This window comes from Chaetodon auriga, chromosome 22 (assembly GCF_051107435.1).
Source record: "Chaetodon auriga isolate fChaAug3 chromosome 22, fChaAug3.hap1, whole genome shotgun sequence".
NCBI classification, from domain to species: Eukaryota; Metazoa; Chordata; class Actinopteri; order Chaetodontiformes; family Chaetodontidae; genus Chaetodon; species Chaetodon auriga.
Genome location: NC_135095.1, coordinates 18629732 through 18699665, shown reverse-complemented (window position 1 = coordinate 18699665; position 69934 = coordinate 18629732). Strand labels below are relative to the sequence as shown.

At 44.1% G+C, this 69934-nt stretch overlaps 5 protein-coding genes across 10 annotated transcripts; 3 read left to right on the top strand and 2 right to left on the bottom strand.

The window, feature by feature from the left end:
• Window positions 1–11305: 11305 nt before the first annotated feature.
• Window positions 11306–29186, bottom strand: dyrk2 (dual-specificity tyrosine-(Y)-phosphorylation regulated kinase 2). Of its 3 annotated transcripts, XR_013075830.1 has the most exons (8): window positions 28017–28099; window positions 21131–21234; window positions 17997–18339; window positions 17645–17808; window positions 16564–16953; window positions 16361–16451; window positions 11993–15860; window positions 11306–11949 (listed from the first exon to the last, which is right to left on the bottom strand). XR_013075830.1 is itself a non-coding variant. In XM_076722057.1 (7 exons), the coding sequence occupies exons 3-7, from the start codon at window positions 18319–18321 to the stop codon at window positions 15211–15213; spliced, it is 1620 nt and encodes a 539-aa protein (XP_076578172.1). In that variant the 5' UTR covers window positions 18322–18339; window positions 21131–21234; window positions 28990–29186; the 3' UTR covers window positions 11306–15210. The 3 variants fall into 3 exon arrangements, 2 of the variants coding, with proteins under 2 accessions (XP_076578172.1, XP_076578170.1); XM_076722057.1 differs by lacking the exon at window positions 28017–28099 and adding an exon at window positions 28990–29186 and having other exon boundaries at window positions 11306–15860; XM_076722055.1 differs by having other exon boundaries at window positions 11306–15860.
• Window positions 29187–30802: 1616 nt separating this feature from the next.
• Window positions 30803–35427, top strand: LOC143315260 (F-box only protein 15-like). The gene is made up of 10 exons (XM_076722860.1): window positions 30803–30966; window positions 31106–31183; window positions 31791–31895; window positions 32290–32526; window positions 32729–32917; window positions 32996–33119; window positions 33560–33642; window positions 33910–34055; window positions 34507–34631; window positions 35155–35427. Exons 1-10 carry the CDS (start codon window positions 30803–30805, stop codon window positions 35425–35427), a joined length of 1524 nt encoding a protein of 507 aa, XP_076578975.1.
• Window positions 35428–35929: 502 nt separating this feature from the next.
• Window positions 35930–39484, bottom strand: LOC143315056 (uncharacterized). 3 transcript variants are annotated; one of them, XM_076722491.1, is made up of 4 exons: window positions 39232–39484; window positions 38179–38272; window positions 37636–37921; window positions 35930–37271 (listed from the first exon to the last, which is right to left on the bottom strand). In XM_076722491.1, exons 3-4 carry the CDS (start codon window positions 37907–37909, stop codon window positions 36196–36198), a joined length of 1350 nt encoding a protein of 449 aa, XP_076578606.1. In that variant the 5' UTR covers window positions 37910–37921; window positions 38179–38272; window positions 39232–39484; the 3' UTR covers window positions 35930–36195. The 3 variants fall into 3 exon arrangements, with proteins under 3 accessions (XP_076578606.1, XP_076578609.1, XP_076578607.1); XM_076722494.1 differs by having other exon boundaries at window positions 37636–37918; XM_076722492.1 differs by lacking the exon at window positions 39232–39484 and adding an exon at window positions 38436–38565.
• An 813-nt stretch (window positions 39485–40297) lies between these two features.
• Window positions 40298–51918, top strand: LOC143315190 (tetraspanin-8-like). Its single transcript, XM_076722726.1, has 9 exons — window positions 40298–40477; window positions 40828–40956; window positions 47200–47262; window positions 47548–47667; window positions 47936–48010; window positions 48107–48202; window positions 48532–48639; window positions 48860–48943; window positions 50156–51918. Exons 2-9 carry the CDS (start codon window positions 40900–40902, stop codon window positions 50225–50227), a joined length of 675 nt encoding a protein of 224 aa, XP_076578841.1. The 5' UTR covers window positions 40298–40477; window positions 40828–40899; the 3' UTR covers window positions 50228–51918.
• A 2899-nt stretch (window positions 51919–54817) lies between these two features.
• On the top strand, window positions 54818–59977 carry LOC143315189 (23 kDa integral membrane protein-like). Of its 2 annotated transcripts, none has more exons than XM_076722724.1 (9): window positions 54818–54975; window positions 56674–56739; window positions 56990–57115; window positions 57335–57409; window positions 57565–57660; window positions 58129–58265; window positions 58554–58647; window positions 59018–59101; window positions 59369–59968. In XM_076722724.1, exons 1-9 carry the CDS (start codon window positions 54916–54918, stop codon window positions 59489–59491), a joined length of 861 nt encoding a protein of 286 aa, XP_076578839.1. In that variant the 5' UTR covers window positions 54818–54915; the 3' UTR covers window positions 59492–59968. The 2 variants fall into 2 exon arrangements, with proteins under 2 accessions (XP_076578839.1, XP_076578840.1); XM_076722725.1 differs by having other exon boundaries at window positions 54822–54975; window positions 58129–58235; window positions 59369–59977.
• The last annotated feature ends 9957 nt before the right edge of the window (window positions 59978–69934 follow it).

Sequence of the window (69934 nt, the reverse complement as noted above, 5' to 3'; positions counted from 1 at the left end):
AAAATAAAAAATACTATTTTATTATTATTGATTGATCATATTTCTATTGAGTCTATTCTTTCTTTCAGATACATAACAGACATAAAGAAGCTGATCATTCATTCATCTTCTTTACCCGCGCATCCCATTTTCGGGGTTGCGGGGGGCTGGAGCCTATCCCAGCTAGCAATGGGCGAGAGGCGGGGTACACCCTGAACCGGTCGCCAGCCGATCGCAGGGCTACATACACAGACAGACAACTCACACCTACGGACAATTTTTAGAGTCACCAATTAACCTAATGAGCATGTTTTTTGGTCTGTGGGAGGAAGCCGGAGTGCCCGGAGAGAACCCACGCATGCACGGGAAGAACATGCAAACTTCACACAGAAAGGCCCTGCCCGACCCGGGGTTCGGTGCGTGAGGCACACGCACTACCTGCTGCGCCACTGTGCCGCCCAAGCTGATCATGAATCAGCATTTTTAATATCTTTAATCTTCACTTTGTTCAGTTTTGCTGCTGAAATAAATCAAGTTTATCTCTCAGCTGAATCAGTTTCACTGATGCAGAGTAAAATTTAAGTGTGTGGATCAGCTTCAATCTTTGCTGTGTGTATAGCACGCTGCTTTTATTTTGAAAAGGCTGCACAGGAAGAGTCATGTGCAGAATCAATGTGCTCAGGTGAAAGGCCCGCCTCTGCTTTAATCTGATTGGACGGCAGAGAAACAATAGTTGTGTTATTCTGTTAATTTTCAGTGTTCGCTTCCAATCAGCAGCCGCCGCAGTGTAAAGCCTGAGCTGCAGTTCCTCTACTGGCCACCAGATGCTGCTCCTGCAACACTCTGACTGCATTGAAGTGAATGGGAAACATGTTCAACTCTGAGCAGCTAACAGCACTTCTTCTAATGTTTCTGTGGAGAATTTTCACAATAAAACGTCACGTTAAGAACGTACTGAAGCTGAGAAAGATGAATTTTGACAAAGACAGCAGCGAGCGGCATCGAAAGCTCCCTTCAGAAACCTCACAGGATCAGGCCAATCAAGAACGAGAAAGAAGCATCACAGCGTTCGACAGCGATGACTCAGAGTTTCTGCTTGAAACACAGCAGAGGAGGACAGAAGGACGAGAAGGAGACATCAGGTCTGTCCTGACATCTAGTGGACAAAGTGTGAAACTACGACCAAACACAAGAGGCTGAATCTTTGGATGAAGTAGCAGGATGTTTCAGTCATAATTAAAATACTACTACTACTACTGCTACTACTATTTATATTAACGTAGTTCTTTTCATTCCATCATTGCTGCCAAGGTGCTTTAAATTATAACCTCATATTCATTCCTCTTTGCATCAGACTGATAAATGCAAAAGGTAGTTTTTTTCTTCTCTCTAACTTTGTTTCTTGTGACACCAAAACAAAGTCCTTGCATGTGAAAACCTGACGGTGAGTTCAGGGTCACGCTGGGTGTAATGACGCCTTTTGCTCACTAGGTGGCAGCAGAGCATCCAGATAAATGAAAGTTTAAGAGTTCAGATGTTACAGAATAAAAAGTAGTAGCTCAAAATGAAAATACTCAAGTAAATTAGAAGTACAACAAAATTGTACTGAAGTACAGTCATTGAGTACATGTACTTCATTGTATAAAAAGTACATTTAGTCAAGTACAGTACTTGTGTACAGTTTTGAGGTGCTTTTGAGGGGCTATTTTTCCACATTATGAGCACTTTTAATGTTGAAAGCTGAAACACTTGAAACACCTTTTACACTGCTGCTGTCTGCAGTAATAAAACACACTGCTCCCAGATACTAGTACCTACAGATACTACAGTCCAGGAGACCAGGGAGGTAAAATGGTCAGAAAGGCGACAGTCTGAGCAGGCCTCAGTCCTTAATACTCGCTGCTTGTTCTTAATTCTCCGTGTTCATTCAATAATCTTCACGCTGAGCAGCGAATGACGGACACATCGGACCGAGTGTGTGTGAGAGACAGTTGTGTGATGAAGAGAGACGCTGGAAATAAACTGACCTCTGGCCTGACAAATCTGACACCATCTGAGCGCACACACACACACACACACACACACACACACACACACACACACACACAGAGTTTTCCATTTGTCCTGAACTCAGAGACCCTCACAGCAGATCAGTGAGCGCCTGCTGGAGTCTATATTCAATTATACAGGGGGGGGGGGGGGGAGGCAGGTAGAGACAGTTTCCATGGCCGGGTCTATATTTGGGCTTCAAACTGTCTGCAGAAGGTGAAACATTTGACTCAAACACACAAAGAACCAACTCTGATCTCACACACTGAGCTGATTCAGGCGAGGCTGGAAGGTTCAGATGACTTGGAATAATTAGTGGACGTTCATTCACAGTACAGCTGCAAACAGCTGCCTACACTAAACGTACAGCGGATCATAATGTATTCAGGATGCAGTCGTGGAAGAAGTATTAATACTACAGTGTAGAAATATTCTGTTATAAATCAAAGTCCTGCATGTAAAATCTTATTTCAGTAAAAATCATTATCATCCAATTATACTGAAATGTTTCCTGTGCAGGACGTTTCTGGCCTGCAGCCAATCACAGCGCAGGTGAGGTCAGGACTGTGTAAAAAATACCAACCAGGAAGTGACGAAAGCTGCTTGTTTACAAACAGTGACCTGCAGAGTGTACCTTTAAAGTATCAGAAGTAAACGTACTCATGCCCAGCCTCATCTGTAATACCAGACTTCTATAGTTGGTTCAATCTTGTATTAATAATCTGACCTGTAACTGCATTTATCAGTGATTCGTTTCTCTGCTGATGAAAATGAGGCTTTCTGGCATATTTTCAGAAACGTTATCAATCTGAACAAATGAAGTAAAGTTACTAAAGTAAATCACGTACATGTACTGAAGTGACAAGTCCTTGTGGAGTAAACAAATAGCATAAAACGTAGTACAAGTACCTCAAAATTTTACTTAAGTACAGTACTTGAGTAAGTGAACAGTACTGACAGAATGTGTTTAATTTCTTTGAAACCTGGTGAGTGCAGGTTTAGACTGGGTTTAGACTGGGAGGTGGAAGACACAGAATGGGATTAAACTGGGTTTCTGTTGTTTGTAGGATGTTCGAGCAGGTGTGAAAGCTCTCAGGGTGGGTTTTAAAGGGGTCCCGGTGTGTTCAGCGTGGGCTGGAATGGCTTCTGATAGACTCACAATGACCAGGGTTCAGGTTGTCTGCTCTCAGGACAGACTTACTGAACGCTCGTGGGTAGAGTGCCGTCCAGGGTTCAGGTGGGCATGAAATGGAGGAGGTGCAGTATAACGAGATTGAAGTGGATTTAGTTTGTTGTGGGTTTATACTGGTTTAGAAAACTCTGAAACTGGTTTTAGCATGTTTAGAATGGGCTGACAAAGGTAATGGGACTGAACGGTTCAGGTTGGTTAATCCACTCTCAGAGCAGTTTACTGGACAGTTTGGGTATTTAATGGTAAGAAGAGGGTTTAGATTGGTTTAGGGTGTTTGCAGAAGGTTTAACCTGGATTTAAGAGGAGATTTGGGGTCATGGGGTCTGAGGGTTTACACAGGCCGGTCAGCAAAGCTTTAGAGGGACAAAGGATTTAGAGGGGTTGGACTGTTCAGGTGGAGGTACTGAACGTCTGCTACGAATGAATGGATGAGTGTACATGAGACCAGGTGTGAACGAGAACACTTCTGACATGAAAATACACAAAATACAAAGAGTACTTTGATCAAAACATCACCATGGCAACGTAAACACCAGCCGCCAGTCACCTCGGCAACAGCCGACCGTGGAGCCAACATGGCCGACAGTGACGAGTGAGACACCTGCTGCTAATTCATCTCTGCTCTCGTCAGCTGACTCTACCTCGCTCCGCCGCTCTCTCGCTCCTTCTGCTCATCATCTGGGTCTGTAGGTCAGAGCCCCCCTCCACCTGCTCAGGTGACAGCCCAGTGCATGCTGGGTACTGTCATTGAGAAAGGATGTGTCTGTCTGCTGACCTTCTCTTCTCCCCCAGTCTGGACCTCCAGGTTTTCAGTAAACACCACACAGCGTGGAAATATGGCAGCTTTGGGTCATTAGTCAGCATGTCCGACAGCCAGCACGACACACACACACACACACACACACACACACACACACACACACAGATTAGAGCAGCAATGATTTGTTGAGTAATCAATTAGTCGATTGAATGAAAATCAATCAGCAGCTTTTAAGAATCGATTTGTTTACGTCATTTTTGGTTGCAGGTTCTCAAATATGAGAATTCCCTACTTTTCTTGGTCTAACATAAATAAATGGAACATTTTGGGGTTTTGGACAAATCGGGACATTTAATGTCGTCTAAGGTACTGTGATGAACATTTTTCACTGTTTTCTGATGTACTGAGAATAAATTCTAATGAATTAATCAAGAGAATAATCAACAAATTAATCAGTAAAAATATTAGCACAGGTGAGAAACAAAGACCTAAACCACCTGAGCCAGCCCATACCTGCGTGTAAGACCCGCCCCTCCTCAGAAACACTTAAAACACTGAATTTATGATAATCAATAAACGTCACGTTGAGGCTGCTTGAACAGCTACACCTGTACAGAATCAGCAGCGTGTGCATTCAGCCTGTGAGCGAAGGCGGTTTGACATTTGTACAGTAAGTGGATATTAATTTGGACCCATAATCCCTTGCAGCAAGTCACACTCTATCAGGTTACCTGTGTGTGTGTGTGTGTGTGTGTGTGTGTGTGTGTGTGGCCGTCATGATCTCCTGCTGAGCTCTGAGCTACATTCAGATTTAAATAGACACACACACACACACACACACACACACACACACACACACACTCAGTTGTTTCCAGGAGTTGAATCTCATTTGTTTGACATCAGAGATGCGGCTGAAGGCGTCACACGGTGAAACCTCCAGCCTCCATTCTGGAAGCAGACCAAACCAAAGAGGATCCAGATAAACCTCTGTCACCACGTCACGGTTCAGAGGCTCAGAGACGTTAACTGACTCGACAACATTTGTGCTGTGCGATGGAGGTTTCAGTTTGTCTGACTGGTCTGGACTGAACACACATGACACTGAAATATCAAAGACCAGCAGCATCACTTGTGGTTCTAAAGTCTCCAAAACCGGAATGAGAGCCTTCAGTCATCAAGCTCCTCTCATGTGGAACCATCTTCCAGTCTCGGTCTGGGGAGTCAGACCCCCCCTCTACGTTTAAGAGTAGGCTAAAAACTTCCCTCTTTGATGAATCTTACAGTTAGGGCCGGCTCAGGCTTGCCTCGGACCAGCCTGTAGTTATGCTGCTACAGGCTGAGACCACTGACCCATGACACACTGAGCTCCTCTCTGCACGTTACTGATTTGGCTCCTTCCTGAAGTCTTCGTGCTTTCTCGTCTTGTAGGTCCTGATGAATCGTGGCTGCACCAGGATTGTGGACTACTGCCGTGGCCCAGCTTGACAGCCACTGTTATTATTATACATATTGCTATTATTATATACATATAATTGTTATTTTAAATTTTTAAAAGCAGAGAGACACAGTTATTAGAATAACATTAGAAGTGAAATACAAAATTAAAATGCAGATTGTTTGCAGAGTGTTTTTAGTTGAACACTGAGCTCTCTGTTGTCTTGTTTTAATATATATCCATGATGCAGCTACACTGTGTAGCTGCTGCACCTGCCTCACACAAACAGAAGCTGACTCACCTGTACCTCCCTGTCTGCTGTTCTGGCTCTCGCACACTGATTGGCTGACCCGGCGGAGTGGGTGGAGCTGGGTTTGCAGCGTCCAGCTTATTTTGGAGACTAATCCAATCACTTGGTCTCCACCTCCTCTGGACTCAGGCCGAGAAATGTTTGTCACCGCTGATAATCTGAAACTCGACTGCGGACTGAAGATTAAAAGACGACGAACATTTCACACTCAGAACGAGAACATGTGCAAACAATTACGTGCATTTAGAATATTTCCGTTTTCCATATTCTAATTCAACATAATTAAAGAGCTCAATAATGTGTACATTTAAACACTAACCTCTGCATGACAGCAGAAAAACTTCAACACGATCAAAAGCTCCAGAACTTATAATGAATGTGTCCCTTTAATCAGTCTCTGAATCCTACATTTCCCATAATTCAGCTCAGTAGCATGTTTTTTCAGAGCCTCCTGGCCTTCTAAAAGCCCACATCTTTAAAAACTCCACACTTGTAATTCACAGCGCAGTTTATCTATTATTATTATCATTATATTATTCTCTTAGCTGAGATAACCCTGATGACATCACTATGACATCATCAGAGTTATTAGACCAGGTTTTAGAAAACTCCTCCAGAGCCAAAGATGACAGCACACGACTTCTGATGCTGACTGTATTAAACATGATGAGTAAACGAGGCTTCAGTCAGTGAAGTTCCCCTTTAAACGGATAAAAAAATCTAAAATTTGCTTTTAGGTCTTTCTCTGAATGACCAGATGGACTGTTGCATTATGGGTAGAATCTTCCATCCACTTGCCCTTGAGCCAGGCAGCAGCTGCTCCTGCAGAGCTGCTCAGAGCAGGTAGCAGGTTAGCTTCATGCTAGCTTCTATAATTAGTTGCTGTGACCTTCCTGCTAATCTCCCTGCTGCCTAATATGGAGCACAGCTGCTCCAATCACATGGCTGCGCCCCGTTACCATGGCGAATTAGATATCTAGTCAGTGACAGAAGAGAAAGACAGAAAGAGAAAATGTGTGTGTGTGTGTGTGTGTGTGTGTGTGTTTAATGACATGAGTTTGACTGAACAGTCAGCACATTCACTTACCTGTGAAACTATGACACACTTCAGCCAGGCTTTAATCAGAATATCACAACCACCATATTTGAAAAAAACCCCCCAAAAAAAAACCAAAAACAAAAAAAAACCCAAAACATAAAATGTGTTTGTTTGGAGATCAACAGAAACAATCAGTCCATTGATCAGTTGATCAGCTGAAAATGAATCTGATATTTTGATAATTGATTACGTGTTTGAATCACAATATTTGCTGCTGCCAGATTGTTGAATGTTGTTTTCTGTTTTACACCATAAATTCTAAAAAAAATAGAAGTTTTATACTCAAAACCAGTCTGGTAAAGACAGTAATCGTTGGTTGCAGCCCTGCTTTGACTAAACAGAGATGTTTGTCGTGATTACATCAAAAAGCCTGATGTGGAACACACACCGTCACACACACCGTCACACACACAGATCGTTGAGACACGATGAGTGGATCTGATAAAAGTCCTGTTTTTCTGAACAGTTTACAGTGATGAGTCTCACCGAGCTGACGAGCGTTAACCTGCTGATGTGTAGCATCACACAGAAAACCACTTTTTCTGGTTGTTTTGACCGTGAAGAGTCCACAGCAGCGGTTCAGTCTGCTGGGCTCTGGACCAGGAGGGAAACTACATGATTTAGCCCAAAAAGCAAGCTGAACATTTGAAAAAATCGAGGATATAATGATTACCTTGAATTAATAGAAAAATGGCCGTGCTTCAAAACCCTCAGTGGTGCTTTGTGCTAAATGCTAACAACAATGCTAACATGCTGATGTTTAGCGGGTCATTTTGGGATGTCACTAACTTCGTAGGTGTGGTGACAAAAGTGCAAACGTCAGATTTTACTTCAGTCTTTGTAAATGAAGATTATTTAAACTGAACGACGCTTTCACGGCCTGTGTGTGCGTGTGTGTGCTCACCTGAAACAGTGCTATTGACGTTGCCCTGCTATTGCTGGCTGTCATGACAACGTGCCTCGCTGTTTCCTGGCACCTGGGCACAGAGCTGTGATGTCACATCCTCCTCGCTCATTCATATTCATTAGCACCTGTGAGCCTGTGCCGTCGTGGTAACCGTGGTCTAGTCCAGAACGCCTCTTGTGTGTGGATGTTTGATGTGGTTGGACGTGTTACCTGGGACGGAAGAGGAAGAGGAGGAGAAGCATCCGCCCTCCAGGAGCTTGTGTGCGGGTGGTGTCCTCCTCCTCCTTGTGCAATTAACATTATCAATATTTGTCTCCATCAGGCCGATATGACGACGCGCTGCAGAGGAAAAACATCTGGATGTGTGTCAGCACCAGCACATTAACTTTAGTGCACACGATCAGTGAAGTTATCGCTAATATTTAAGCACAATTATTACTTTCATTATCCAAAATGAGGAGAAATTTCCTATTTTCATACTGCACAAACCTCTCATTATCAGAAGAAAATCTAAAGTACTATATTTTCTTTACATTTCCTTGATGCAGTAACATCAGCAACAGCTCCCCCTGAACTGGCTATTTAAAAAAAAAATCAATATAAAATTATAATTCACAAAATTCAAAACATTTAATTGAAATTAAATAATTTCAAATTTGGAACAACTTGATTCTGTCAACATGTTCTTTATACGTTATGCATTTATTTTACACACCGACTTGCTGAAAGAACAATACATAAAGGTGAACAATAAAACTGTTTTATTAATAATAATAATAATTTTTTCCACCACAATAAAATTTAACAAAGGCTCACTAGAAAAAGTGTCGACTTCTGTGTTCTGTACAGTAGATACAGTACATTGTAAAACTGGCCGTGGCGTGGCACAGCAGCGCATTCAAAAACGTATTATTCAAACATTTTTCCACATTATTTACAGATAAAATCCACAATAAAACCCAGCTGGCAAACGTCACAGAATTACAGCGCAGCTTCACGCTAACAGCGGCTAACCTCTGGCTGCAGAGACCTCCTGATAGAAGCTAACTGGCTGACGAGCTAGTAGGCTAACTGGCCAGCGTGGTAGCAAGCTAGCGGGCTAGTTACGCTACAGCTGCTTTCACACGGCAGAAAAAAATTGGATTTTTTTCTGAATGCTACCATGAGGTCCGTTAAACCAGACTTCATGTTCCTGCTAACAAGCTGTTTAAAAACAATAAAACACTCACGTCGTCTTCTTCCCTCGTCACTGTCTGAAAGGCAGCTGCTGCTTTTTCTCTGATTGCCCCTTTAACTCACATACGTTTTACTTTCTGTCCTACTTTCTACCTAGCGGTCTGTGTCTGTTTAAGCAGCTAGCTCTCAGCTAGCGTTGTAAAGGAATGCACTTTGGTAGATTCAACCAAATGCCCTGGGTGTTAGTCACAACAATGACAACAGTAATAATCATATTAATTATGATAACTGAGCAGTCTGAGGTACCAACATGAAAAAGAACGCTTTAAAACCACATTGATGCTAATGCTAACAGCTTGCATGAGCACCTCTGCGAGGAGTTCAACGCGACAGTAGCTAGCAGGTACAAACTTGCTAGGTGCAGTCAGTTAGCAGTAGGGTAGTGTTAGCTTCACTGTAGAGAAAACATCAGTGCAGCAGCTAGCGACTGGACGCTAGCAGTCGATCGGCTAGTGTTAGCTTAGCCCTGTCGTCAGCAGGCATCACCAGTCTGTCCTGAGGCGACGAGTGGCGACAGTTGGCTGATATGTGTCTGTACATTGTGCAGCCATGTTATACAACCCCCCCACCCCAACACACACATACATACATACATACATACACACACACACAAACACACACACACACACACACTTGTAGATGTCAGTGTTAATCAGTTTAAAGCTACAATCTGCGGTTGATGCGTTGGCCTGCTCTGCTGGCTCAGTAAACACTACGGAAGCCCATTTCTACCAGAAACAGATGAATTATTACTGACAACAATAACAAAATACTGATAAGTAAAAACTATGAGACACGCAGTATAAAAGAAATACCAAACCAACGTTTTGACTTTAACTCAACACACTTTAAGTTCCAAATGTACATGATGAGATAGCCAAAGTCAAAATTTGGACAAAAGACAAAACAATATTTGCTTCAAATGTTACAATACAAAACTGTGAGAACCCAAATTTTCGACTTTGTTCTATTTTGACTCAAGTCAGTTTCGTCTTCCTGGCCGGAATGGGCTTCCATGAAACATTTAGCAGCTGCTATTCAATCGAGACAACTGCGATAATCAAGTATCCTCCAGCTCATAACGGCGCAGTAGAAAGCCAGACGACGTTCGGCTAACTATTTCATGATTTCAGATTTGATTTTACATGTAAACTGGATCCAGATCAGAAGTGGATTAGCCAGTTTACACCTTGGCCGCTTGCCTCGTCATATTCCGTCAACAGAAACAAAGTGTTGGCACAGTTTTCACCAACCTTCACAGAAACATAAATCTTTTGTTTTCGTTTATGTTCTAATTCCCAGAACCAGTGTAAATACTAATTTTCTAAATTTTTAACTAATTAATTATCAGTTCAGCTACACTCTACCGCTCCACGGTGTCACTCTTCTCACGGGGTTGGGAGATGGAGGTCAGTGCTCGCGGGGTTAACATGGTGTCTTTGGGCTTTGCTGAAACAAACCAATCAGCACGCAGACTTTGGCCGCTAAAACTCACCTCCATGACATCATTGTGAGTTGCACCAAAAGATACCGAATGACTTTTGTGAAATACATTAGATTGTTGCCATGACATCGCCACTGTAAATGTGTGTGTGTGTTGCGTGGGCGTGGCATGGCGATGAGATACTGAAGGCACAAAGTTACGACTCTCAGCACTCGTCTCGCTAAAAAAATTAAAAAAAACACAATCAACCAACCAATCAAATCTTTAGAAAACAAACAAAAAAAACATCAGAGAGGATCACCCTCACACACACTTCCTCCTCCTCCTTCAGTTACTTCCTGTTTCCTGTCCAGGTCCAGGAGGGGGCGGGGCTTCCCCTGAGATGGGCGGAGCAGGTAGTGTCTGTGTGGTTTACATGATCAGTTCCTTCTGTGCATCGCGCCATTGTCGTCCACTTCTCCACGTGCTACATGACATCACAGTCACCAGGCCGATGGCGCACATGACGACCACCACCACCACCTCCTCCTCCTCCTCCTCCTCCTCCTCCTCCTCCTCGCTCCAGTATGACTGGACAAACTGCAGAGTGCGTTCAGATACAGCTGTGTGTATGCAGATATATACTGTGTGTGTTCGTGTGAGGGAACAAGCTTTGAAAAAACCTCTCGTAACGGCGACATTACACACACACACACACGCACGCACACACACACGCACGCACACACACACAGCAGCATACAACACACACGCACAAACACACATTCAAGTATACGGTGTGAACTGCACATCATAGTAAATATGTTGATTAGATTAATAAATATTAATTAAATTGTACTAAATAAATAAGAAGTATCTTCAAACCCACCCGCCCGCCCCCCTCCCCCCCCCCCCCCGGTCCGTATTGATGATCCCTTTACCAATACTGACCTTTGATCACTGTATTAGCAGTCAGTCTGACTGATCCCAGAGGTCCTGCTCGTCTACACATGACTGTAACGTCTTATTTTTGCTCTGGTCTGTTCATTTCGTCTCGTCACATCTCTTTAATCTTCTGCTCTATTGCTGTCGTTACTTCACACACTCTGCCGGGCTCGTATAAACACACAGTGTGTGTATACATCAGTGCTGTCTGAGAGCATCAGGGCCCAGTCACACCAGGAAGTACGATTCCTTCATGTGATACTGAGATAACAGGCAGCGGCTGAAGCAAGCGATAAAGCCTTTCCCAGCATGCATTGAGAGAAGCAGGCTACAGCAACTACAGCACATGCACACAGGAAGCCAACATGACACAGCACACGGAGGACATACCCGTAACATTTTTATGTCTTTTATAATCTGTTCTTTTATCCAAACAATAAAGTTATTATTCTGATTTCACTTTAATCGGCTCCTTACGTGATCTTAAATTACTGGAATTGTTTTTGCATTATTCTATTCCAGTTTAGGTCTTTTGCTACTTAAACTTAGATTTCTTTACATTTTTAAATTCTTTTGTTTTCTCATTTTAATCTGCTGCCTTGTATGAAGCACTCAGTCTCCTGCTTTTTATGAATACACAGTAGATTTTTAGACAATTACATCATGCTATCAGTATATGATGTGAAAAAAACCCGATGGTAGCGGTCTGGACTCTGTGAAACTTCAATGAAACCAGAACAAATCATTTGCAAACAAACTGTGTTTACAGACAACGGTTTGACGAAGTGTTCCTGAGTCCTTCATCCAATCATGTGTTCACAAAGTGGTGAACGACTGAGCCTTCCCAGGATGCCCACATTCAGAATAAGCATATATTTACAAAACTAATAAACGTTTAACACATTGTCTTTGAACTGTTTTCAATTGTAGAGAATCAGCAAATGATCACATTCTGTTTTAGAGACGTTTTACAGAGTCTCATCTTTTTTGGAATTGGAGCTTCACTAAAGTGTTTATGGGTATAATCAGCAGGCTGTGCTTTTGGTTAATCCACTAAATTCAACACCTGACAACGATCCCAAACAGCAACACGTGTGTCCTGCTCTCTGACTTAAAACCTCTGCAGATTCATTAAATGGTCTCACAGTAAACAGTAATCATGATACTTTCTGTCTGAACTCTATCTGTTACATGTATAAATAATCAATAGATTTGATTTCTCCAGTCATTATCCACATGGAGAAATCAGGTTTCTCTAATCCACAGCCACTATCACCGACTCTGACTGTATAAACTTGATTTCATGAAGTCACATGACTGCAGAGTTCACGCCACTGACTGTTCAACTCGATGCATCTAACTAATGTAACAGCAGCGGTGGACGAAAACGTGCATTTATTTACAGTTTCTTGTGTTGATTTCTTGGAAATTTGGATAAAATCTGCACAACATTTGGATGGAAGCTACTGAGCCACTACAACGACCTGCAGAGCAGCTCAAAACAACACGTGAGCACACCTGAGTCACACCTGTACCAAACGCTGCAGGTGTTTCCACCTTTAATCACACTGATGTGACTGGAGCCCTTTTCATGATATTATTATGGATTATGACTATTATTTGTGTCTAAGTGAATACATTTAGTGTCAGAAATGTTGATTATTTGAAAGAAACCCTGATTAAAACGGAGCTCTCTTTCAGTCACATGCTAACACGTTAGCTTCAGACTGTAGACTGTTAACCATGCTGCTCACAAAGCTTTTGATCCAAATCCAGAACCACTTCTGCTCTGAATCTCCACCTTTACTAAGAGCCAAGACATCATGATGTGTTCAGCTGGAACAGACATTTACATCCCACCAGTGTAACCCAGAGGGGCAGATCGCTATACAACAGGCTGACCTCTTCACACTGACTGCACAGTAACAGCAAAGAGCTCAGATTGTAGCCCTAAAATATGACTGAAGGCTCACATTTCTCTGCACTGTCAGAAATCATCATCACTGACTGCAGGTACGTCGACCGTTTTAAGGGATTTGATCCTCTGAGCCGCTGTCAGTTCTCTTTACTCTGTCGCCTGAAGTCCAGCCATCTAATCATCAACACTGCTCTACGCTGCCACATTATGGAAGACATTTTGGCGTCGTGATTTCTGTGTAAAATCTTTTCCTGTAGCCTGGAAATCTTATTCGCCTGCTAAAAATGAATCTGCCTTTATTATCTAAAATGGTCCTGAAGGATCAGAAGCGTCTGTCGGTGACACAGACGACCAGCATGTTGTTATTTTATCCCAGCAGCAGTTTATCCCACGTTAGCTTTGCGCGAGGTTACAACAGCTTTTGGATCTCGTTTTCACCTTTAAGACTGGCCGAACATACGTAAACTGTACATCAAGTTTAAATAAAATTTAATTTAGCTCATTAAATGCTAGCCTGCTGTTTCATAAAGCAGCCTCAGCCTAAATAAACTTTGGTTATTAACATTCCCATTTTTTAGTATTAGAGCCCTTTGATTTTAATATGACTTATAACTTGTCCATAAAACTGCCTTTACTCAACCTTCTCCCTTCACAGCTGCTTCAGCCATTTTATGTCCTTAATAATCTGATTTATTTAATTAAATAAAACTAAATAGGGCACAAAATGGTGAAAGTTAATGAAACACCTCTTTTGTGGTCGTTTTATCCTTCAACTCTCTTTCTGCAAACCTTCAGAAAACTTAAAACTCTTTGAAACTCTAAGTCTGTGCTTCATAAGGCTGGGCAGTGGAGAGCTAACAGGCTATGGCTAAAAAAGGCTAAGGCTAGCCACCAGACTGCCAAACAAGGCAAATATTGAGCCAGCTACAGCTAGCCGGCTGATTTAAAGTCTGCTAGGCTAACTGCTAGCCAGTTAAAAGGTAAATAGGTAGCAAAGTGACACCTAACACAAACAAATGGCTGTCTAACAACTAACCAGTGGCAACTAGCCAGTTAATAGTTAGCCAGCTGTCAGGCACAACGCTAGCATGGTAAAATAGGCTAGCTAGACACTGTAAAACAACACTTAGCTTAGAAAGTTAGCCAGCTAACAGGTAGATGCTTCAGTTTGGGTTGCCGGAATTTTGTTTCAACTAATTGTTCGTTTAAGTGAAAATGACGACAAATGCCCAAAGAACTGAAACGTAACACAAAATGAGTTATCTCAAGATGAAATGAAACAAAGATTAGCAAGCTAATCGTTGCTTTTTTGCAGCTATTACCTTAGCATTATAAGGATATATCTGACTTCTTTTCCAAAGTAAACCACATGAATCTGTTACACACGCCATTAAATGCCTGCAGATATAACCTTGTAAGACTAAGGTCATTAAAAGTTGTTTTTGGTGTCTAATTGATTCATCGACTCTCAGCTCAGCTAAATAGTTTCCATGCTATAAACAAAAAAAAGCCTTGTTCCCTCCGTTAGCACCATGTTTTTGTGTTTGTGTGTTTGGAGCTACAGAGTGGTGTGTTCTGATTGTCTGAGCAGCCCCACAATCATTTTAAACTTGTGTGGTCACTTCCTGTCTCGCTGCTCACAATGTAAAACAACTCTTGTCTTCTTCAGACAGGACTGCAGATTTGAGTCTGAACGCACCCCAATTTATCAACAAAGTTTGCTTCAGCTCAACTTACATCCCAGCCTGGCGCTTCTGCACATTTTAACACCCCGACGCTGAGTTTCCGTGACTGTGTTTGTCCTGAATGCACTCCAACAACGCTGTGAAAACCAGCAGCAAAAAACCAAACGCTCTTCAAAACTGGACAACCCAGTTTTATTCAGTGCCAGCTGGTTGCTCCCGGATGCTCAAGAACACAGCTTACAACTCCCACCACAGCGAGTGGGGTGCATTCACTCTCAGCTGACCAGCTTGGGCAGAACCGTCCTCGGCTGGATGTTTCCATTGGCATCAGTGATCGCTGCCAAGTTAGTCCTAGTTTTAGAGGAGGAGGACGTGGTGGTTGAGGAGGTGGTGGTGAGCTTGGAGATTGAGGTGATGCCGCCATCGGTGGTGGTGGTGCCCCGTTTGGAGGAGGAGGTCTTTTCCCCCGTGGTGGTTCCTGCTGGTGGCTTGGGAAGTCGCCTCCTCAGCCACGAGTGGCGGAGTGCCTGGCTGGGCGTCATCCTGAGAGCTGGGTCCCACTCCAAACACTGTTTGAGGAAGTCTAGGAACAGAGGGTCATCGCAGCCTTTCAGCGCTGCGCTCCAGTCTTTGCTGCCCGGTGGGCCGCGTACCTTCCCTCGTCGCGAACGGCCGCCATTCAGCACAGTGGTGCCATCGGGCAGCGTGGTGACAGTGCAGTACCGCGGGTATCCTTTGGATGACACAAAGTTCTTGGCTCTCTTGGAGGCGTCAAGGAGCTTCTGGCTGGGCATGCCCAGTAGTTCAATGATGCAGGCCAGCTGGTCGGCTTCGTCTTCACCGGGCAAAAGCGGGTAACCAGTCAGCAGCTCGGCCAGGATGCAGCCCAGGGACCACATGTCGATAGGCATCCCATACCTGGAGCCTGGAGGAGAGGGCAAAGATTGACCAGTCAAAACCTGGATTCAACCATCAAAATTTAACTCACAGAGATTCACACTGTGACTGCATTTATCCACGACTTGAGAGTCAGCTGCTGTTTAGTGTTTCGTTTACAAGCTCTGCTGTCAGAAAACTAAACACAGCAGACAGAAAATCAAGGATCATATTAAATATGGTGGTTTTAATTACTGTGAGATACCTGAGTTATATCAAAGTGACTATTTTTGATTATGTTAAGTAGACTTTTGCAGTGAATGTGGACATGAACATTTCTAGGATTTATTATATTGCTGGACTGCCAGGCCGCTTTGAAGGTAGGGAGACTTTCATGGTTTATGAAAGCAAATATTCAATTCAATGGAAAAAAAAATCAGATTTGCAGGAAGTTTCAAGTCTTGGCATATTTGATTTCATGGCTGAAATGAACCGACACTTAGCGCCCAACAAAGGCTGCTCTCAGTTTTCCACATTAGTTCATCTTACCTAGAATGACCTCTGGCGCTCGGTAGAACCTGGACTGGATGTAGGTGTAAACTCTCTGATGTTCAAAACAGCTAGAACCGAAATCTATGACCTGGAGAGAAAGAATGTTTTATGAAAGGATTAACAAGCCTTTAGTGGCTCAGATTTAGAGGGTTGCTACTTGTAAGCACCTGCGTTAGGGTTAGGGTTAAGGTTAGGGGTACCTTGATGCCGCTGCGTCCCTGCTGCTTGAGTAAAATGTTCTCGGGCTTGAGGTCGCAGTGGATGATGCGGTTCTTGTGCAGTGAGTCCAGACACTGCAGGATGGAGTGGGCGAACTTCCTGACCAGCGGGAGGCTGAAGCCCTGGAACTTGTTCTTCTTGATGAGCTCGTACAGGTTCATGCTGAGCAGCTCGAAGGTCATGCAGATGTGGTTTCGGAAGGTGAAGTTCTCCAGCATGTGGATGACGTTCATGCTCGAGTCCTTGTCCTGCTTCCTCAGGTGCTCTAGGATGCGGATCTCCTCCGCCGCCTGCCTGTGGAAGCGCTTCTCGTTGCGGACCATCTTCAGAGCCACGTGGGTCTGAGACTTGTGGTCGAAGGCCTTCACCACCTGCAGGGGAGAAGGAACACGACGCTCTCATTAGTCTAACGTCTTGATTCCACCGGGCACGGCTGCATCTCATTCTAGCTGTGACATGGTTTTGTTTTGTCCTCCACCAAAACATTCAGGAGCAGTGCTTGTTGCCTGCTTGATTTTGCTGACTTGCTCAGATTTTGTTGATTCTGTCATTTTACTTATTTTTTTGTGCTTCTACCACGAGTAATTAGACCACTTAGTTACTTTCCTTTTTGTTTTTTTTTTAATCTGTTTTGCTATGATTGCAATCGGGAGGCAGCACAGGAGGTTTTATTCTGAAAATTTACCAGGTGCGCTATTCCATGTGTCTGACTTCCTGCCTGGTTCCATCTGCTCTGTGCAGCTTGACGTGGCTTCTGTCAGAAACAGACTAAACACGTATTCTCCACTTAGCAGAATGGAGAGCTGCTTCCAGATCTGGTTGAATCACGAGCATTGTCTCAAATGGCCGCATCAGCTCTGGTGGAGCCGGACCGTGATGCAGCCGTGCTCTGTGTTATCAAGCTGTTGCATCTATTAGACCAGGTGGCACTTACCGTGATCAGCTGATAGTGTAAAAGAACCCAATTATTGTAAACAACTGGAGTAAAGGAATAGAGAAGAGTGCGAGGACAGGAAGCAGCAGGGGATCAACCGTCACTAGCAGTGCCATTGATGGTCGTACCTGCCCAAAGCTGCCTTTGCCGATGACCTTCAGGACTTCGTAGCGGTAGGAGATGTGGTCGTGGGGAACGTGGATGTAGGATCCCTGATCATCGTCGTAGCCTCCGTTATTGGCTCCGCCCATGACCCCAGACCTCTTCTTGGCATTTGGACCAACAAAATACACTGAGGAGAAACGAGCATGTGATTGTTCATCACTTCCATTCTGATCAAACCGATATGTTTCATTTGTACTTTGGTCATTTCTGTCATCTGATGGGATTTCATCAATGACTACAGATTACTGGTACATACTCATCAGCATCAATCAATGAAAGTGTGCATCTCTGATGAGGCTGTTTAAACCCTCTCACCCTCAGGGTAGCTGAACACCTCGTGGTGCTCGAACGACGACATTTTGGACATGAACTGCTTCATGGCCTGCTCCGGGGACATGGAGGTGGGCTTTGGCTTGCTGTCTGTCGACTTGTTGGAGGTGGCGCTGCCCTGCCGGCAGTGGTGGGTGGGCTCCGAGCCTGAGGTCTGGCGGTCCGGCAGCGGCAGCCCCGGCCGGGTGGAGCTGAGGGGAGCCAGGCCATTGGGCTGTGAGGTCAGGACTGGACGCTTGTTGGTGTTCTCCTCGTACAGCTGGGTGACGTGGACCTGCGACTGCGACGACAGCTGGACGGTGTCCGACATGGTGGCTTTGGAGCCTCCCTGAGGGGAACAGAACGAGATGTCAGATCAGCCATGGCCTAAAGACGTCTGAACAACACGAGACGCAGGGCTGCAACTAACGATTTCAATCATTACTTCTATAAACTGTTTTTTCAATTAAACCTTTAGTTTATTTAGTCTTTCACTCAACATTTTTACATGAAATCTGGATTTAAACCATCACATTAAAGCTGGAACTGCGACTGTTTGGGATTTCTGCCTGATAAATAACTTAAATAAGTAATCAAAATTAAAGTGGTTGACATTATTTTCTCTGAATAATTGATTCATTGACAAACAGTTTCGTCTCTAGCGGGAAGTAAAAATCGCTGCAGTTACTGAACCTGAACACTTATCTAACAGAGCCATCTCTGTGTGTTCTTGGTGTTTTTATCTGATGCTATTTTTATGTGGTAATGTCGTCAGATTCAACAGGCATGTTTGAAAGTCTCTTGTTGGTGATTAAATACCGCAGTGATAATCTGTGGTGTCTGAAAATCAAAGCCCCACAAGACGAACCATTCATTTCTTGAACACCACACAGGACATGTTTGCTCTCCGCTGTATGAAGCCTGCAGCGTATCAGGGTGGAAATCTGGATAATTAATGCCCACAAATTAGTAATCTGTTCCCTTGAATGAACTCAAACAGTCCAATTACACAACTGTGATTGATGGACGAACAGAGACACAGCTGTTTCTGTCCGTCCCTCATTCTGTTTCTTTGTCTCGCTCAGTGAGTCACTCCCTGTTGCCATGGAGACCAGCACACCTGGGTCCTTTCAGATAACAGAGGTGAGCTCTCTCTCTCTCTCACACACACACACACACACACACACACACACACAAACAAACACACAAACACACACACACACACAGACAGAGCCCAGCTCAGTAGCTCAGTTCAAAGACATGCTGTTTAACACAAATAACAATGTGTGTATTTTTATGTGTATATGTGTGTGTGTGCGTGTGTGTGTGTGTGTGCGTGTGTGTGTGCGTGTGCTCCTGTCATCTGGCCAGTAAGGGAACTGTGGTATAAAAACAAGGAAGTGAATCAAGAGAGGAAACCGAAACAATAACAAGCTTGTGTTGGTGCGTCGTCAGTAGTTACAGGGATGTAAGAGAGCGCTTGGCCCTGCTGGCTCCTCCCTCACCTGACAATACCTTGACGCATGCACGCACACACACGCACAACAATACATTTTTGTCTTGCTGTATGCAAATAACTCTGCCTGCAACTCGGGATTTAGCGTTTTAAGGATTCACTTTCATTAATCTAACATTTACTTTCTCAATTAACAGATTTGTCAAAAATGTGTCCAAAAATTTTAACTAAAATCTGAATGTTTCCATCACAATTACTTTTAGTACAACTTGATTGACAGTGCTATTGTTTGGAGGTCGAAATGATGGATTCCCATTCACGTTTCCGCGCTGGAGAGCGTCTGAAGTTACTGACACCTGTGTCGTTAACCTCAGCAGCCACTGCGGGCTGTGATGTCTGGACACACAAATCTGGTCACTTGCAAATCACACAATAATTAATTAAGAGTAAATATATGATTTGATAAGGTAATCTCATTTACCTGCAGTCTGAACAAAGTACAGCCGCTATCACTCACGCTAGTTATAAGATAGATAAGATATTAGTTATCAAAGGTTGTGAAAGCTGATCAGGCCAATAAATAGTTACGAAACTCATTAAGTATGTGGCCATGGGTCAGGGACACTGAGGCCTCCTTTATAATGTCTTACAGGAAACCCTGCTAATGCTAATGGTCATGACATGAAGGTAATAAAGCAAATAAATGATGTATCAGCTCCTGCTTACCATTAGTCCTGTGTGTGTGTGTGTGTGTGTGTGTGTGTGTGTGTGTGTGTGTGTGTGTGTGTGTATCCTTCACACCAGCCTTTAAACCAATCAGCTGTTTAAAGCATCTTGGAGCTGAGGGCTATTATTAGCCTGGTGGCTGCAGCTGACTGTTTCAGAGAACTGCTGCTCAGGCTAACGGCTAACTGCAGCTCGCTAATCAAACTACAACCCTCTACAGCCAGCATGACTCTGAAAGAGCAGCAGGTTGATGTCAGCAACAGACTTCACGATATATACACCAAATGATGCTTAAAAGGTGACGTGTAGTCAAACTAAACGAGACAATAAAACAACAGGTGGAAACAAAGCTCTAGAAAAGGTTGGAATCAACAAACAACGGGTTGGTTGTGGATGTAAGATAACAAGCACAATGTTCCTTTATAGCACATGAGGCTGTCTTCTCAGCTGCCAAAGCAGCCATATTTGGGTGTATCTTATAAACAATGATCACTTTACTGATGTTTATCCACCAACACTCAACCCAGTCAGGTTAGATTAGCTATGTTTAGACTGAACAGAAGCAGACATATAAGTCCGGACGTGCAGATGAATCACTGCAGAAAAATATCTTAATTACCGAGCAGCTTTGCTTTGTAACGTTCAGCTGCTTTCAGCTTTGCTGCTGCTCGCCCCTTGAAAACATGACAGTGTTCAGCTTTGCATTCTGCGCTGCAGATGGGTTGTAGTGATGCAACAAGCCCAGTGCATCACTAACTCTTGGTTTGGATCAGTATTTGATTAAAGAATGGGCGACCAGGCCTGCAGGTTTGACTCAATCTGGACTTAAAGTAACTTCTTTCATTCAACTACTTCACCCTCCTGTTAAATATGACGCATTGGGGGGTTATAAAGGCAGCAACAGCGCGCAGCAAATTGAATATAATACAGGTTAAAGGAAGCTGAGAGTGTGTCGTACCGTCAGGGGGTTGTGGTTGTTGTTGCGAAGCCGCGGCAGGGCGACAGGTGACGTCGTCTGAGAGCCACCGTGACCAGGAGAGTAGACCGGCTCGCCCACTTTGCCTGAAAATGAACGAAAGAGATTAGTGTCTTCAGATGAGAAGATGGATGTCAGTTTCACTTCTATGTATCCACAGTGGAGATAAATCCAGTGTTTAGTGTAGCTTAGCGCAAAGACTGGAAGCAAGGGGAAACTGCTAGCCTAGCTGAATCAAAGGTGAACAGATTCTTGCAGGTGTGGAAAGAGGAACGTAAGAAGAACTGTGGTTTCAGCAGCAGTTAGCTTGGCAGCTATGTGTTGACTGCAGCTCTGAGGCCTTGTCCTCGTGGTGGGGTTGCCAGGTTTGAGCTCTGACTAGCGAGTGATGTTACTCTGGAAGCAGACTCCATGCCAAAGTATCAACCTTTCAATGTACAAGATGTGCCTCCCTTCAACATACCAAATATCACACGACACGACCACTACAAAAAGAGCTTGTTATGTAACGCACATATCAGGAACATATTTGTCAACCTCCTGAAATATTAAAAAGTGGTCAGAATCCCTCCAACCCCGGCGGGTTATACAAGTGCAGATGACTTTGGCAGGAAGAGAATCCAGTCGGGGTTGGATTGGCTAAGTTTAGACCGAACGGGGATGGACATATACATACACAGACAAACACATATAGCGGCTGACAGAGACATGCTCTTTACTGCCTTCCATATATAAAAGCTTTTTTTAAAGATGTGCGAGCGCATGAACTGAATCCAAGCTCCACCTCGTTCCCTAAATGCAGCATCGCAGCTCATCATGAACTCAGACAACCTCCGTCATGCTTCTGCTGCCAACTGCCTTCACTTGTGATTTATGCCACAAACTACTAAAAGAAGACGTGTCTGGAGGTGGAGGTGGTGGATGTGGCCATCAAGTAAGGTCACGATATTTCTGTGATAGCGATCTTCTTAAACGATGTCACAAAATGCAGAGTAAAGGCTGATTCTGCGACATGATGCGAGCTAACGTAGTCTATCTGCTTGGCTTAGAGCTCGCAATGACGGTTGAGCTACTGTTTCAGCTGCTGTATTGGACTGCATTCGATTGTACAGGTGTACCTAACAAAGTGGCCACTCAGCGTACATCTCAACTGGAATGAAACCAGAGGCTGCCTCCATTTAAAAACTGTATGCTGGTACGGTATGCTTTGGAGAATGGCCAGCCTCAGACGGCCTTGGACCGGACTGACCCAGGACAAAGGGATCCAGTCTGGTCTGAAGGCTGCAGGTCCTGCAGGCTGACTCAGTCTAAGGAGGATGAAGGTTTTAATATAGCCTGATAATCCCCAATACATTGCCTTCCTCTCTCTATCTCTCTGTCTGCAGCTTCACCTACTTTGACAGCAACATGACTACAGCATCAACCCAGCAGGGTCGAAGGTCAGAGGTCACAGCAGACCACTATCTCAGCAGGTTGAAGAGTTAAGATTTATAAGCGCTCCACTTTGGCCGACTTTCCTTCCGTTGTGTCATACATTTTCCAGAGGGCCTTTGAACAACGCGACAGCTTTACAACCATGACAAAGCAACCAAGTCCCAGACATGTGCCTCAGAGCGGCAGCTGTTACCGTCTGGTCAGTCACTAACCCAGTTCGGACCACTTCCTCTCTGTCCAGAGGAATCAGCAAGACACACCGGAACACCCAGAGGAGGATGCATGGTTCCCAAAATCCAGCTGAAAACAAACTCCAGTTAACAAAATGTTCAAACCCAGTGGAATAAAAAATGTTCTGACCCCGAGTCTCCAGGTTATCTCTCAATTACGTGATATCTGCGGCAGATAAACATTAATCCAATGGCTGGTTACTTTCATTAGGGCTGTACTGAAGGTCATTTTTTTTACATTCAAAGATTCTGCTGAGGTTTTCAAATTAAATCTCGCACGTCTGAAGGTGTAAACGATTTGGTCTGCAAAGGCTTCCAAACTGTGGTCTTCTTCGTCATCTTTGTGCCGGTGTTTTGTTGGCATGTCCTCATGGAGCGCCGACCGCCAAACGAATCCAGACACATTAGATGACCTCTTTTTTGCATGTTTAAATGCTGCTTTAGACTGGATTCCAGTTGGCACCATGATGTGACAGAGTCTACAACTTTATTCAAAGTCATGAAGAAAGTTATGAAAGCACCAGCATGAATGAACGAGCTGCAGACCCTCACAGGCCACCGTCCAGCTCTCAGCAGCTTCCTGCGTTCGTGCAGGTTAAAGCAGGCAGATGGTCTCTGCTGCTGCTCTCTGCCTCTAATCTGAACGCTCACTGTAATCCTGCTAATGAGGACAAGCCAGAGACACAAATCACATTCAGCAGCTCCACAGATCCACGCTGCAGACCGCCAACACGCCGCGAAACAACGACATGACAAAGAACATGCAAACAATGCAGCTTCGAACGCGGAGCATCACGATGATAAAGAGCAGCCGCAGCACAAACATGCTGCCTGCAGCAAAACGATGCAGCCTCTAATGTGTCTTCACTGTAATCCTGCTAATGTCTGAGACCGGGACAAACAATCAATATATTAGAGTGTTATCAATACACAAGCACTTACATCTGCTCTGCTGTGATTGCCACTCAGAGGAGTTTTCTGACATTCCTGCACAAACAGCTCATTGATTAACTGATTAGACAATACTCAGATGAAAGTACTTGCTGTTTTTTTTCAGTTTAATATTGTTATAAATTGATTATCTTTGGGTTTTGGACAAAACAGACAATATGAGGATGTCGCCTCGGGGTCTGGGAATGGGCATCTTTGACTTTTATCAGACATTTTGAAGGCTAAACTATTAATTTTCCCTTTACCAGGAAAAAAATGTCTGCAGCCTCACTTCAACTGCACATACACAACATTAAAGGGACAATGAGGCAGTAACATGAATTCAGTCCTCTACAGCTGAAATGACCAGTCAATGAATCTATTAGCTGATTGACAGAAACTCAGCTTCTGTCATTTATTAAACAAAATCACAAAACATTTTCTACTTCAAGATTCTTCCATGTGAAGATTTGCTGTTTTATGTTGTGTTAAAGTGAATATTTTTGCATTTTTGCCATTTTCAGACACTGTTTCCTGCCTGTACGGCACATACTGATAATCACAGGGATCTTTACTGCAGAGGTATTCCTTGGTGCGGGTCTGACAGATGCACGCTAACAGAGTGGAAAAGCAGCGTGCTGAGTGTGAACCTGACACCGAGCTGGAGATGCCAGAGCGCCGGCGAGCACGCCCGGCATGCTGCTCGACAGGACGAGTGGGAAAATGTGCAGCAACGTGACCGCACACATGCAGCACTGCGACGCTCAGAAACTCAGAGGTGCCGAGGAAAAAACTGCTCTGCAAAGCTTAGAAAGGGACACGGAAATAACAATGAAAAATGCCCTTTGTCATTTCAACCTGCTGATATTTCTATTTCTGTCCCTCATGGGCCCCTGTAGACGAAGCCCTGGAGTTTTTGATCTACTGGTTTGAACGACATTTTGAGTTTGTATTGTTCCCACTGTAAAAACAACTACAATAAGTATAATTAGGAGTCTAAAAGCCAATATTAGCTCGCTGTAAAGGACTCGACAGCAGCACTGATCGTTCAATAAACAGCCTTCAGTCAGCACAGCTACTCCTGTCAAACTTTCCATCATAATATAGGCAGTTTACAAAGATGACTCAAAATTATTAACCAATCATCAAAATAGTCAATGAAGCTCAACATACCAGCAAGACAGGTTAGATTTCTACTGTTTGTATTTTCAAACAGCATGTTTCACCTTTAGCATTACAAGAGAAAACGCTGCTAACACAAATCTCAGACAACGCTGGCTGGAGAGTAAACTTCCCCAAATCCAGAGAGAGCTGGACAGAGCCGCTAACGTTAGCCTGACTCAGACGTTAGCAGCATCGAGACCGGCTTCCACACAGTGGGAAAACACATCGCAGTGCATGTGTTAGATGTGATTTTTTTTCTATTTTTAATGTAGGCTAACACTAAACTGTGAGCCCATAGTGTAATAAATGAGTGTCATGGGTAAGTACACTTGTTAGCTGGACATGCTAAGGGTTGCATCTCATGTTAGAGCTGGGAAACAGACTGTTTAATCCACTCTTCATACTTTCACTCTTGCATTTTTGCTGTTAGAAACACTAAATAAAGACATCAAACTCTTTGTATACAGGAAACGGCTCTTAATACAGCCTCATGCACAAGCTTTAAGCTGCTGAGGAATATAAAGCCTGACAGGTTGCTGCTAACCTATGATCAGACAATCACCGTTCAGGGGAGGGGTTTAACAAACACTGAACTGAACGCCGAGCCTGATAGCGTTTGCAATTTTCCGACACAAACAATCCAAAAATTCACGCAGCAAAGGTCCCGACACACAGAGGTGAGACAGAAAACAGCATCTGAACTTAACCCCAGTTAAACCCAGATGATTCAGTACATCGACACTACGTAGACGTTGTATAAACTAGTGTGTCTGAGGTGCACTGACGGTGTAGCTGGAGCTGGTGGTGAATGCTCAACAGAGGTGGATGAGCTGCTTACAGCTGAACAAAAGTCCAGAACTGCTGGACTGTGGTGCGATGCTTCTGGACACAAACACGCCCACTGATAAATTCTCCTTGGAAAAACAATTTTTCTTAATATTTTCTATAGTCCCACTTTGACTGACACTCATCAGTTGTCATTAGTTGGCAGCTTGCTGCCTTCTTTTAACATGAGGCTAACAACAAACATGGAGGTGTAATTTTATCACTTGATAGACAAGATCAAAAAAACCCTATATTACCTTGAGACTGGCATAGACTTGAATAACAGTTTAATGAATAACTGCAAAAATCAGAGTGATAAAGAAAATATTATGGTGAAGCTAATCCTGGTTAAACAACAGCTGCAAGACAAACTTAGCTGCAACATTACAGCAAGCTAACAGTGAGCTAATGATGACCATGAAGCTATCTGCAGTCTGTAAGAGCTGCCTGTACACACAAGTATTAGCATGAATCACCTAAGCTACGCTAATGTTGACATTAATAACAAGCTAGCTGCCGTGTTTACATTATGTAACTACATTTGTCTCTATGTACGCAGATAATGCCGAGCTACGATACGATAATCTGTTTCCAAACTACAATAGCACTGACGTTACAAAGCAGATAACAGAGGGCTAGTGGTGGTCACATGGCTACTTGAAAACTGTGATAGTAGCCTGTCTTTATGTTTCAATAGCTACATTAGTTTCTGTCGCTTTCTGTCGTTGGCTTCGTGTTTCCTGTCTGATTCCTGATGGTTCCTAAACAAAATGTCCCCAAAACACATTTAAGAGCCCAACTTTTCCACTGGGTGAGTTTGTATGTTCAAAACTCTTCCTGTTAAACATTTAATAACGCCCCAGCTACTGAAATCCAGCGGCTTAAAGATGGCCGTCCAGAATCGTGATACAGAGCATGTTGGACCAGCGCTACGTTACTGACCAATGAGAGTCAGTCAGTACACATCGTGCTCTGACTGATGAGGCTAATGTCAATATTTCAAGTTAGAAATTCTGCAATGACATAACTGTTATTTGTTTTCAAACACGAGATAAATTAACATATTTGATAAACGTACCTTGAAAATTGTTTTTTACAGGACTGAACCCTACGTCCTGCTGCACAGCAGGAAGATAAACAGATCTGCGCTCTCTGGAGGACAAACTATGCACAGGTGACACTTCCTGAATGATCTCAAACATATCTTTGGTATTTCTGCAGTTTCTTGTTTCTCACCAGCATGAAAATGCTGATACCTAGAAGCTAACAAAGCTAAATGACCACGCGAATGCTAAAAGACAACTGCCTGTAACCAAATAAAGATTATGTATTTACATTTAAATCCTGACAAATCGGTGTAACATTATATAAAACCCCAACACCAAGACAGAAACCAGAAAGCAAAGAAAATGTCTTAAATACAGTTTATAGAGCTGTAACATGACAACAGTTTTAAGCTAACACTTAGCCTGTGGCAGCATGAATGTTATCGTATAACAGCTCTAACAGTCCGTAATAGCATTAGCATGTATCCGTCAAGCTAATTCAATGAGACGAGACGTTTTGTTGTTTTTTTATTTTAGAAGCGATAGAAAACATCCATTAAACAGACGTTAAAGACCACCGAGAACCGAGCTGACCTCTGACTGAACTGAACCGAAGCTTTATTTCTGTCTGCCGAGCTGGAGGCCAAAAATTACCCAGCAACCGAAAACACACACACACACACACACACACACACACACACACACACACACACACAAACGTTCACTAAACGCCACCAAATGCCAAATGTAAGACTCCAGTCAAACCAGAAGACACCGACATGTCTCTCACAGCCCGCTGAGCCGCCATAAACACTCACAAACAGCTAAATGAGACATAAACACACCTGGAAAGCAGTTTGTGTGTGTGCCACCTCTCACTGCGGGTCAGCTAACGCTAGCTAAAAATAAACGCGCAGACAGGGAGGGAGATGTCTGCAGCAGCTTCCACTTTGGAGGCTTTTTATCGGCGGACTTCAGGCTGCGGCTCCTCTGAATCCGCTTTATCAGATCGTTAAATGGGCAGAGAGGAGAAAGACGAGCTTTTCTGGTTCTATTCCTGTCTGTTAGCTAGCTGAGCTTCCAGCCCTTCCCTCACTGTTTTCTTCCGTGTCTGACTCGTTACGTTTTCATTTACACTGGATTAAAGAGACGTAATCAGAGGCGGGGGACCGGCGGGGTCTCCCCGCTACACTGTCCGGGCTCAGGCGCCCCGCGACCGTCTACAGAGGCTGTGCTCACCCGTCGGCAGGACCGAGGTTCCGGGCTTCTTGGTTAACATGGCGGCCGCTCCTCTCCTCTGGACACAGACGGACAGGACGCCTCCTCTTCCTCCATCTGCAGCTCCTCCTCTTCCTCCCCCCAACTCCTCCTCTTTCTCCTCCTCCTCCTAATCTCTCTGCTAACTAACTCCTTCAAGAAAACTCAAAAGAACTCTTCTTCGTCCTTAAATTCATTGCTCCTCCTCCTCCTCCTCCTCCTCCTCCTCCTCCTCACATCCACTCACTGTTTTATCTTCAAAAATACATTTTTAGAAAGTAAGTTCCTTAAATTCTTCAAATATATTTAAACCACAAATAAAAACCATATTAAATCAAGCTATATTAAAGTAAATTATGCATTGTACTTTATTCCCTCTGTGTGCTAACTTTGTATGTTGTGTATATTTTGAATATATGTTATGTATGAAATTTCTGTGTATTTCATATTTCATAGAATAAAGTTTTGGTGAACTTATTAGCAAACAGCTGCCTGCTCACACACCAGCAGACAGAGAAATACGATCATCCCATTACAGGTGTGTTTGTGTCCACCTGATGACTGTCAGTCCAATAGTCTCTCTTTTAGCTTGGTTTTTGGTGTCCACCATCAAGAGCAGAGTTGGTGATATATCTCTGTGAGTGTGTCACAATGGGAGACCCCTTTTAGATTACACACTGTCATTTGATCCATTGTACTATGAAATATTGATCAGAGCAGCTTTAAAGGAAGGTTTAACATACAGAGCGAAGCCAACAGAAGTGCACTAAGACTGCGTTTGTAGCACTTTTACAGTTCATCGTTGACTATGAGAACAACAGTTTGACTAAAAAAGGACTTTCCAAAAGCATTTTCAGAGCACAACTTTTTAAAACTGCAGGAAACCATAACAACAAAAAAGATGCTTCACTCTGTTACAGTCAGACTAAATAATGGTTCAAACAATGATACTCACCACCTTTGCTGGAAGAAGTTTAAACCGTGAACGATGACCTTTGTTGTTTGGAGGAAAAATAAGTTGAAGTGAGTCTCAGACGCCAGAAAATGATGCTGAAGGTGTTGCGGAGCAGGGCGGTGTTCTTCATCTCTGCACCGTCCAGGATTCTCCTTATGAGGACATCATCACTCACACACTGTGTGATTGTTGATTTGGCTGCTTGGAGACCAACAACCTGTTTACATCAGACACACAGACGGCTTTCCCAGTGTCGCTTCTGGGCAGCGTCATGTTGACAATAAAGTTTGTTCAGTCAATGTGTGTGTGAGTGTGTGGTCTCAGGTTTCATAGCTTTTAGTAGAATTACAGAGCGACCTACGTAAGACACACACACACACACACACACACACACACACCAGTAGAGGTAACAAACTCACCAGAAATAAGCACCAATCATCATCACACCATCTTTCAAACTGTTTTTCAGGTAAAACAGCTACAAGAAGCTTCACTGGATAGCTTTCTTCCAGTCTTTTAACATCAGGCCTTGTCCCAGACTTGAGAAGGGTCTGGATTTTACTTCAGTTACTCATCTCGTCGTGGATGGATCCTTAAAATGAGCCAGTCAGGCAGAGAGACCCAGTAAGTGGTCTGAAGTGAACTGGGATGTCCTGACCTGAAGTCTTCTAATCTTCTCTGGCTTTTGTTAAGAAAATACAATTTACATTAGACACTTTTTGATGTCTCCAATAATGTGTTGTGTAATATCCGTGACATCTCCAGTGTAAACAAAATGCAACCAGTTCAGGTGCAGTTTTCAGTACTTCAGAGTCATCGGTAATCTTCAAAAAGCTGCTGAAATAGACTCCAAACAACACTGAGCTCAGAAGACTGAGGGTCGGTGAGTCGGGCTCTGCTGCCAGATAATCTGTTTGTGCAGATAACAGCAACTGCACACCCACTTCTTGGAATGGCTTGAGTACTTTAATGTCCTGCAGGAGCGATCCTGCACTGAGAGTATAGCCGATAAATAATAAATACAAAAAAAGTGCAGCAATGAAAACAACAACATTACATTTTTTGCAGTATATTGTTACAGAAAGAGAATTAAATATATATGTATGTATATGTATGTGTGTGTATGTGTATATATATATATATATATACACACACACAAACACACACACACACACACACACACACACACACACACATATATGAATATATAGTGTTTTTTTATAACAAAAAAAAAAAAAAAAAAACAACCACTAAATAAATACACAGATTAACACCAGTGGCAGCATAGTCTTCGTTACTAATCATCAAAACCATCAAGAGAAAGTGGTGAAAAGCAGAAAATGAAACTGCATGCACAGCTGGTAACAGGCCAAATGACAGCCGTTAGTGCCTCTTTTATGGGGCTAAAACCTCTCTTTAATGGGTGAAAACATCTTTTCATTGATCAGTCAGGGGTCCTGCTCAGGACTTCAGAACCATTTAAGGAGTCTTTTCTATTTAACAATTAATTAACTAATCTATAAATCATGAATAAAGACTTAAACAATTCCTTAATCACCAGAGCGTTCATGACTGAACCTGATAACAAATCCAGAAAAACAGCGATTTAACAACCATACTAAAACAAGTAATTAATGTTAATTTAATGGGTAAATTAAGGACAATTCAGAATAAAATAACCGAATGTCATTTAGAGAAAACCTGACCGCCAACCAGCGGCGCTGTTGAACAATGAGGTTTTATTATGAAAAATGAATCTGACCGGAAGTTATATCGTCGCCGTGACTGGCGGTTTTATTCAAAAAACTTCGTGATGGCTGCCGGGCGAGGGGAGTTTTTTCGGAGTTTCTTGGAGGGACTGGAGAAGAAACCCGCTCAGCCGGCTTTGAGAGAACGACAGCTGGGTCGTGGTAGAGTTTCGCCGGGTAAAATACAGACAAGGGCACCTCCGAGCGCGGTCAGCGGGAATGAGCACAGGTGAAGCGGCGGATAGCACCATGTCGCTAAATTCAGGGAAGTTTCAGCCTAGCGTTAGCTTCATGCTACATGTGTGCTAAAGCGTTATTGAGATTTATTTGAAGCATTTAATTTTACCTTCACATGCTACTTTTTTCAGCTGCCCAGAGCCAAGAAGTCAAAGGAAAGATTTTCTCAAAATAAAAAATTCTCCATCCCAGCAAACCTTTCTGGAGAGGTGAGTTAGCTAACTACGCTATTTTACATTCACAGTCACCTCTGTCTGCTTCACATGTATTATTCCTTTAAAAGCTTAGTTTAAATGACACTGCAGATTATGTTATTTATTTCAAATTAGCCACTTTAGCTAACAGGACGGTTGCTTAAATGGCCGATTTTTCCTCTTAAAATGATAATATTACCAAAAAAAAATCAAGGTGACGGTAATCAATACCTTTCTTTTCCATAAATTGATAGCAATCTGTAGATTTAATGTTTATTGATAGTTTGCCAACTGACTGGTAAACCTAAGGAAAGAAACTACTTTAATAATAATTTAAGGATTTTTGTGAAAGAAGTTACAAGTTTAAGCTAAAATGTGAATATTTGCTGGTTTTCTCAGTTTTCTATGATAATAAACTGGAATCCTCTTAAATAAGACACTGAATATGTCAGCTCAGGATGTGGGTAATTGTGATGGGAATTTCTCACCATTTTCCGACATTTTCCAGACTAAATGCTTGATCTATCAATCAATAAGGTAATCAACTGACTGATGGATAAGGAAAACTAATAAAAAAAAAGAGTAAGGTCTTTGTTGTAATGTTGGGATACTTTCACTTCAGGCTGCCGTCCGAGATCCTGATCAAGATTTTGTCGTTCCTGGACGCCTCCTCGCTGTTCTGCATCAGCCACGTCAGCAAACTCTTCCACAAGCTTGCCAACGATGAGTAAGTCTGATGGAGACGACGCAGTTCCCCATTTAGTACGAGGATATTCAAATACAACCTGTCCACGTCTGACCACGTCTGACACTGAATCTTATAGATGGACGTGTGCCAGCAATGCTCGCACTTCTGTAGGTAGCACAGATCACATGGTGTTACCTTTTCATACCATTAATGCATTTTTTTCATGACATGCACAAGTAAGCTAGCTTGGAACGCTAACTGTATCACTAGTGTGTATGTAGTAATACTTTCTTATCAGCAGACCAGATTGTTGAATATTGGATGTACAGAATACTATGATTCAAGTAATCCTGTGTTTTGAAAATGGGCAGTAGGATTTTATTAAACAGTTAGTACTTCTCTGCAGCCACCTTGTGACCTTCTTTCGACACAGTGTCATATGGCATGAGATTTACATGTCGGAGTTTGGGAGCCAGACGTGGAAGCCGAAGTTGGCGGATGATGCGGCGCTGAGCGTTAACCAGGTGGCGGTGGAGGATCGGTCGACGGGCCTCTGGAAGAAGCTGTACCTCAGGACTATGGCTGGACAGCACATGAGCAAGTGGATAAGAGAGCTGAGAGACATCAGCCCATACACTGGACTGCCCAGACACACAGAGTGGGTCCTCAGGTACGAATTTAAACGTGTAAATTAAATGAGTGATTTAAGTAAGTAGTTTTAAGTAGTTTCCAGTAAAGAAACATGTCTCAAACTGGCTTTTCGTGGCTGTCAATCAAAGGTGTTTGTGTTTTAAAAAGTTGAAACCCTGGAAAAACTTACACATCAGTCACATCTGGTTATTTCAGGCTTGTGTTGTGTGTTTTTTCCCCAGGAACATGAATGTGAGCTGGGAGCTGACGGTGTGTAACTGCCGGGGAGAGGAGAACACGCTGGAGCAGAGCCGAGTCTTCTACTTCGAGTCCTCCATGATCGTCCGCTGGAGTGCAGGCAGGTTCCCCAAATACCATCAAATCGGCAACATCCAGCTGTACGGAGTCCGGAAGTACCCCAACGTCAGCAAGTAAGATGCACTTCTTTACAGCGCCTCACCCCTTCCTCAACCACACCTTCCCCACTCCTTCCTCTTCCTCTCCCTCAGGCCTGGCTGGCGCTCTCTGATTTTAAAGCTGGACGTGAAGAGTCATCCTGGTCGCTTCATCGGCAAAGACAGACTGATCAAACTCATGCATCTGGCGCCTGGCTTCATCGTCGGCATCTGGAGGGTAAGCGCTCGACAGAGAAACCAAACGATGCTATGACGTCTGGTATCAGGAGGTCCAGCTCCTCCTAGGAGGTCCTAGGTGACACGTTTTTTTTGTTTTGTTCACCATAATTCCCTAGACTGACGTAGAGTATGTGCAGTATGGAACATTGCTGGCTCATTTAATTCAGATTCAGGTGTCTGGTATGTAAATATACATTATATCTTAACTCAGACATGTTTCCATTGAAGCTTAATTAATGATCATCATGAGCTTTATTTCTTGGTTTGTTTGAAGTTGTATGTATACTTTATATACACATACACTCACAAAAAATGAGTACAATATCTGTAATATCCAAGTTGTCTTTGCACTCCACACTCTTTCATTATTGTTTTCTTGTTTGTGTGTGTGTGTGTGTGTGTGTGTGTGTGTGTGTGTGTGTGTGTGTGTGTGTGTAGGGTCAGCAAAATGTTGCCTTCATCATGGTCAGCCTGCACTTTCACAAGCTGGTGGAGAAGAGTCTTCTGGGATCTCCCGTCAGGTAAGTTCACCTGTCATAGACTCTGCTGCTTGTCAGACTGTCAGGTGTCTGTTATGTCTTCAGATCGGCACCAAAGCGACACTGTGTTCAGGTGTGAGCTGAGTCACATCACTGACTTTATCCAGCACGTTCAGAGCTCCCTCTGCTGCTCACAAGGCGTCACTGCAGCGTCATTAACACGTCGGATTATCTCCTTAAACAGATATCTGCTCATGAAGATAAAACATGTTTTCGTCAGTGATTCATCCTGTTTGTCCCCTCCTGCAGCCCGTACTCTGAGCCCGTGGACCTTCCACCTGTGGATAACTCGGACCCTCGGTTCGGTCTGCAAGGCTACACTCTGCACTTTGTCCTGCACAACACCAGCACCAAGATCATGTCGGGACACTTCCGCCAGCTCTCCTGTCACAGAGGTAATCTGATTACATAATGCAGTCTGATTAACAGGTAATATGAACACTTATCTGATCTGATCAACAGGTAAACTGATTACTTTATCTAATTAACAGGCAGTTTGACAACTTCATCTGATCAGTGTGTGAGGTTGTGTCATCATATGTAATCTTACATGTGGTTCTGTCACTAATCTAATCTGATCAACAGGTAAACTGATTTTTTAAAAGAAATCTTTGTCTGATCAGACTAAATGGTAATCTGATCACTAATCTGATTAACACGAAGGTAAATTTATCTGATGTGATCTTATTACTTAATCGAATAAACAGTCAAACTAATGACTTCTAATCTTCTGTATAACCTTATATAAGTGAAATCTGAGTGCCTGGTAATCTGACTGTCTCACACGATTACACTGCTGTCCTGGGTCCAGTGTAAATACCTGAAGTTTTCTGTTTCTGTGATCAGTTCACTTCCAGCGTGGACAGATGGAGCTGAGAGTCATCAACAGGACCAACTTGTCCCAACACAGGTTGCTGTCAGGAAACATCACGCTGCCCTGGCAGAGCGAGACGCTGGAGGGCTCAGTGGAGGTACATCTGTCCAAGAACACACACTTACCTCCGAAGGCCTAACCACCAGACGACCGGTCCAGACCTCAGATTTCCAGTCTTTACAATGAGTGCTTCTAAAAATGTTGGACTATTCCTTTAAAACACGGTTTTAACTGTGACACACTCCCTTCACAAATTAAAACAAGGGAAAATATTCAAATAATAGCTCAAATTAAATCCTTCATCTCTCGTTAATTATTCTGAATTCTCCTGTGACTATGACAGTTACTGAATATTCCAACTGCTCACATATACCTGGGTGTACCGACGTGTACTGTTAGAAAACGTTAAAGCGAGTTGAACTCTATGGAAATAATCAGACGTATAATATGAGCACTTCAATAATACAGCCAGCGATGTGCACACAGCGAGGTCGTAGACTTCTGCTTTGACTGACAGCTCAGAGGAGGAAGAAATGTGTTTGGGCTCAGCTTCAGAGGAAAAAGGGCCACGTCCCTTTTTTCTTTTTCAGCTCTGATGGTTTCTTTCTTGCGCTGCGTAGAACTGCTGCATCTTAACGCTGACTCTGCTGGACGAGTTCCAGAAACCCTTCTGGTGTCTCAGCTCACCTACTTACACCCAAAAGAGGAAGAATGCTCTGTCCTTCGACTACAGTGGCGAGTGCTTTCTGATGGAGTACCACAACCTGGAGGGGAAGGTGCAGATGATCCTGGTCTGGTTGAAGGAGCAGAAGCAGTTTCTCCTCATCAGTCTCACCGTCTATGTTCCTGTTTTCAAAGTCAACAAGCATTTCAGCAGAGAGTGCTGGAGCTGAACTGGAAAAAAAGATTTGACTTATGGTTTCTTTCAATTCTGATGCAGCAACTTTGAGTTTTTCCAGTGTTAAATCGTTTCTTACATTTCATAGTTTGTAGATTTTATAAATGCATTTATCACACAAAAGCAGGTCTCATTCTGTCAGAATGAAAAAGAGTATATTTGGAGCTCAAGCTGTTGAAGCATCATCTTAGTTTGAGGTTTTCAGTCGAAAAAGCTAAAAACAAGTTTTATTTTAGAAGAAGAGTTTTGCATTTTGTTCATGATACAGGCAGGGTGTCACTGCTGTTTGTTTTTCAGTCACACTTGAAGAATAAAGGTAAAAAGAACAAATGTAATATGGAAATATATCAGTGATGAGAATAGACCTTAAAAAAAACAGCAAAAAACACTAAATAGTGAGTTTAATTTGAATTTCAGTTTTCACTGAGTTCATTTTTAGTTTCAGTCAGAAACATGTCATGTGATAAACTATTTAAAGTTTCTGTAAAAGTCGGAGCATGTCTTTTATTTACAATGTTCAGAAGATGATAAGTTCTTCTTTTCACCAAGATTTGGCCGTCATGCTTCATAAATATTCCCATCTGTGTGTGGCCACCATCTTGATACTACAACTAAACCTCAGTCCATTTTCAGTCTCATCTCCTGCAGTTTGCAACAGAATTCATTGAAGAAATTCTTATGTTTACTGGATTAATCGCTAACATCACAATTGCAGATGGCTTTAATTTGCTGTCGTGTTCTTGCTGCGAGTCGCCTTTGAAATCTAATCGTTGTAACTGACAGGAGAGATGATCAGACGGGTGGAGTTTGTAGCATCACGATGACAGCCGGGACTGAAGAATGGGTAAAGTTTGTCAGTGAAGGAACAGTCAGGTAAGCAGTGGATAAGATCTGCTGAGTCTGCATCATAAAAGGAGACCGAACCCTTCTCATAATCCACAAACACGCCCACCTTCTGCGGCTGATGTTTTACACTCAGATTCCCAGCAGATGCTTTGTACTTATTTCCTGTCCTTAAACATATCGTCCAGTATCCGTTCTCAGGGCTCGGATCGATCCGTCCTTTTCTATCAATCGACTCTTTGACGACACCTAAATCCCAGGACGTCTTCCCTGTAACCTGAACCTCGTAGTAAAATCTTCCTGAAGAAAAACTCTGCTTTCCCAAGACATTGCTAGCGGTATTAAATCTTTCGGGGTTGTCCGGGAGGTTTTGTTTTACGTCACCACAGTGAACTTGTTTCCCGTCGTCAGACAAAATGAGGAAGGGATTTGCTGTATCCGGATCCAGAGTCACATCCTTTGCAAACTCCCGGACCCTGATCAGCTTGGCCTTCGCGATCAGCGTCTTCTTCTCTGTGCTGAGGCTTTCCTCCAGATGATTCACAGCGGTCCCCAGACTCCCACCATAAGATGGAATGGTGACTTCTGTCCAGTTCTTGGTGGTTAGCATAGCATTCAGGGAGGAGAAGCTCTCGAGGAAGTTGAGGTAGTCGTCAGTGTGTGTGAGCTCGTTGCTTCTCTTTTCCAGTTCACAGATTTCCTGCTCCAGCTCTTGGATGAATTCATCTGCCTTTTTCTGTGTTGTCTTCCGCTTTTCGTTAATATCTTCGATGAGATTGGCGAGAATTCTCTCGACAGACTGCAGCAAAACTGTGAAGACCCGCTGACTGTTGGCGATGTGTCTGTCTGCAGATCTGCTGCTGAGCGTTGATGAGCGTTTGACTTCCCTGATCTTCATCTGTCTCTCCTGGATCATCAGCTTGATTTTAGCCCCCAGCTCGGCCTTCTGTCTTTCATAATTGCCTTTGAGAGGAACGGTGTCGTGGTTCTTCAGGTCTACAACAATGAGAACACAAGAACATGTGGTCAGTCTTACAGAGCATCTCTCTGTGATGTTTACTGAGTCGATTCTTGCGTTAATTGCTATTCTAATTAGGTGAGTAAGTTATTAAATATCGGGTATATGCTGACACCAAGTCCAATGAAATACCTGTATTTACCTAAGTGTTGGTTAAATATGTATGTAACATCGAAAAAACAGCTGTTTCCCACTAAATTTGGCCCACCATATTTTTCATGAGCTACCTAATCGAAATACTGAAGGTCCAGGTTCAAAATGATTATGCTTATAACCTGTCAACTGCGGTGTTTGTCAGGTGCCTCTTTCAGGTATTTCTGTTTTTACCTTCACGTAACTTACCTTTTGGTCCTGAGCTTTCCAAACGCTGCACCAGATCATTCCGGCTGATCTTTTCCAAAACCTTCAAGGCTACCTGCAGAGCTCCAGGACCCTGATATTTCTGGACCATCAGATCCACTGTGTCCCGCCTTTCTGCCTTCTCCAGCTGAGCTGCTGCGATGCCTGAAGAACCTTCCAGGATGTCATCCTGCTTCAAGAACCACTTGAAATTCTTAAACTCGTCTTCTCTTAATTCCTGCAGAGTGTTCCAGAGCTCCTCTGCGAGTTTCACCATTATGGCTGCCTGCTAACAACAATGAACATTTTCAATTGGAGAGACATGAATGAGTTATTTTGTATCCAGACTGAATAAAAAGGAAAAACCCTCTCTGCTCTGACAGCTTTGAAAGGATTGAGGCCAGTTCTGACATGCCAGATTTCACCCATTAATGTAGTTGTGATGAAATGAGAGAAGAAAAAACACGACACACTAGAAACACTTCCAATCACGTCTTTGAATGATGACACAATAGTTCATCAGGCGTGTCCTGACTGAAGTCTTACCTGTAACGCATGTACAGGTGAGGTCACAGACTTTCCTGCCTCTTCGCCGTTAGCGTCTTCCTGCTGTTACTCCTCAAATCTTCACCTTCCCAACCTAAACAAACAAAAAAAAAAACAGTATGACATCAGACCAGGTTGCTTGTGTGCTACACGCTAGTTAAAGAAATGAAATAAAAGAATATAATGCTGGATACAGCATGGATGGTTTGGATTGAGCACATCAGCAGATAATAATATCCTGGATAATTTAAATATACCTTGTCACAGTTCCGGTACCAAAGACAACAGGGTAGTGGGCCAGCAGCGCAGACGTATGCAGAGCAGGTTGAAACAGAAAGACTTCAGTATAAATTTTGGCCAAGGCAAGCTTGCAGTTTCACGACTTGATTGCTATGTAAACTGGCTTGCCCACAATGATGTCATCACACTGATGAGCTGGCATAAGTGCCAGGGCTTAAAGAATTAATCACAATTTTTCGTTGCAGCAGGTTTTTCTTGTTCTAGTCATTCCTCATGTTCATACTGTCAGACGAATCCAGTGAGGATTTTCCGAGGTTACCTTTGGACCTCTTGTCTACAGTGCGCCAATCAGAGACTAAAAATAGAGAATTATCAGTTGAGTCTGCCGCTCCCGTTGGCTTTATGGAGGTGTTTAGTGAGTTTCGGCTCATTGTTTATCTGTCCAGACACAACTCATTGCTCTCAAAGCGTCGTTTTACTGTAATGACGGACTATCACCAAGTGATCTGGAGCAACAGATGGACGAGGGCTTCAACAGGCTTTTCATCATGAACAAAGACAAACCCTAAATGACTGTCCGGCCCAGGGACAACACCACCCACATCTCAGAAGCCACCATTCTGCTCAGAGCAAAGCGAAATGATCATTTCTATTGAAACCTCATTGGAGTGACTTCACAGGGAATTCCAGACACGACGCCAACGGCTGGAATTCAGTCAGGACCAAACAGACTCAGATGGAAAACAAATCACTACAACACTGTTATCACAGAACTCAAAGCCATGAAAGAGTGGTCTGGATTTTCATCTTTACCAGCATTCCCAGACAGGATTGAGGTGAATATCACACTCTGCAGCGTACTCCATCCGGGACTGAAGAACCCCAACAACCGACCACATCCGCTCATTGTGAAATTTGAGCTCTACACAAAGAACCAGTTCAACAAGAACAAGGAACAGATGTTGACCAGCATCCAGGGGAAATCCCACAAAGACGCAAAAAAGCTGTTATCAATCCCAGCAGCTGATGAAGGACGGGAAAGCTTGGACGAAGGTGTGCCGTTGCACTGGATGTAACCCCCCAGGTCGTCTGGTCCTACTCTCTGTCTCCCCCTCAGTTGCAGAGACTCCCAAAATCAAGGCTTTCCCCGCCTCCTCTCCACCTCTGCTTGGCCCATTTGCCACGTACATGCAAACACTCGACACCTCCTCCAGCCCCAGTATCCCCTTACACCCCCCACCCCCCACCTCCGTACCCTGAAGTATGTGTTGATGTAGAACACAGTGTTGTGCATGGTGCTTGTATTTTTGTGTCTGTACTTGTATTTCTCTGTTTGCATTCTTGTGTGGGCCAGTCAAGTCAAGTCGATTTGTGTTTAAACAACCCAGTTTTGTCTGTCAGATCAGACTTAAACACACAATATGCAGCATTTCTGCTGTTGACTGCGCCCATGTCATATATTCTGTTGAGTTGTGTGTTTACATTATCCCAAATATTTCCAATAATATAGTAAAACTCAGGTAATATTACATTTCATTTGGTCGCCTGTCAGTGATGACAGAGGAAACACCAGATCATGCTTTAGAGAATGAGGAAGGTAATATGAATAAACCTTAAATACGTTACCTCATCTGTCCTACAGATTGTCAACGTCTATGATCCCATGACACTTCACAAAGCTCATCTATTTACATCTTCTGGTGGCAGAAATTACATTCTGTGCGTTTGAGGTTGCTTCTGGTGGCTCACAAACTTCCGTTTCACGCCTGTGCGATTTCCTTTAACCTTACGGTGTTTGCTGATTGTGTTGTAGTTCTGCACAGCTGCCACTAGATGGTGATAGAGTTATATTTCACTGATTGTACCTGTGATGAGCATTGTGTAATTCCTCTTCTGTGATCAGGTTGAACTGATCGTAGTGTAACGATCAGCAGTTTGTAAGATGATCTCGCCTCCACCCACAGATTTAAAGGAAATTGCAGCATTTGACTCATTTCAGATAAACTTGCTGAAGAAACACCAGCCTGTGATTTTGTGATCATGTCTCCCAGTTGTTCAGGTATGTTATTATTATTCTGTGAATGTGTTTGTATCACAAGATGAAATCATCCAAGTCCACCCTGCGTCATCATACTGTGTTTACTGTGAGTTATCGAGTTATCAGAGATGTACGTAGCACAGTTACGTAGTTGGCGCTTGAGGGAAAGTCCTTCATCGTCCAGGTACCATGAATGTCTGCAGCAGGTTTTTGCTCCAATCCATTCAGCTGATGAGGAGCAGGTGTAGGAAAGAGGAGGAGGATGCAGAGAACAGCCAACAGGGACGCACCCTCAGTGGGAGGAAACAGGTAGAGCCGGCTGCTCTGTTCACCAGCCTGAGGGAGTCTCTGCGTCCGCCTTCATTCTGTAGGAAGCTCCGGCGTGTCGAGGGCAGCGAGTCCAGATTGAGAAGCTGCTGAGGAGGAGCGACTAAAGAAAAGCCATGGCTGTGAATAAATGCGTCAAATACCTTCTGTTCATCTTCAACCTTCTTTTCTGGGTGAGTCTGGAAAACAAAACCAAGAAATTTAGCATCTGTGGACGAACTGTCAAACTTCCTAACACTGACTTTACAGGTGATGTTTGGACCAGTGTTCATCCTACAAAGAAGTGTCTGGTCCTTCTTTAGAGGTGATGGACTGTGTTCAGATCATATTCATGTTAAGTCTATCAGTGGCAGCTTCATTTGGTGTCTCTCTTTGAATTTTGTCCCAGTCTTCATGCAGGATTCACGTGTTTCACTGTCACTTTTACTGTCTTACACTGGTCTCACAAGCTGTGATGCAGCTTTTAGTTGAAAAGTCAGATTATTATTATTATTATTATTATTATTTACTCTGTATTTGTTCCTTTCTTCAACTATTTTCAGCCTGTTTTCTGTTCCGGGGTTTTGTTGAGGTTTTAAAGTGACGTTTGTATTTCAGTCTTTGATGTTTGAATCCACGTGTTTTAGTCGATCAGCTGTTTCTTCACCGGATTTTTGATTTGTGTCGTCGCTCGCTGTGTCCTTCAGTCTCAGGCCTCCGTCTGTTGCCTCAGTCATCCAGTCTGTGGTGTAGAACAGGTTCCTCTCCCTCCACAAACAAACGCTCGCTCAGTTTCAGGGTGTGGCATCACCATCGACCTCACATCACCACGACCGACATCACTGCTCAGCCTGTAGAGTTCAAATCAGTGAGTCAATGTGGCATCAACTCACTTGTTTGTCAAAATTACCATAAAGTTTGCAGTGAAAAAAATGAAAAGTTGCTTTTTAGTATCTCAGCAAAAATCACTGAAAGCATCATCAGAATTCATTTTCTGTCAGTCGTCTAATTGATTAATCATTTCAGCTGTACTTGTAGGATCTGTTTGGTAGTTTAATTTATAATAAAACATCAGATTTTTTAAGCTCTTTAAATGTTCTGTCAGCAAAAATGTTGATTTGTGAAGTAGCTGAATGTGAAAAGTACATATTTCCCTCTGAGGAGGAGAAGCAGAAAGTCAGACGCCTCAAATTTGTGCTTGAGTAAATGTACTTAGTTAAATTGAGGCTTCCAGGCGTCCAGACGTTCAGATGTGCTGCATCACATCCGCCCTGTTTTCTAAACAAATCAAGAGGCTTCGCTCGCTCTTTGAAATCAACCTCCTGCTCAGGTTATTTCAGGCTTCTCTCATCTTCCCAGAAACGATGACAAATCGATGTTAACTTGATTCTGACCACTCAGTGGACGACGTGGACATGATGTGTTTACATAGTGATGATGGTGGTGGTGGTGGGGTGGGGGGGGGGGGGCTCTCATTCACTGTCAAGCCTGTTTTGTGTCGTTTGTTGAAGCTTGCGGCTGCTCTTCGTTCGGCCACATGTGGAGGAGACAGTTTCGTGTTTGTCAGCAGGTCTCTGTAAAGTCGAGCCGTGCTGCGTCCATGATGAGCGCTGTGACGATGCTCTGCAGCGTGTCCGAGGCCAACGCTCCTCCACATCTCGTCAAACGGCAGCGCTTCCATAACCAACCCTGCGCGGCTCGGCCTGCGTACATTAACGCCTTTTAGCCGAGTGCAGAGTGCTCGTTCAGCCCATGAATAATAGAGGCTGCGTTCAGGAAGGATTCCTGCAGAGGAAGAGCCGATCCGAACACAAAGCACACTTCAGCACTGCAGCAAAGCACAATGGACAGAAACACACGCGAACGAGCTCAGCGTGCTGAAGTCTCAGTGCACGAGCGCCGTCTGCGGGAACCTTCAGTGAGAAGTAAAAATACGTGAGCAGGCTGAGCGCGTGCGCTTACGTTCAGTGTGTCAGTGACTAACAGTGTTTCCAGTTTATGACACGTTGTACTTGTACTCCACAATATCTCAGAGTACTGCGTGTTTAATTCCGCCACGTGTATCTGACCCGTGTAGCTACTGTTTCCTTTGAAGTTTAAGATTTTACACCAAACTTTTCTGCTTTGAACAAGCTGGATATGTGTTTGAAATCACTATTTTCCTGTGAACACTTTGTGCTTTTACTGGAATACAGGACTTTTATTTGGAATGAAGTATTGTTGTATTGTGGTATTACTACTTTTATGATGAGCAGATCTGAATACTTCTTCCATCACTGCGATGACGTTAGACCTCGTCCTCACGTTCAGCTTAGAGCCGGATCGATGTGTCGTCCAGTTCTGGCTCGGTGGAGGACTCAGAATGGTCTGATACTGAATGTCAGTACAGGAATAACAAAGGCGTTCTTTTAAATGTCACTGTGGTTTGTTCTTCACCTTTGGCCCGTCTGTCATTGTCAGAGGTTTTCTTTTATCGGTGTCAGCCTCAAAAGCTGCCGTGTTTTTCCAGTTTGAGAACCAGTCTGACCAGTGTGTTCTAACCAGGTTCTCATGATATCTGAGTGAAGGAGCGAACTGTCAGTCATCCGTTCTGCAGCCTTCTAGAAACGCTGTCTGTCTGAATTGAACACCTGTTGGGCCAGGTAGGCCTGGAGGGCGCAGGCCTGCGGCGTGTCCTCGGCGGCTCGGCGGGCTCGTGACTGAACACGCCTTCCTGTTGGTTGCGTCACAGCTGTAGTTTTGTGGTTGTTGTGTAACGGCGCTGCCTGGTCCGATGGATTCACAGTGAAACCTGCAGCTCAGGTCGTATCTCAGTCGCTCAGTGACTCACCGCTGTCCTGGTACTCGCAGCCTGTGAGTCAGCGCCGAGGAATGAGCCACGCCACCTCGGCTTTAACCGACACGCAGCCGATTGACCTCCTAATTATTCTTCTCACAATGTTTATGAGCTGTTTCCCAACAGGGACAAAATCCTTGTGGTGGTGTGCAGTTAACACCTCTGCATGGCTACAGCTTGACACATCTACCGGAGCCCCGCAGGGACAAAAGTGCATTATAGTAAAGGATTGAAGGAATTATTTATACAATGTCATTTACATTGAAGGCAGCTCAAGAAAACCAAACAATAGAAGTAAAAAAAAAGGAAGAAGAAATCTGAAATCTGATTATCACCTTTGATTAACTGTAATCGTCTTATAATAATCCAGATGACCTTTAATCCTTGTGGACCGTAATCCTGACATAATCCTTATTAACTGTCATCGTTATCAGCTGTAATCCTGATCAGTCTTAATCCCAAATAGCTGTAATCCTAATAATCTATAACCCTGATCAGATCTAAACCTGATGAACTGTAATCGTGGTTTGTGATGGTTTGCTCTGTCTGTCAGAAGGTGTGTTTGTTTTTCGTACCTGGAGGCTCCAGTATGTTGCTCTGCAGGTTTGCGCTGTGTTGATGTTACAGAGCTGATTCGCTGACGCAGGTTCGAATCTCTCAGCTCTAATTTACAGATGGACGCTGAGAGAAGTCCTGCTGACGGAGGATGACGTCTTCTTCCTCTTTCAACCAGAAACAGAAAGAGAAAGCTCCCTGTTTGACCGTCATCCCTCTCAGTTCCATATTTCAGGGAATAGACTCATTTCCATGGATCTCTTTTATGTTCTGCTTTCTTTGTTTCAGCTCTTTCGATGTTTTTCGTAGACATGTTGGCGCTGGGGTGACTGGTTTTTTCTTCCTGTGTGCTGGTGGCTGATCCCAGTTGTTCTGGTTGTGTTGTTAACTTGTGCCCCACATTTCTGCTTTCCATCTGCTGTCGGTGATAACAGATCCACAGACTCTGCTCGGAGGCTTTCGTTCACCGGTCGTGGCTCTTTTTCACTCCAGCATGACTCACTTGTTACCGTTGACCTTCACAGATAAACAGGTTGGCTGTTTTTTCCAGTGATAAAGCAGCTGAAACGGTAGAAAATCAGGAAATCTCTCCTCCACTTTCCAATCCACATATCCAGGAATTGAAAGGTTCCTCATTGTTGTTACGGGGCGCCACGTGTTGATGGATGAGTGAATCAGGAAAAAAGTGCAAAGGAGTGTGTAGACAAAGCAACCAGACAGAGAAGAAGAAGAAAGAGGAAAGAGCAGAGTAAGAGGTCTTTGAAATCTGCTGGGTTTCAGTTTCGGGCTGTCTTTGAACTCTTCGTTGTGTCGGGGCGTTCGTGTCAACCACAAACACAGCGCGAGCGGACTGATGGGGGCTTCGCCCTCGGGCGGTGTCAGCACCAGCAGGCTGCCTGTCTTTGTGTTTGTTTGGCAAACAGTCTGAGCTCCAGTGTGGTAACTCCTAGAAGTGGGCTGACCCTGACTGTAGCCGCGCTCCGGGGCAGGGCTGGCCCAGACTTTGCAGCGTCGCCCCCTGAAAAGCGACTGAACGCGGGCTGAAAGATGTTAAAACTGCACTGAAGTAAACAGTGAATGGCTCACGGCTAAGGTTAGCGCAGGGCTAACCTGTCAAGCTCTTGGCTTTGGTTCCTCTTTGAGCTGAATTTTACCCAAATAATTAACGTCACCAGACTAAAACATCTCAACAAAAATTGGATGGATTCCCGTGAAATCCCACTGACCCTGGTGGTCTCTGTCCCCTCCTGTGGCCCCACCAGCAGCCCCGAGTCTTTGCTTCACTTTGTTGTACTTTGGATTTACTTGTTTTTAGCACTTTGATTTTAGTGCTAATTAGCAAACATTACCACGTTAATGGGGTAAACAAGGTTGAACACGCTGAACGTTATTCCTGCTAAACATTAGCATGCTAACATGCTTTGAATTGTGTTTCCAAAACATTTAACCTGCAGTAACGGATGTTTTTGGGCAGCAGAAACAAGCTGCGAACACAACATATCATCACCTTCAACGATGAAACGGTGAGCTTGTTTAGACATCGAGCAGCGACGGATCGACATGATCACCGATGTGGCGTCATGTTCGTGTCACCTGATGGATGTCAGTCCAGTCTCTCTCTCTCAGCTCTGTTTTTGGTCTCCACCAGCTGAAAGTCGCTGTGAAGCTCCGTTAAGCTGAGCGGAGATTCAGGTTCAGCTGATCTGAAGGTTTCATTAAAGCTGCTTTAAGTCAGTAAAAATGGTTCGTGCAGCATAATGTCACTGAGTCTAACAGCCTGAAGGATTAACCCCAGCACTCTGACCATGCTTTTAACCAATCAGCATCAGCATCAGCCTCAGCCTGCGGGGGCACTGGTTCCACTGGTCAGGTATGTGCTTCTGTAGGTGTGACTCTCTTATTTATTTATTCAGCCTGAATGAGAGTGTAAAGAGCAAATAGGCGGAGGTGCGGTGGCTTTGTGTGTGTGTGTGTGTGTGTGTGTGTGTGTGTGTGTGTGTGTGTGTGTGTGTGTGTGTGTGTGTGTGTGTGTGTTGCCACTGTAAGCAGAGGTCATGTCCTTCTGTGTGTCGTGTTGTAGTCGATGATCCATCAGCTTCAGTCTTTATTTAGAGTCTAGAAAAAGGGACTAACGTCAAGTTAATGGAAATATTGACATCAAATGAAATGAAATTAAAGAGAGAAGTTAAACTACAACTGATGATTATTTTCATTGTCGTTTCATGTGCAGATTATGTTTTTGACATTTCATCATTTAAATGAAAACTGAGCTGAAAACACAGCTTTTATTTCGAGGTGAATGAATACACAGTTCCTGTGGTCTCAGGCCGTATTTCTGTTTCTGCACGCGCGTCCAGTTCATCAGCATCAGCTGACCTGCGTTCGTCTCGTGTGCCAACAGGTCCCAGATGAAATATTGATGGCAGATAATTACTCGCTGTAGTTTGTTTGTGTCGGCTAATTGCACGAGTGCTCAATAATGCATCTGCCGCTCGTCCGTCCTGAACTCCACCCACACAGCAGCTGGACTCTGAGGCCCTACAGAGTCCTGATCCTGACTGAGGGTCAGCTGCTTGTTCTGGCTTTCGTCCAGTTTGACGTCCACCCGGCAGCTGAGGCTGATGAGATTATCTTGAGTGTTGCAGGTATTTGGTCATATGTTCATTCTGAGGGAAACACGAATATCTGAATCAATCCGTCCAGCAGCTTCACTCAAAGCCAAAAGTATCGACCTCATGGTGGCGCCAGAGGAGCAGTCAGAGGACGGTGTGTGTTGTGTTTACACACAAGTCAACACACACGATCGGCGCAGTTTGAATTATTCAGACGAGACTGTGCAAACATGGACGTGGTCTCCATGATGTCAGGCAGTGGAAGGTGTGTTTGTGTCCTGAGGGTGGCGCCAGAGGAAAGGTCCGTGGGCGTTAGTACACAGATCTTGTGTGTAGTCGTGGAGTTTGAGCTGTTGCAGGTTTTCTCCACCAGATGTCGCCAACAGGCTGCAGTGCTGCTCGCTCCTTACCTCTGTCCTCTCTCTCCTCTGCAGATCAGTGGCTGCATCATCCTCGGTGTCTCCATCTACCTGAAAGTCAGCAAGGACGGAAACCTGGTGAGACTGACGTCACATCCTGATCAAAGTGAACACTCACTGTTTCATCTTCCTTCATTTAAACAGAGTCGAGCTGTTCACCACCTGAAGTTGAACTTTTCCAAATTTCTCTTCGCAGTAACTCAGCTGTAGCATTAGCATTAGCATCAGTGTTAAGGATCCTGTCCTCTGATTTCACGTCTCATTAGAGCCGCTCACACCGTCCAGATGTTACTGTCGACGTATCTTTCTGTTGTCTCCAGTGTAAAATACTGATCTACTGTCTGCACCTCCTCCTGTCTGCAGATCACCAATGAATCTCTGCCCGGCATCGACCTGATGATCGCCATCGGGGTCATCATCATGGTGCTCGGCTTCCTGGGCTGCTGCGGAGCCATCAGGGAGAACCGCTGCCTGCTGCTGCTGGTGGGAAGCACGTTATTCTGCCTCTTCTGACCACAACCATTTTTATTTCATAGAAGAAAACTGATCATTTTGCTTTATTTTTTGGAGAAAGAGACTGTAAAGCAGCCAGTATCAGTATGTTTTAAAGCTATACACTGAATGAGGTCAATTAAGGCCACTTTTTCAGAATTATGGTCGTAATTTTGGTACAGTTTCAGCTTCACCTGCTGGACGTTTGAATACTCAGTTGTCGTTTTCACACCCTGCTTTTCCTTCTCTGCTCCCTCAGTTCTTCATCAGCCTCCTCCTCATCTTCATCCTCCTGGTGGCAGCGGGCATCCTGGGAGCCGTGAGTGAGAATAAGGTAAACAGGAAGTGACGGCGTCCTCAGGTCACCTGCAGTGTCCTCGGTTCGTTGGGAGGGTCGCAGTTTATGCTGTTGTTGATTGTGTGTGTGCAGGTGCAGGAGTGGATCAAGGAGCGTCTGGAAAAGTTAATCCCGCTGTCGAAACAACCAGAAAACGTGAAGGCAGACCTGGAGAAACTGCAGGAGGAGGTAACACACACACACACACACACACACACACACACACACACACACTCTGTATCAATATAAATACATGATATTGATAAAGTCTGCCGCCAATCAAAAGAGAGAACTGGAACTAGTTTAGTAACAAATCCTCAGAACTGAAAAGCTGGAACCAGAGAATATTTCACATGTTTGGTTAAAAAATGAAACAGTCAATTATCAAAATAGTTGAAGCTTAATTTTCTGTCAGCTGATTAACTGACTCTCAGTTGGATTCGCTGTGGCTCGGCGTGTTTCAGGATCTGAATCAGTCAGTGAGCGGCGGCGTCACGTGTTGTTGTTTCTCTCTGCAGCTGAAGTGTTGTGGTCTTGTGAACGGACCCTCAGACTGGGACACGGTTCCCAACTCCTGCCGCTGCAACGGCACCGAGCCAGACTGCAAGGCCTCCGTCTACACCACGGTGAGGCCCGAGCTTCAGTGTGTGCCAGTGGTCTCACAGACTTGAAACGCTCTGCGGAGAGATCAAATCACATCCAGTCTCTGTAATTACAGTGAATTTAACATGTGGTTTATATCAGTTCATCAGTCAGAGTGACCGTGGAAAATATCAGCTGTTGGATATCAATCAGAATATAAAGCTGTATGATCATGTTTGTTGATGTCATGGTCTCGCCCTGTAGCCCTGCTCCACCCAAATCATCAGTCTGATGGAGAAAAACATGGAGGTGGTGCTGGGAATCGCCTTTGCCATCGCCATCCTGCTGGTCAGTACACACACACGCACACGCACACACACACACACACACACACACACTGAGTTTCATTTCCCATGAGAAGCAACCGTGCCAAAAATATTTGTACAAATATATCCTGATGCCACACCCAAAGCTCTTTACCGCCACTGAAAATCTACCAGGAGAGTTATTTACAGTAAAGATCGTTAAGATTAGTTCTACCCAAAATATTTTCTTTTCAGGCAAAATGAAAAAATACAACCCTGACCTTCAGTCAGACCCTTCAACACTTCAGAGGATTTGTGCCAGCCAAAGAAACGCTGAAATAACACCTGTTAAAATAAAAATGCATGCATCGTATCTGTATTTTTCTATAGTTATAAATACCATATGTGCAGTGTACAGCACATTAATTAACACGTGAAAAGGTCCAACATAATGTGCTTCAGTAAAGATGTAAAAATAAGGAACATTAAAAGCAAAGCAGAGGATTTGACCAAACGACCAGAAGACTGTAACTAATATTCTGGGTGAGATGAAATAAAATAAAAAATATGTCCAACTTAGAAACCAGTTTGAAAAGACATGTTTAGGTTTTCTTTGAAACGTTGTCATTGAGGTGCAGATCTCAGATCTACAGGGAGGCTGGCGTAGCCTGAAGTCCTCGTCCCTGGAACAGTTTTCCAGTGACTGAGATGCTCATCTGGTTCCTGATGATCAGCTGAAGCAGAGATTCAGAGCTTTGTCTCACCTGCGTGTCAACAGAAACTGATGCTTTGCTTGAAATCTAACACAACGGCTGCTCGTACAGACAGAAAAGAAAGGGGGCCCAGGACTGAACTTTGATTCACACCATAAGACGTATTTACTCTTTCTGAACAGAATTCACCAACAGAGACAAACAAAGTCGTCTGTTTCTGGACTACAACTTTACTAACCCACTTTTCTAGCCTCTCCATTATAAGATCATTATCATCTTCATCAAATGCAGCACTGCGGCCAGTAAACAGTGTTTTCTCAAATAGAAGCTGGGTTTTGAATAATGGCCAGGGAAAGAAAAAAAAGGCTGGATAAACTCCTGTTGTTGATTCACAGTAAAAGCCTGTCCAGTGAAACACTAGAGTGCTTTTAATTTGCAATGGATACAGGAAGTGTGGAGTTTGTATAAACAGCGTTATGCTTTCTAACGTCTGGTCTTTCTTCAGTGTTTCTGCATCTGATGTGTTTCCTCTTCCTCTGCAGATTTTCGGCATGGTCTTCGCAATGATTCTCTACTGTCAGATCGGCAGAAAGGACGCCGCCACCACTGCCTAAACACTCAAAAATGTGGCCACGCCCCTGCCTGGCAGCAGCCAATCAGCAGTGCCCAAATGACCCATGTAACATGAACCGTGTATCCTCAGCTCTTCTGCAACTTAACCTGAGCTTATATTGTGAAGAAACACACTGCACAGAAGGAATAAGTGGAACAAATGGATATCTCAGAATATCAGAGTGTTCCTTTAACTTTACAGAAAATATGTGTCGGCTAACACTCAGGTCAAAACACGCTATTTAACAAGTAACACATCAGCACTGGTCGATGTTTCCGCTCGCAATGTGGCCTCAAGGAACAAACTTTAGGAAAATGAAAAATCACTTTGTAGTTGTCTGAGCCTATTCTGTATGGAAGACCATTACTGTCAAAAAAAAAAAAAATCAATAAATACGATATAAACTACTAGACATAAAATTCTCATGACTTACATCAGTGATTTAAACACAAGACAATATTTTATTAATAATGCTAATAATAATAATAGTGCATTATACTGATGTAGCGCTTTTCAGGACACTCAAAGGCGCTTGACAAATTTTCTCATGATTATGACAGCTTCTTAAAAAGTGTTACTCAGATTTCTCAAAGTCGCCTGTAAGTAAGTAAACTGTAAGTAAACTGTTCCAGTGTTACATGGAATAGATCAAATTTATCATTCTAACGAAGTAGTGAATCACAGTTTTTAGATACCTGTGAGAGTTGTGTTGCCTTATTTTTTTTATGTTTAATTTGTTTTTGGCAGGAATGGGCTTCCATAGTTTTTGTCCAAACATACAGTCTGTCACATTTTCTGCTGCCATATTTGGAGAAAGACAAAATAAGGAAACAAAGATGTAATTGCTAACACTACACAACACAGTGCTGCAGAGATTTAATGCCGTACAGCACATTGTTATGTCACTCATTGACTTCTGGTGGTTTAATCTTGTGGAACAAAACTTGATTTCATTTCTTTGCTCTGAATCTTGTTGCTGTTACATTTGGATGCGATTTTTTTTTTTTTTTTTTTTTTTTGTATGAGCACCGGTTGAAAACTGTAGAATGTTTTTATTCTTGTGTCTTAAGAACCTCTTCAGAATTGCTCTTTTGTAGTTACTCCCAGCAGAGAAATAAAAACTAGAATAAAGTAATTATCATGAGTATCCTCTAATTTTGATTCAGTACATTTGAACTCTGAGATGCTATGTTATCAGTTTTGGTTTTAGTCATGACGGAGAGTGTATTTTCTTATAAGAAGGGGCTTCTGTACTGGTCAGTATTCTCAGATAACACATGAAAAAGCTAAATATTCAAAGAATTGAAGGTTTTCTGTGGAGCGCCTCGAGTCCACCGACCTGACTGATCTGCACGCTCTCATCAAACAGAACAGGATGTGGTTCGTTTCCTATCTTGACCTTTGCACTGAACCTGACGTGTTCCTGTGGGAGCGTCTGCAGGCTGTTGTTGAAAGTGGTTTTATCACCGTTCCGGCTGTGTAAATACAATAAATAGTGTTGGGAAGCTCTGCCTGCTGCCGTCCGGCTCTCTGTCCCTGTCAAGTGGTTAAACCGTAGGACTTAAAATCAAGCTGACCGCTCAGTTTGTTGTCGTGTAATCGAAAGGTTCACATACGAGTTTTCAGAGGAACGACGCCGAACAAGAGACTGAATGAATGACATCAACTGTGTTGTGAACACCAGACACCAAAGCCAGCAGCATCCAGATGGAAGGGGTCGAAGGTCATCGTTAAGGAGTCAGTGGACTCTCACAACCGATGCCAAAGCCCATCGTTGAACAGATGCAGCCACCTGTGACGAGGCAAACGGAAACCTGATCCCAAAAAGCTCCAGCGGGACAGCAGAGACTCAGACCCCGTCCCCGAGCTGCGTCCATGCATTTTAAAGAACAGCACGTTGGAAAAATGACGCCAAAGGAGGAGCCAGTGGTCCGGACCGGGCGTCCGTTTGTGACGGGGGGGAGCGAGGACGTTCAGGGGACGCTGATGGATGAAAATGTTCCACTTCATCACGTGTTGCTGCGAGCAGCTGAAGGGTCTGTCAGTGTTTATCATCGTTAGCGCTGCGGCGGCTAATGCAGCCGATGGCCGGGATATTTATACCTTTGTGTCTGCTGAGAAACCAGCAGAGAGCAGCAACACACACACATGCACACACACATGCACACGTATGGGCATAAACACACACACGCCCAGACAGTCCGTCCCCTTCAGTTATTTTTAGTCCAAAGTCAACATGGAGCTTTGCTTAATGACTCCACTGAATTCCTTCCTGTTCTATTTTATTTCATCACATCAACAAACTCCACCGGCTTCACGCTTCACACCGAAAACAGAAAGACATTTAGGATAAAACATTTTAACCTTCTATTCCTTTTTATTTTAGATTTCATTTGTCTAAGTCCTGAAATATTTGAATCCTGGTTCAACCATGAAATAATAAGTAAAGACAATTTAACAGATAATTAAGTGAATATTTACCAGTAATAATAACAGATTACCAGAACTAAAATAGGAACAGCAGCACTAAAACAAACATATTTAGTAGATTTTTCTAGTTAAAAAAAAAAGAAAGAAGAAAAGTCCACTTACGAGCTTCATCAGGGGCTTTCAGCTTCATCTCATGGTTCCTCGGCTGATGGAGTTTGCTGTTACATGACCCAATTTCACATTGAACCTGAGCTGAAGAGGACCTGAGGAAGGCAGTGATGTGTGGTTGAAAGGCCCAGAAAAAGCCTGTAAGTGGACACTGAGTTAAGGTCTTTTTATTGAATCGAACGTTCAAACTCACCGTTTCTCACCGTTTTCTCTTATTTTGAAAATGCTTCATTTTACTCAGTTTATTGTTCCGTCTACGTCTTCTACCCGTCTTCACTTTGAGAGCGCTGACATCTTTTTAATGTTTTAAAGCCGTAGAAACGAGTCGTCATTTCGTGTATTAATGTTTTCTTTGATATCAGTCATTTGGTTCGTGATGTTTGAACGTCAGACTTCCTGCTGACAGTATGCTGTTCTTTGCAGATGATGTGATTCTTCATTGATCTGCGACGTTCTCCATGTTTGAACCAGCTGGTCCATTTCACGCTGTCTGTACTTTCCTGGACTTTGTATTTGCTCTGATTCTGTTTCAGTTCTGTTGGATCAAATCTTTTAGACGTTGCCATCATAAGACAAAAGCTGCTCACACATGTCATGAGTAAAATGTCGTCTTCTTGACTCCGTCCACGTCTTGTTTATGCTCTAATGTTCCCTTTAACAGTGTTGGATTCCTCCGTCTTTGCTGTTTTAACATCTGTGCTTTGTGACTCACTGAAGTGAGTTCCCCCCTGAAGCCGCCGTTCACAGCGACGGTCACATGGAAGTCGTCCAAATTAAACAATAATCACATTGTTTGCCAGCAGATGACATTTCTCTGATTTGACACCCTTATCAGCAGGATCCACAGACGTGTAAACAAGGACGTGGTGTCCGTGACGTCCCCCTCGGGCTTCTGAAGAACCATTGTGAAGCTCAGAGACTCCGGCTGTCTCCATCTTGGCAGTCTGACTCCAACAAAACTCTTATCGAATCCAAAAATCAAAGAGGTGGAGCTGAGTCGGCCGAATGAAGCCTGATTGCTGAAGCCACGCGGCTAGCTGTCACTCAAAACAGCCACGCCCATAATTATGCATAACTTTAAGAATAAGTTTCAGCAATAGTTACAGTTGTCATGGACAGAGACACTAGCTGTGGAGACCAAAACTCTGTTTGGACCAGGCTGTAAACATGTTAATATGGAGGTCTATGGGGAGTGACTCCATTTGAGGAATGGCAGTTTTTGGCTCCTCCATGTTGGATTTACTGGATTTTGCTGCTTGACAGGATCACACAATGTCTCTGTCACGTCTTCTGATCTGATGATGCTCATGGAACCAAGAAACAAGTCAGGGTCACTTCAGCCACTGGGTGGCGCTGTCACTTTAAAAGGGCTCGTCCTTCTTTCTCTTTGCCTCCTTCACCTTGTTTTTCTCTTTTGTTTTTCCATTTATATCTACTCCTCCATCCACCCCCCCCACTTCCTGCCCATTTAATTAAATATAACTGTTAATTTCTCCTCTTTTTCCTCGTCTTGTTTCCTCCTCACCTTTATATTTCCTCACCTTTATATTTCCTCTCCTTTCTTTTTCTCTCCTCGTTTCCTCTCCTCTTCTCTCCTCTTGTTTACTGAACTTGTTTCCTCTCGTTTTCTTGTTTTCTCTTTTTGTCTCCTCTCCTTGTTAGCTTTCTCCTTGTTTCCTCTCCTCTCCTCTTGTTTCCTCCACTCCTCTCATTTCCTCTCCATGTTATCTCTCCTCTTCTTGTTTCCTCTTCTTGTTTTCTCATCTCTCGTCTCCTTTCTTGTTATCTCTCCTAGTTTCCTCTCCGCTCGTCTCATCTCCTTGTTTCCTCTCCTCTTGTGTCCTCCACTCCTCTCATTTCCTCTCCTTGTTGCCTGTCCTCTTGTTTCCTCTCCTCTCTCCTCTCCTCTCCTCTCCAGCTGATCTTCCAAACTTGGTCATGTTCTTCGTTCTGCAGCCAAACACTCTTGAGGTTTAAACAACATCCATCACACACACACACACACACACACACACACACACACACACACACAGGGTCTGCTCTGGTCTTTACTCTGTTTCTATTTTAGCTCGACGCTCACAGACAGCGGTCATGGCTCGCTGCAGGAGTTACTTGCGAGGGCTCGCCATCTGCGTCACGGTGCTGCTACTGGTAAGCTAACCGCTAACTGCTAACAGCTAATTGCTATCATGTTGATAGCAATTAGCTGTTAGTTTGACCTTGGTTAGGGTGAATGTGATGATGAGCAGCTCGAATCTTCATCAGCAGCAGGGAGATTTATCTGATAATGAAAAGAAATTAACTGATTTCTTAAAATGAATATTTTAATTTTAGCTTTATTTAACTTTACTCTGAGCTTTCTTTTCATTCATATTGCAGCAGGTTTATGCTGGAATTAAATATGATGCAAAATTTGAAAAAGCGATGATTTATCTGCTGGATGTAAAAATTGTAAATATGAATTCAATATGATTAAATTTCTTTAATCACTCTCTTTCTAAATTTGAAGGTTCAAAGTTCATTGTCGAAGAGCAGATTTAGTTGTTTTCCATGAGCTCCAGGTCGAAGCTGATCTTCTGTTTTTTAGTAAAATCTCAAATAAAATGCTTTTAATGCAAAAAGATCATTTTCTTCAACACACATATTTAATAATCTGTCCTTCGGGCAGATTGCGGTGCAGTTCTGTGATCACCAGTCTGAGCTGTGTTTAACTGGTTTGTCTGTCGACGGTTCTTTGTGTCGTTTCTGAAAACATGTTGCTCTACGCTGACGACACACTGATGTCTGTGACGCTCTTTACATTAATGTACATGTTAGTGATGAAATCTTTAAACATAAACTTTAAACTTACCTTCTTAGTTTGTCTTTTCAATACTTTACTGTTATATTTAAAGTACTTTTTTGCCTGTAATCTCTCTTTTTATTGTCTTTTATGTATTTTATTTTTAACTTTAACGATTATCAGCTTGTGATTCACCTCTAAAGCACTAACCTGCATCAAAAGCTGCTACAAGTTTAATGAGCTGATATCAGCGTCGACACTTCGTCCAATGGGCAACAACAACATGTCAAAGAAACGTTTAAGGTCGTTTCTGATGCATGTTTATTCTGCATTCATACTTTTTTCAGCAAAATGTTTGTATGTGTTCAGTGTTTATGCAAGAAAAATGATATAACATTCATAGTAACGTGCTTACTTGTGTAATCAGTGGTTAATTGTTGTTTAGATTTCTTGTTCATTTCCTCCTGTTTTCTCCTTCGTGCTTCTCTTCTCCTCCCACTGTTTCCTCTTTGTTTCCTTTTCTTCCTCCACCAGAAAAGAGCTCAGAACTCGAGCTTAGTGATGCAAAAACACTGTAAATAACCTCTCTCTATATATACATATTGTTTTTTTGTTGATATATTTTTGTCTTTTGTCCATAATGGGCCTGTTTTTTCCTCTGCTGTCATTTTTGATTTCTTTTTTGTTGTTTGTGTTGCAGATATTGTGTTGTGTAATTTTCCTGACAGCGTTAAATAAATTGCAAATCTAATCATATCAGTAGCTGCAAAACAACTTTACAACATTCAATTAAGGACTAATTGCAAGAAAATGCTTCAGTGTAAGAATATGTTGTAAAACAGAGCCTGGAAACTTTAAAACTGAGACAGATGACGTCTGCGATTCAGCGTCGTCCGAGTTCCCAGCTGATGGGAGTCTGACCAGCGTCTCTCTGGGGAAACACAACAGTTTGAGAGGAATGTTCCTGCACTTACGGACTTCCTCCTTCTGTGAAACCCAACAAACTCTCAGTCGCAGCAGTTTAATCCAGCTCTCCTTTGACGTTTCCGCTCATTATCTCTCTGCAGGTGTCTGGTGTGGTGATGATCGGCGTCGGCTTTTCCTCCATCGAAGGCAGCACACCGGTTGCTGAGGTGACTGTGTGTGTGTGTGTGTGTGTGTGTGTGTGTGTGTGTGTGTGTCTAACCTCATAACATCTAACATTAGAGCTGGAGGTGGTAAAGTTGGAAAAAACAGCAAGTAAAGTAAACAGCTCATTCAGATTCAGATGAATTTAGTGGCCATCTGTCTCCTTCTCTGTCTCTCTGTCTCTCTGTCTCTCTGTCTCCTTCTCTGTCTCTCTGTCTCTCTGTCTCCTTCTCTGTCTCTCTGTCTCTTTCCCAGTTGTTTGACCAGTTGCCCAGTAGTGATGGTTTACTGGTCCTGCAGGTGTTCGGTCCGGTCACAGTGATTTTGTCTGTTCTGGGCATCTGTGCTGCGACGTTGGACCTCAAACCTCTGCTGCTGGTGGTGAGACACACACACACACACACACACACACACATACAGACACAAGTCTTAAAAACTTTCTGATTTGCTTTATGGCGACTTGTGTTTTGTCCTCATAAGGAAGGCAAGTCCCCACAGTGTGACTGTATAAACAGACGCATGTCCCCACAACGTCAGTAAAATATGTATGCACATGCACACACAGAGGGGGCGGGGCTAACCTGTGATTATCTCCTCCAGTTCTCTGCTCTGATATTCGTGGAGTTCGTGGCTCTGATGGTTGTTGCCTCACCGCTGGTTCAGGTTCAAGCTCAGGTAACTTCCTGTCTGTGCGTCACCTTTAATGCTGTTTGATCCTCTCTGAGTCGACACTGCTGCCCCCTACAGGCCGAGGTGTTCATCACAGCTGCACACACACAGCTCCTTTTCTCCATCACTGCTCCTCAGTTGTTTTGCGTGCTGCTCTGCAGATGGACGGTGCCGTGGATGAGGTGTTCCTGAACGTAACCCCCCTCCACAGAACAGAGCGTTACATCCAGAGCGAACTGAACAAACTCCAGACCTCGGTACGAGACATGCACACATGCAGGAAATAAAACAGTAAAGTAAATAAGATGTCATCCAGAAAGAAGCTCGGCAAACACAAACAGTCTGTTTGTCACAGGCAGTAAAACGTGCTCCTCCTGCTGTTAGCCTAGCCTGTTAGCGCTCTCAGACATTTACAGAGTCTTTCTCCACATTTTCACGATGTTCTGAAACACTTGACACAGACTATCTCCTGAAAACAATCAACCAAATGTATTTTATACACACACACACACACACACACACACACACACACACACACAAACTACTAACCAACAATATCCTGGACAGTAGCACAAAGTTACGTAACGAGGAAGTTACATAATGGTTGTTTCGCTGTGGGAGATTATTTGTCTGCTGATGAACTAAAAGCAGGTTTCAGTCTCATATCTGACTTTTACATCTCTGAACCGTCTAAACGTCCTGAATGAAGTCTGTCTGCTTCTCAGGACTCTTGTTGTGGTTTGAGGAGTTTTGAGGATTGGGAGAATCAACTTCCTGCCTCCTGCTTCTGCACGCCTCCCGCTCCTCCTCCGGCCTCCGACCTGCAGCCGAGGTCAGACGAGAAAAGACTTTCTGGATTTCTGTGAGGTTTAAGTTTTACAGTTTAGATCGTTTTTAATAACAGATTCATTGATTTCTAGAAGAGTCTGAGTTTCTCTTGAAGCTTTTGAGTGCCAAAGATTTTTTTAGTAGCACACAGAGCTTTGAGCTTGGACACAGTCCTCCTCAGGACCTCCTCAGGACCTCCTCCTCCTCCACAGAGGACAAACAGTGAAAACAGCTGATCTCTGCTGTTCTTGTGTTTTTGTGGCTCTGCCCTCGCTTGCATTCCAGAAGTGCTGCTTCAGTTTTCTTCTTCTCTGTGTCACAGTAACTCCAGCTCAGAGGGACCCTGTGTGATGGTGGGCAGCGACCTTTACCCTCCGACCGCACAGGTCATGGGTAAATTATGGGTTCACTCAAAGGTAACGCACGCTCAGACGACCCTGCCTCAGAGAGATGATGCTTATGTACGAAGTCACTTGCACTCGTGATGACGTTGTGGTGACAAACGTTCTCGCTGCCCGGGTGATGTGCAGAGACGACCTTTGTCTGAATCACGCAGGAGTCGCAGGGAGGAGGTGGAGGTCCGGCCTCCTGTCTGTGGTGATTCACGCAATAAAAGCACTTAGTTTAGACAAAGACCACGAGTTCACACAGGTGGTAATAAAAGGCTTATGACTGACCTCTGACCTCACTGATGGACCGTTAGCCGGGAAGTTTCTTTCCGTCAGAAGAAGAAAAAGAAGGTTTTAAACATGTCGAACGTTGACTTTTGACCTTTGACCCGTGCAGCCCTGCGGTCCCATCCTGAAGAGCTACCTGAGCTTCCCCATCAAACTGAGGATAGGAATCATCTCTGCCTTCGCCACCATCACGGTAACCCGTCACACCGTCCTCCTTCACAGCTCGACCAGTTTGCGTTTTTCTCTCCGTTTGTCATTTTGCGTCCTGAATGCAGATTTTAGGTGAATTAAAAGACTAAAATATTGGATGAACGTAATGGAAGAGAGACATGGAAACAGACTGATTATCTGATTATAACGGAGCTGCACGGAAATGAGCGATGCAACTTTATACTGTGCATGTCATGTCGTGTGTGTGTGTGTGTGTGTGTGTGTGTGTATGTGTGTGTGTGTGTTGCAGATGGCGGCCATCGCTCTGTGTCTGGCGCTCGGTCTGGAGAAATACTGGAAGACGCCTCCAGTAGAATCTACAGTCGATGACTTCAACAGAGTGAAATATCAGCCCAAACCCTCCCTCACCTGACCTCTGACCTCTGACCTCGTCACTTCACGCCGCTTCATCGTTCACTCTTTGAGGAATCTTTGTTCCAAACAGCGTATTTATATTTGACAGAAGCAGTGACTCGGGCTGGTTTTGTTCCGTTTGCTCGTTTCAGGACGTTTTTAAAGATGCTCTCAGCGTGATGTTAAAGAAGACAGAGCGTCTCCAGGCGTGCAGCCTGTCTTTCATCAGGATGATCTCACAGTTAGACAGAAACCATGTGGGGCCCTGCTAAGGAGGTTTTCAGCTTGGTGTCATTTCAAAAGGATCTGCCTCACACGGAGTCAAAAAACAGGCAGAATGTCGGTGTGAAGACGAGCTTTGACTGCTTCTGTCTCTGCTTCTGACCACATGTTTGAAAACTTCATCCAGTCCGAACGTGGACGCTCAGCTCACGACTGAAGCAGGAGGCAGGGCTGCTGGCTGTGATGAACTGCGTTGTAAATAAAGTTTTTTGTGTCAGTGGTGTATGTGTGGTCTTCACTTGTAGTTCCCCCTGCAGCCACAAGATGTCAGTAATGCTGGAAATGGTGAGCCTGCAGCAGGTCAGTGAGTTGTTTGTGGTTCAGTCAGGTCAGATTCCTCAGTTTAAGCCTGCTTCCTCACTAAAAGCTTCCCTGATAAAGTTTTGACTTTAAATGATCTTCCTGCGGCAGATTACTGGAGCATGAAAACAACAAATGTCATTTATAAGAAGATAAGTTCACGGTTTGTTAAACAGTGAGGCCACAAACACCGACTCCCACACACACAACGATTTGATGAGTAAACTCTGTTAATCCTCAGCGTACCTACAAAGAATGTGGTGGACAGGTGCTGCTGGTAAACATCTCATTAACATATAAACAAGCTCAGTCCGGCTCCTCGGACAGGTGTCCTGTAGAGGACCAGAGGACTCCTCTCTTAGTCCCTTCAAAATAAGATCCTGGTTCCAGCCACACAGTCCAACTCTCCAATAATCTGTTTAGATGGTTCCAGCAGGTTTTACAGGTATGAGGCGTCTCTACAGGTTCAACCAGGTGTCCCCACGAATGACTTTCCTACTGGATGATGCTGTACATCAGAATCTATATTTCTATATTTCTGTAATGGCAGCTTTCAGAAGAAGCAGTGGAGGAAGAAGAAGAGCTTTTACTGAAGTGGAAGTACTGAAGAAGAAGCATTTTCTGCAAATGGACTTGAAGTATTAAAAGTAAAAGTACTCATCCTGCAGTAAAATATCTGCTGTGACTGATCTCTGATTCCACGTGACATTATTAGACTGAAGCATCAGCGTTTGTTTGAACTGTTTTACGTACAGTTAGCTGGTTCAGTCTTACGTCTCTGTCTCTGTGTGACTGTCTGAGTGGACACAGGTGTGCTGAAGGCAGAGCAGAGCGTCACCAGGTGCATCTCATGCAGTAATCGAGCCTCCTACAAAGACTCTGCTCCTCCACCCTAACAGACCGTAGACTCTGCTGGCAGTCACTGTTGTCCAGAGTCGACGTCTCGGCCAACATGCTCCCAGTTCCTCCAGAGCGCTTCCGTCCTCGCTGCCGGCCTCGTGTCCAGTCCTTGGAAAGTCCTGCCTGTCTCGTCCGTCTGTCCAGCCTTCCCAGCACTTCTGCCCATGTCTTCGAGTGTCTGGTCGTCCTCCAGACCTGCCCCGCCTTCCGTTCAGGCCCAAGGTCGTCCGCCTGAGGTTTCCTGCTCCGTCCCAGTCCATCCCTCCATTCTTCACCTCTCAGGCTGCCACACTCTGCTCTGGACCTGCCGGCCTCATGTCCCCACCCCGGCTAACCTGCAATAAACTACCTGAAACCTCTCACCTGTCTGCCCCTGTGGTTCACCTGTTAGCCCTGTAAGAGACAGTAGAAATGCTGAAGTAAAGTACAAATACCTCTAAGTACAGTATTTAATTTAGTACAGTATTTAAGTAAATGTGCTGTATTTTAGATAATTTGAGATGTGCAAAACAATCATGTGGTACAAAAGTATTTGAAGTCCGACAACATGATTCTGTTTTATCCACTTAAGGTGACTTTTGTTATATATTGCTTATTGTGTATGAAGTACTTTAACAGAGCAGTTCTGTAACTGTGCCAAAAATCATTGTACTGTTCAGGAAACTGGAAACCTCGACAGGGCGGCAGATTATTTATTTATCTTTAATCTTTACTTGACAGCAACAAAGCACAATACGTTTATAGAATAAGCTAATTTCCACATGTTGTCCCGTCGCCGTGACGATGGACGGAAAAGAAGCTCAGGTCGACGCGTTTTTGTCCTTCTGCTTCTGTTTGTCTCTTTGTTTAGGACACGCTCGGCTTTCACAGGATTTCCTCTGAGACGGAGCTGACGACTCTTAACTTTTTCCACTTTCACACTTAACCTGCACAGAACATTGACATGAGCTCAGGAAAACACAGAAAACACAGGAGGGCAAATGCTAACTTTGCTAATCAATAGTGCTTTTAATGAAAGAATGGTAATAAAATGCTAACAAATACTAATTGAGGTCAGAGGAGTTTGCTAAAAAGTGTTAAAATTGCTGATTAAGTTCATAAAAGACAGCTAATATTAACCTGAAATGCTGACTAAGCTAAAACAGCACGTGGCTAACACACACTACCTGATCAATAAAGCTTCCGGTAGGATGCTAAAATAACTGTTTAAAAAAATGCTAATTCAGCGAGGATAGCAAGTGAAAAGACAATGACAGGAAAACATTCCTAAAGTTTGTTTTCGTCTCTTTCTGGTCGAGCTGTGTAGGCTCACGTTCGGACTCACTGAAGAAATCAGTGCCAAAGGTGAACACACCTGGCTGAGGACAGACAAACATAAAAGGGTGGAGCCAACAGGTGGGAATACTGCTGCATACCTCCTTAAAGGTGAGCTCCTCCTTACAGCTTGGAGAAATGTCAACGTTCAGCAGTTAAAATCTGCTCTCTGCCTACCCAAAGGCTCATGGGTATAGTAGTATTGAGAGTAACACATCTAAAGCTTAACCCTACAGTATCATGAGTCACCCAGGAGACGCAGAGGGCGTGAAGACAGCAGCTCACTGTGCATTAAGCTCATAGTTTAGTTTTTTTTTTTTTTTTTTTTTTTTTGTAATGGCACACGGCGTGCTGTGACAGGGTGGAGCCATCCGCCCAGGCCTTCATGTTATGTTCACAGTATATTTCCAGGATGGCGAGGCCGAGCTTCAGCGTTTTTTAGGGAGGGATTTCCTGCTCTGGGTCAGTTCTGGGTTTCGCAGCACCGGCAGATGCTAACATCCTGTTTGAAAACGTGCCCCCTTCTCATTCAGGGCTTTTCCAAGCGTGCCGTAAAGTGAGCCGACAGGAAACTTTGCCTTGGGCGCCACCCAGGCACCACCTTGGGTTTCTATACTCTGCCCACCGGATGGGAATGAGTCATCCACAGTCTCTCTCTGATGACTTTCTCATCGATGGATGTTTACAGCCTGTCTGTGCATGTCCTGCTGCAGCTCCGCCAGAGCTGTTCTGGGAACAGTCCACCACAGTCCACCACAGTCCTGCAGCCAGAGGAGACCTGTTGAACGGACAGTGTGTCTGTAAGTGTGTGTGTGTGTGTGTGTGTGTGTGTGTGTGTGTGTGTTCATGAATCATTAAAAACAGAAAAGGATTTATGAAACCTTTGTCAACACTGTAGGATGGAAGATATTAATATATGAGTGAGTGAGATGATTGAGGTTCAGCTTTATGATCCTGCTGTGAGATTTAAGATCATTTCCAGTCTGGTTTTCCTGCTCATGTTCAGTCCACTGACGTGTTCTCAGGACTGTGTTTGTTTGCAGCCGACTGACTCACGGCGGGTTTAGACAGTCACTAAATAGAACTTTCACCGTTTATCAAAGCGCTTCACAAAACAAATAAGACAACCAGCACAAACAGAGTCTCAGGAAGAACAAAACGACTCAAAATGAATTAAAGGAAGAACAAAAAGAAAATTAGACAAAGATGAGTCTAAACAGGTGAGCCGCTGTTTACGAGCTGAAAAACAAAGCGTGGACCGAAGAACAAGCAGCAAACCCAGAGACCTGCTGCTGATTCAGGGCTCAGGGCCGCCGCCGGCTGTCCGACCTGCAGAGGTCCAGAGGTCATCACAACAAGCTTGACCCGGGCTGAAAAGGACTCAGAAACACCTGCCGGAGGCGCTAAAGCTCTGCAGCAGCAGGATGGACCAAACGAGGAAGAGGAGAGGGGGACGGGGTCAGGTGGAAGCCGAGAAAAGAATATTTCAAATGCTGTTTTAGTTCAAAACCAACCAACACACAGTTTTCCCCACACGAGGGCAGGCGGGGGGACGCGATCCAGGTCTGGTTCCAGTGCCTGAGTTCAGCTGCTGCTGCAGGTGTGCCTTCATTTTTATCTCACAAGTGTCAAGTTACAGTTTCATCATCTCACACTCTCACTTCCTCCATTAACCTCATCTGGCCTGAGAAGAAATGAAGGTTGGATCACTGCAGACAAACCTCTCACTACTTCCTGTTTACACCAAACCCAAACTCGCCAGACAGGTTGTGAAACCCCACCAGGTCAAAAGAACTGTGTCGAAACACAAGTCTGTGTCTTCGTGTGGTGACGGTGCCACTCCAGTGTTTCCACAACATTCACTTTACACCGCTGCTCTGACACGATCACTGACGTCCCCCAATCACACGGAGCGGCAGCAGGTGAAGTGAACATAACGCTGTTGGTACAAACGAGTTGAACAACGCGCCAACATACTGACAGACTCAGTGTTTTGTGTTTTTAGTCAGAGGACATGAAGCAGACTGATGCTGTTTTATCCTCGTTCTTCATGAAGTTTTCACTGCACCAGACTCTGTTTGAAAAATGGCCTTTTAAATGATGCGTCGCTCGTCAGGACATGGTCACCTGATACTTTACTGGTTACTAGATGCAGCTCAGCTCGACGGGACTCATGGTATCAGAGTTTGAGAGACGCTTCACGGGCTTCACATCACCGGCTCGTCGCCTCGTACATGGGTTTCCTGTTTGGCACTGATACTGATGTTCCTCCTGCAGCAGAGACGGAAACTCTCAACCTTCAGAATGACGTTCGGACGCCGTCCACCGACACGAAGGGTGAACCTGCTCTCAGAGGAGACGTATCCTAACAGACGAAGACGTGTCTCTCAGCCATATTTCAGTCAGCTCACGTATGTGGATCTGCTGTCTCCGGGCAGGTTTAAGATCCACCATGACAGACGACCACTTATCCGTCTGCCTGAGACTTGCCTCCAGCTGCTACAGCCCTGACTATGAGAAACTAGCATCCTCCTCCCAATGCCAAGGACCCCATTAAGGTAATCACTCCCTTCCCTGAAATGGAAAACACGTGTCTGCTGTACAGCAGCAGCTCTACGCAGCTCTTCATGGGAGAGAGGCCGGGATTTCAGGCTGCTGCGTCTTCTGATTGTGGAGGAAATGTGAAGTGTAAAGCTGCTGGAGAGCTGGCTGCAGTGTGTTTGTCTGGATCTTCAGGTTTCATTCCAGGCAGAAATCATCGCCTCCTCCCCTGAAGTCACTCTGCGAAGCCTCCAGGATATTTTCTGCCCGTCTCAAATGAACCTGATGACAGGAAACTCTTCATCTCTGTGGTCATTTGTGCAGACTGATTGAGTTTTGAAGAACGTCGGATGGAGCGATAAACGTTGAACCGCAGCAGCTCGAGCGTATCTGAGACACGTCATTAACATGCATGATTTATTAAAAAATGGAGGTGGCGCTGTTCAACATGTATCTCACAGTGTGATCTCAGGGATCCGGTTCAGACCAGAAACCCAAAGTCAGCCTGCACACAGGCCCTCAGTCAGAGACAGGTCCTCACAAAGCGCCTGATGTGCAGCTGGAATAATCTCAGGGTTCATTCACACGTCTCGTTTGGAGCAGCTGATTTGAAGCCGGGAGCGTTTCATCTGAAGATCAGCTAGTCGAGATGGAACCAAGGCTTCCAGTCGAACCACAGGCCGGTGTGTTCGTGGTGTGAAAGCAAATGGACCAACCGGCAGCATCGGTGATGTACATGTGTGATTATAGTCCAAAAACTAAACCACAAATGAATCCATCCAATGATCGTGAAATCCAGGAAGTGACCTCATAACAGACCTTTTTAAGCCTTAGCTGTTATTTATTCATGCAGATCCTTCGGTGGGGAAATTGGACTGAAACGGCCTCATCAACACACCTGCATCTCAGGTCAACATGTGGCTCAATCCAAATCAGGAGGAAGGATTTTAACCTCAGCTGCAGCAGCAGAGACGCACGAGGCCTGAATCTGATTCATATTGAACAGGAGAGAAAGATTTTAGTGACTTTTGAACATTGGAGCATAAATAATTTCACCTCCCTTTAAAGAGCGAGAGTGTTTTTTCCCATCGACGGGTACAACATGGTGCGTATGTCCACTCTGTGTGACGCTTATCTGCAGCTATAAGACGTTAAACTTGAAAACCACAGTTGAAGCAGTCGAGCTGTAGAACCACAGCCAGGTGTGACCTGACAGGTCCAGAACACACTCAGTCTGTGTGGAAGCATCGGGCTGAAAGTGGCACAAAAAGGGTCTGACACACCGGCTGAAACGTGAACTGAAGTCAGAGAAAATCAGCTTAAAGGAAAGACAATCAGGCCAAAAGGCTGGAAGCTGGCCGACGTCCAGCAGCTCTCAGTACGTGATGTTCAGGGCGGTGAGGTGAAGCTCGGGAATCACACGTTTCCCAACACGTGTGGCATTCATGGTCTTATATGTGGGTGGATTCTGCAGCTCGACCTTTAAGAGGAATTCAGAGAAATGTAATCTGCTTCGACTGCTCGTCTCCACACGCTGAACAAACAACGAGATCAACAAAGTGAAAGAAAAACAAAAGATTCTTCTCTTTTTGAAAAGAGTTAATAATAAGATAATCACACGTTTCAGCGCTGACGTTTAACTCCTACAGGCCCTGCTGCTCGCTGCCAGAGGTGGAGGTGACACACGGTGACCAGCAGCTTCCGCTCCGTCAGGACGTGGAAGAAACAACTGACAGTAAGAACGAAACCTAACTGCTGCTTTGCTGTTTGGTGATGTCATGTTTTTCTTGCAACATCCAACATTTTGCACTTGCACACAAACATCTTGGGGTTTTCTCAGAATCTCAAATCTCAACGTCACCAACAAACCTGTTTCAAACCATATTCAACCGTCTGTTCCTTCAGCTTTTGTTTTTGGTGAAATGGAGGTGAAAACAGAAGCAGAGTGAAACCTAACAGCCGTTTTGGTGGATCAACGTGAACAATGATGGGATTTTGATCCTTGCACAGCCTCCTGCTAAAAGACTCGCTGTTCACTTAAGCGATTAGCAGAGAGTTTATCGTCTGTGAGCTCGGGTATCAGACAGCCCGGCGTCGTCCACAAACCTGTGGAACAAACACAAACAGCACAAAGAAACACAGAAACACACGTTTAAGAGGACAGAAGTTCAGGTGCTTCAGCTTGGAAACACCATCGGCTCTTCATCATTTATGAATCAAGTCAGGAGCGTCTCAACGTTTGATTACAACAAAACAAAGTCAGAGTTCGTGCAGCGAGTTCGCTAAACGAGTGGAAACTGACTGTTAAAGTCTGAGAGCAGAGGACAGACAGAGGACAGACAGACAGACAGACAGAGGACAGACAGAGGACAGACAGACAGAGGACAGACAGACAGACAGAGGACAGACAGAGGACAGACAGACAGACAGACAGAGGACGTACAGAGGACAGACAGACAGACAGACAAACAGACAGACGGACAGACGGACAGACAGACAAACAGAGGACACACAGAGGACACACAGAGGACAGACAGAGGACAGACAGACAGACAGAGGACAGACAGACAGACAGAGGACACACAGAGGACAGACAGACAGACAGAGGACAGACAGACAGACAGAGGACACACAGAGGACGTACAGAGGACAGACAGACAGACAGAGGACACACAGAGGACAGACAGAGGACACACAGAGGACGTACAGAGGACAGACAGACAGACAGAGGACACACACAGCATGAACTGATGTAGAAACACAAAGAAACAACACTTTCATCAAAAGATTTGATGGTACAAACACACCTGATTTACACCTGGTATCAATGTAGGATCTGGACCTGGACCTGGACCTGGACCTGGTTCTGGACCTGGTTCTGGATCTGAATCTGGACCTGGATCTGGACCTGGACCTGGATCTGGACCTGGACCTGGATCTGGATCTGGATCTGGATCTGGATCTTTCCTTCATGTTCACACCTGCTATTTTTACTGCACTCTCATCATGCTCTTAAGTAATTTGAGGTGGTGGCAAATCAGCCCCAGACTCCCTTGAAAAAATGCAGATTTTTGGATTGTTGAGTTTCAGGAAACTCTGTAAACTTTATCAAACTGTCTGCGACACATTCTTAATCATCTGTCCCCTCTTTTAATACAGCAAATGTGACATGTCAAGTTATGTTTTCTTTGTATGAAAAGCCTGTGAACAGTCACCACATCACCAAAACATGTATCCAACATCGAACAGGTTATCAAATAATTCCTTAATATTAGTCGATATGACTTTTTTATATATAGTACAAAACGTCTCTGTTCATCTCAGGACAGTGAGTTTTATTCTTTGTGCAGCTTTTAATCAAAGCTGAAGTGACCGCAGTGAGATTTATTTTCAATACGAAGGTGAAGATGATGAACAGGCTGCTTTGAACTGCTCTTCCTCTCCTGTCCTCTCCAGCTCTGCCCAGGTGCTTCGTCTGATGGCTGAACGAGCTGCACCTGAGCTGCACCTGAGCCTCAGACTGAGGCCTGTGACTGCTGCTCTGGCTGCTTCTCAGCCCGGAGTTCATGATGTGTTCGGACTTTGTGGCTTTGCTTAGCCTTGACTTCCTGTTGTGGGTGTTTGTCTCAATAAATCTCATGGATTTGGTGGTTTTAAAGGTCTTTAAAGTCTTTTTTGTGGTTCAGTGGGGTGAGCGGTGAGGGCCACCTCAGGCTGGGAGCTAACCGCCCGTAAACTGTGTTTAGCAGCACAATGTTGTTGCAGCTAACTTAAGCTAACTGGTTACATTCTGGAGCGGTTGAGTTGAGTTATCTGAAACATGTTATTATGAAAAGTGTCTTTACAAAATAAACTCCTGAATTTTTTTTAAATAAAATGAGAATAATGAAACCTTTTCAGTCATCTCACTAATTCATTCCTGTGATTTAAACGTCACGCTGCGTTCCTCATTGTTTCGGGCTTCCACACACTTCAGCCTGCCGAGTGACGTCGGACAGCAGAGTGAATTCAGCTGCGGCCTCGGCGTCGACGATGTTGGTTCAGATAGCAGCGCAGTGGAGGCTGACGCAGGCGAACTGGACCACCGCTATCAAACACTCGATGATTGGCTGCAGCTGTGTTTGCTCTGCTCTCACTGTGTGACAGGTGCTTTCCGTTCGGCCAACACGCCTCCTCGCTGCCCTCTTTCTACCACCTGTTTCCTCACAGATACAAAGAACCCAGAGGGTCTGTGGGCATCCGCCAGTTAACAACAAGCAGAACAGAAAAAGGCCTGAGAGCTAACGTGAGCGGCCGGTTTCGATTCAATACCACAGAAACTAAAGTCGGAGCAGCCGACTTTGAAGAATGTGACGTTAGCTTCTCACCCACAGAACGAACAAACGTCAATTCCTGGACATGCTGCAGGATGGAGGTTTGTGTTGTGGTTTGGGTTCAAGCTGTTCACACGATGTTCTCATCAGACCCTTGGTTGTGTTTTTCCGTCCGGAGGAAGGTAAAACTCTCCTTTACGGTGAGGGAATAATTCATGTGCAGCTTTAAAGAAAAATACCTGCCGTCTCACGACTGCTGCTCCAAAACTGAGCACAGATCAATTTCCAGCTTGTGGAATGTGAATAGAAGTAACATCAATACATCGACGGATCATAAATAAATAAAATTACCGATCAGGATAGGAGGCTTTTAGACTCGGGCCAGTTAGAAGATTAATTTAATTTTCCTAAAGGAGCCGAGATGCCCTTTAAATGGCTTGTAGGAAATAGAAAAGGCCTTCTGTCTCATGTTTGTGTGGTGTAAGGGTGTAGACGTTTGGTTTCGCAGATGAGGAGAGCTCACTTTACTCCATCAATAATTCAATAAATAAAACTTTTAACAAGCGGCAGTGAGCTGTGCATTTCAATTCATGTTTAGCTTCAACGGACAAACATGCGATGCATTAAGATATATTAATGTTTGCATCTGAGCAGTGAGCTCCACCGCCTTAATGCAGCGAAGGTGGAGGAGCTCTTTTAGCCCTGAGTACTGTCTTCTCAGGCTGCACAGAGGCTCCATCAGTTAGGTTGGGCGGACCGTATGCAGCCTGACAGGTGGCGCCCGGGGCCCTAACCTCCATCGCTCACTCTGC

Bases quoted from the DNA above. Each gene is read 5' to 3' on its own strand.
- dyrk2 (XM_076722055.1), bottom strand. From the start codon at position 28,056: ATGTTAACCAAGAAGCCCGGAACCTCGGTCCTGCCGACGG. The intron at 18,340-21,130 runs GTACGACACACT...TGTTCCCCTCAG, and splicing joins ACAACCACAACCCCCTGACG to GGAGGCTCCAAAGCCACCAT. The intron at 16,954-17,644 runs GTACGACCATCA...TCTCCCCTGCAG, and splicing joins GCAAAGGCAGCTTTGGGCAG to GTGGTGAAGGCCTTCGACCA.
- LOC143315260 (XM_076722860.1), top strand. From the start codon at position 30,803: ATGGCTGCCGGGCGAGGGGAGTTTTTTCGGAGTTTCTTGGAGGGACTG. The intron at 32,527-32,728 runs GTACGAATTTAA...TTTTTTCCCCAG, and splicing joins CACACAGAGTGGGTCCTCAG to GAACATGAATGTGAGCTGGG. The intron at 33,643-33,909 runs GTAAGTTCACCT...CCCCTCCTGCAG, and splicing joins CTTCTGGGATCTCCCGTCAG to CCCGTACTCTGAGCCCGTGG.
- LOC143315056 (XM_076722491.1), bottom strand. From the start codon at position 37,909: ATGGTGAAACTCGCAGAGGAGCTCTGGAACACTCTGCAGGAATTAAGA. The intron at 37,272-37,635 runs GTAAGTTACGTG...TCATTGTTGTAG, and splicing joins GGAAAGCTCAGGACCAAAAG to ACCTGAAGAACCACGACACC.
- LOC143315190 (XM_076722726.1), top strand. From the start codon at position 40,900: ATGGCTGTGAATAAATGCGTCAAATACCTTCTGTTCATCTTCAACCTT. The intron at 47,263-47,547 runs GTGAGACTGACG...TCCTGTCTGCAG, and splicing joins TCAGCAAGGACGGAAACCTG to ATCACCAATGAATCTCTGCC. The intron at 48,011-48,106 runs GTAAACAGGAAG...GTGTGTGTGCAG, and splicing joins GAGCCGTGAGTGAGAATAAG to GTGCAGGAGTGGATCAAGGA.
- LOC143315189 (XM_076722724.1), top strand. From the start codon at position 54,916: ATGGCTCGCTGCAGGAGTTACTTGCGAGGGCTCGCCATCTGCGTCACG. The intron at 56,740-56,989 runs GTGACTGTGTGT...TCTCTTTCCCAG, and splicing joins GCAGCACACCGGTTGCTGAG to TTGTTTGACCAGTTGCCCAG. The intron at 57,116-57,334 runs GTGAGACACACA...TATCTCCTCCAG, and splicing joins TCAAACCTCTGCTGCTGGTG to TTCTCTGCTCTGATATTCGT.